At 49.0% G+C, this 52,992-nt stretch overlaps 2 protein-coding genes and 1 long non-coding RNA gene across 11 annotated transcripts; 1 reads left to right on the forward strand and 2 right to left on the reverse strand.

Annotated features, from left to right (window-relative positions):
• Positions 1-887: 887 nt before the first annotated feature.
• Positions 888-13,034, forward strand: TYMS (thymidylate synthetase). Its single transcript, XM_002713438.6, has 7 exons — positions 888-1,222; positions 3,786-3,859; positions 6,214-6,388; positions 9,516-9,617; positions 10,352-10,527; positions 11,164-11,235; positions 12,446-13,034. The coding sequence occupies exons 1-7, from the start codon at positions 1,027-1,029 to the stop codon at positions 12,581-12,583; spliced, it is 933 nt and encodes a 310-aa protein (XP_002713484.1). The 5' UTR covers positions 888-1,026; the 3' UTR covers positions 12,584-13,034.
• Positions 11,566-13,463, reverse strand: LOC149123776 (uncharacterized). The gene is made up of 2 exons (XR_016214127.1): positions 13,339-13,463; positions 11,566-12,076 (listed from the first exon to the last, which is right to left on the reverse strand). It is a non-coding gene; the product is annotated as an uncharacterized LOC149123776 (long non-coding RNA).
• A 614-nt stretch (positions 13,464-14,077) lies between these two features.
• Positions 14,078-51,902, reverse strand: ENOSF1 (enolase superfamily member 1). 9 transcript variants are annotated; one of them, XM_002713591.6, is made up of 16 exons: positions 51,781-51,902; positions 44,760-44,868; positions 35,684-35,799; positions 32,653-32,739; positions 32,254-32,280; positions 30,119-30,191; positions 29,965-30,003; positions 29,516-29,598; positions 26,447-26,481; positions 24,102-24,189; positions 22,698-22,832; positions 19,863-19,904; positions 18,648-18,777; positions 18,267-18,366; positions 15,545-15,626; positions 14,078-14,463 (listed from the first exon to the last, which is right to left on the reverse strand). In XM_002713591.6, the coding sequence occupies exons 1-16, from the start codon at positions 51,862-51,864 to the stop codon at positions 14,362-14,364; spliced, it is 1,332 nt and encodes a 443-aa protein (XP_002713637.4). In that variant the 5' UTR covers positions 51,865-51,902; the 3' UTR covers positions 14,078-14,361. The 9 variants fall into 9 exon arrangements, 6 of the variants coding, with proteins under 6 accessions (XP_002713637.4, XP_017199551.3, XP_069906508.2 ...); XR_016214124.1 differs by lacking the exon at positions 18,648-18,777; XM_017344062.4 differs by lacking the exon at positions 44,760-44,868.
• Positions 51,903-52,992: the final 1,090 nt, after the last annotated feature.

Raw genomic sequence — 52,992 nt, forward strand, 5'->3', positions numbered from 1 at the left:
GAGAACAATGTATGCTTATGCTTATGCTTACTCTCACAACTTTTTGCTTACTCTCACAACTTTTAAATAAATCTTATTCTCACTTATGCACTTCATGTATGCCTGGGCTTAGAATTCTTATCTCTGTGCGGGTCAAGCACCTGGATTAAAAGTAAAGGTACTCGGATCATGTCTGTATTAAAAACCTAAAGAACCAGGGACCAGAGTTGTGGCGCAACAGGTTAAGCCACCACCTGCATTACCTGCATCCTGCATGGGAGCTGTGGTTCAAATCCAGGCCACTCCATTTCCAATCCAGTTCCCTGCTAATACGCCTGGGAAGGCAGCAGAAGATGGAGAAAGTGCTTGGGCCCCTACTCCCACGTGGGAGACCCAGTTGGAGTTCAAGTCTCCTGGCTTCCTCCTGGAGCCCTTGCAGCCATTTGGGGGGGTAAACCAGTGGATGGAAGATCTCTCCCTGCAACTCTGCCTTTCAAATAAATAAATAAATAAATAAATCTTAAAACCTGAAGAATTTTTGGCTGTCACTTTCCACTTGCTCCAGCTGCTGGCCTTCAGAGGATTGGGGGCAAAGAAAGTGAAAATTCCTTATTACACTGTCATCAACGTTACAGGAGAATCTCAAAAGAGGTTTTTAAAAAATATTTAATAATGCACGAACATTACCACAATTGCTCCAGGCTTCTGTAGTTCAGCCTCCAAACCTTCAAAACTAGATCGGCCCTCCGGACCAATGTACTAGGCTGCAAGGGTTAGGAATTTCTCCTGGGCTGAATGGGACGAAGAATTTCCTAGCTGTGGAGATGACGGATCCCAGGGTGCTGACTGCACCTCTGACCCAGGGGCCTCCCACCGCGCCCCGCCCTGCCGGGAAGCGAGGGGAGGAGCCAGCGCGGCCGCGCAGGAAGAGGCGGAGCTCTGGAGGTGGCGGGAAAAGAGCGCCCGGAAGGGGCCCGGCCGCCGAGCCCACCTTAGCCCACCGACAAGCCGCGTCTCCGCCGTCTCCGCCGCCAGGCCGCCCGCGCCATGCCCGCCGCCGGCTCTGAGCTGCCGTCGCCGCCCACGGCGCAGGAGCAGGGCGCCGAGGCGCGGCCGCCCCACGGGGAGCTGCAGTACCTGGGGCAGATCGAGCACATCCTGCGCTGCGGCTTCAGGAAGGAGGACCGCACGGGCACCGGCACCCTGTCGGTGTTCGGCATGCAGGCGCGCTACAGCCTGAGAGGTGACAGCGCCGGGGGGCGGGCAGGAGGGCGCTGCACGGCTGGCCCTACCCTCAGTCCCGCGTCGCAGGGGAAGCATCGCATCCCCATTTCCCGGGCGCGGGAACCGAGGCCTGGGTTGGAGAGGTGATTTGCGTAGAGCCCCACAGATAGGAGCCCTGAGCCTCCTAGCTTCATAGCCTTCCAAAGCCAGCGTGAGCTGGGAGCGTTCGCCCCATCCGGGAGAGGGGCAGAGACTTGCCCAGGCTTGCCCAGGCGTTGGCCAGGGGGCCGCCACTCCGCGCGCTAGCTGTGTTGCGCTTTGCAGCGTTTAAAAACTGGAGCGCAAACGGTGTGGGCGGGGCGGCAGGAGGCGGGAGAGAGCCGAGGGGTGGGCTCGAGAGTCCGAGTTAGGAGCCATTACTCATCTGGTTCCGTCGGACGGCCCAGGGAGGAAGTGACTGGGAGGGTGGCAGCATCAGGCTGTCGCTGGGGCGACAGATTTGCCCCTCCCCAACGGCAGATCTAGGATCCTGCTCAGTGCACCCTCCGAGGAGACCGAACAGCATCTTTGACACTGGGGCGGAGCGGGGTTGCAGGGGAGAGCCGCTGTTGGTGAAGAGGGGTGCCTGTAGTCAGGGAAGAGCCCCTCCCCAACCCGCACACCCATTCTAGAAACCGGAAACTGCACCAGGGGCCGGGGGCTGCCCTGCTTTGGACAACTTGCGGCCGTCCTCTGAGCAGCTGCAAGCCCAGTCATTGGCTTCTGATGAGCCGCAGAACTAGTTTTTAATTCACCCCCTCTGCTTAGAGAGTGAGCCAGCTTACCTTTCTGGTTTTCAGCTTCCCCGTACGTTAAAAATGGAGGAAATGGGGGCTGGCGCTGTGGTGTAGCAGGTAAAGCCGTTGCCTGCAGTGCCAGCATCCCATATGGGCTCTGATTCGTGTCCTGGCTGCTCCACTTCCCATCCAGCTCTCTGCTATGGCCTGGGAAAGCAGTAGAAGATGGCTCAAGTCCTTGGGCCCCTGCACCCGTGTGGGAGACCCGGAGGAGGCTCCTGGCTCCTGGCTTCGGATTGGCACAGCTCTGGCCATAGCGGCCATTTGGGGAGTGAACCATTGGATGGAAGACCTCTCTTTCTCTGTAACTCTGACTTTCAAATAAATAAATAAATCTTAAAAAAAAAAAAAAAAACTGGAAGAAATGATGCTCCATAAGCAATACTGATAAGAGCCAGAGCTTGAAAATCTCCCTGTCACACAGATGTCAGCTGTACAGCCAATGATGTGGGCTAAATAGGTGCTGCATTTAAAGATGGGTTTTTACACTTTTTATTCCTCTATTGCTTGATGCCTCCCTTTTTGTCCCTTAAGCTGTGCAAACTTACATATTGCCTCCCAGATCTGTAAAATGGAGATCTTCATGGCTCCTGGAGGAGGCTTGAGTTGAGCATTAATAGGATCATATATATAAAATATTTGAACTGATTAGGGCACACTGGGGAAAAAAAGGTCAGTTTGTTTTACAGCTAAATTCTGTATTTTTGGCCAATGTGATATCAACTATGCCCTGAGCAGGGCCATAGTGGAATTAGTCATGGGTGCCTTTGGGCTTTGGGCACACACCTGGTCTTCTGTGGTAGATGGCTGTTCTTTGCCTTTTCCATGTGGGCACTCCCTACCCTCAGTTTCACTGTGTGAAATTCCTCTGTCCAGGGGCCACTACTGTAGAGTAGTAGCTTAAGCCTCCGCCTGCAGCACCTCCCATGTGGGTGCTATAGATTCAACTCCTGGCTGCTATACTTTTTTTTTTTTTTAAGATTTTATTTATTTATTTGACAGGTAGAGTTACAGACAATGAGAGGGAGAGATGGAGAGAAAGGTCTTCCTTCCGTTGGTTCACTCCCCAAATGGCCGCAACAGCCGGAGCTGTGCCGATCCGAAGCCAGGAGCCAGCTGCTTCCTCCTGGTCTCCCATGCAGGTGCAGGAGCCCAAGCACTTGGGCCATCCTCTACTGCTTTCCCAGGCCATAGCAGAGAGCTGGATTGTAAGAGGAGCAGCCGGGACTAGAACCAGCGCCCATATGGAATGCCGGTGCCACAGACGGAGGATAACCTACTGCACCATGGCGCTTGCCCAGACTACTGTACTTCTGATCCAGCTCCCTGCTAATGGCCTGGGAAAGCAATGGAAAATGTCCCAGCTGCTTGGGCCCCTGCACCCACATGGTGAGCTCCTGGCTCCTGGCTGCGGATCGGCCCAGCTCTGGCTAATGTGGCCATTTGGGGAGGGAACCAGCAGAGGGAAGGCCTCTCTGTCTATAACTCTACCTCTCAAATAAATAAATATTTTAAAGAAGGAATAATTCCTGTGTCCAGGGCTTGCCAAGACTCAGGAGGGCTGTGTCCATCTGAAGTGTGTCACTGACTTGCCCCGATCCCTGGTGCCCACTCAGAATTGCAGTTTTCCAGATGTTTCTATTATCACATCAGGCCCTCATGTCCCAGGGCACTTTTCTTCCACAGAAATTTGGACAGGGTGTTCTTTTTTCCCGTCTTCAAACTGTGCGGCAAACTGTTTTTCAGATGAATTTCCTCTGCTGACAACCAAACGTGTATTCTGGAAGGGTGTCTTGGAGGAGTTGCTGTGGTTTATCAAGGTAAAAAAGTTGCTGCTATTGCAAGTGCACAGTCTGCTTTCAGCACAGCAGCCAGCGAGATCATTTACAAGCCAGATTGTGTCATGCCTTGGCCTAAAGCCCCAGCAACTCCCTTCTCATGCCCTGAGAGTCTGGTCCTTATCAAGGCCTCTCTTCTGGCTCCGGAGCGCTGGCCATGGCTGCTGCTCTCTGCCCCACCTTTCCTGGCCTCCTTGCCAATCTTTGAGCACATGGGACTCTGCGCTTGCATTCCCACACCTTGGAGCCTTCTTTACATGCATTGTGACTCCCTCCTGCTGGTCTCTGCTCGCACCTTCCCTGGCCTCTTCATCTGCACTGTGAAGCTCCCCTCACCTCATTTCTCTCCGTAGAGAAACATCTGGTATGTAATGTCAGCCTCCTCCCTTTCTCCCTTAGAAGGAGAAGAGATAAGATGTGCTGTAAGCTCCATCAGGGCCCTGAATTTGTTTCTGTTGTTCTCTTTTGTTCCTTTTGTATCGTAGAGACACCCAACACATGGTGCCTACTGGACATATGTTGGTCCTGAATATAGCTACCAGATGTATTCTCATGTTTGTGTAAACTAGAAGTCTCTTTGAGATAAACCTTTTCTGGGGTGGGCATTGTGGTGTGGCAGGTTAAGCCACCACCTGCAAAGCCAGCATCCCATGTGGGCGCCAGTTCAAGCCCCGGCTGTTCCACTTTCGATCTAGCTTCCTGCTGGCAAGCCTGGGAAAGCAATGGAAGATGGCCCAAGTGCTTGGGTCCCTGCGGCTACGTGGGAGACGTAGGCCTGGCACAGCCCTGGCTGTTGAGCCATTTGGGGAGTGGATTAGTAGATGAAAGATTCTCTCTCTCTCTCTCTCTCTGTAACTCTACCTTTCAAATAAATAAAAAATAAATCCTAAAAAAATAAAAAAAAGATAAGCCTTTTCCAAAGAGCTGAATGCTTGGGCAAGGACTGGAGTGCCACGCAGCAGCTAAGCCTGAGTGCTTCCAAGTTTCATGTCCTGGTCCGGAACCAGTGATGGGCTGTCCAGTGTTCATTGGAGGATGCCTGAGGAGATGTGCTCAGTTCTGGGCCATGCGAGAAGTTAGGGTCTCTTCTGTAGAGCACTTAATGTGACTCAGAGGGTCTTGGGCCAAATCAGACTCATTACCTCTCATCCCATTCTAGACTTTAGATTTGGATCCAGTCTAATCTTCCCTTAGTTCCATGTTCCCTGGGATATTTCAGTTGGTGTTGACCTCTGTCAACTGACAGCCTCTGGTTCTGTAGCACATTGTCATGATTCTCAGAAGAGGACTAAAGACTAGCTAGTTCCCAGTCTGGGGGGAAAGGAGAGACTTAAAGTAGTATGTGAAACTTTGAGAAATGGTTTGTTGCAAGTAAAAATACACATTAGACTGAACACTACAAAGGGAGGAAGCAAAATGCTCAGACAGGAAATGCCTTCACCTGTTTTAACTTAAAGCTTGAATAAGGAATTCTGTCCTTACGGGGAGCGTCAGACTCGCTTCTGAGAGAGAGATTGCAACTCAGTAAAATAGAGGAATCAGTTTGCACCTGTGCTGCAGCTAGAGCCCTGGACAAGACAGGGCCATCCCATAGCTAGTTCCTATTGAACACTAAGCATTTTGTTCATTTTATCCTCACAGTAATCACGTGTGGTGGATGCTACTCATGTGCTGTCCATGGGTGATAGTGAAGCTAGAGAGAGGGGGGGTATAAGGGTCAGGCATGGAGCCTGGAGTGCCAGGGGCACAAGAGGGTCTGTCCCTGACCTGGATGCATAATTGGAATGCAGGTTAAGGTGTCACGGGTCAAATCTAAGGGGTACGATGTACTTGACCAAAAAAAAAAAAAGCCCACACAATTGTGTAAGTATAGATTGAGTGAACATGACTGCATAGTGGCACATGTAAGATGTGAAGGAATTTGTGTCTGAATTCAGTGCGGTTTGACTGGTAGATTTGCCAGAAAAGCTAATACTGTATTAGACATGCCCTATATCCTCTATATCTGATGCACTGAACAGACTGCATAAAGGGCATTCCGTTAATTTGGGGTTATCACTTAGACACAGAACACAATTGAAGAATAAATAGACCTGTCAGCTGAGTTGGAGGTATTTAGAATGTTTAGTTGAAGGGAACAAAAGAAAACATTTCAGAGGGTTGTTCCCAACAAGGGAAGCCCTCAAAAGTCTGGGCGGGGACCAGCTCTGCATGGACCCACTGAATGCCCGCCCCAGCCTGCCAGCAGGGGCTGGAGACCTGCGGGGTGGCAGGCTGTCTGGGGCTCAGCCAGATGGCTCAGTTTTCACTTGAATACCTCTTCCCTTCTTTTCCAGGGATCCACAAATGCTAAAGAACTGTCTTCCAAGGGAGTGAAAATCTGGGATGCCAATGCATCCCGAGACTTTTTGGACAGCCTGGGATTCTCCACCAGACAAGAAGGGGACCTGGGTCCAGTTTATGGCTTCCAGTGGAGGCATTTTGGTGCAGAATACAAAGATAAGGACTCAGGTGAGGAGACAGAAGAAGGCTTCAGGTTTCCTTCCTAGGGTGAGTTTTTACTGCATTATTTCAGGTAAAGTCTGCAGGATGATTAGTGTCATGGGAACCAGTGTGTAACTTCATCCTGAGAAGCTGCACCAGGTTAAGGTGGAGAAACCACAACGTCACACTCTTGGGGAATCGTGTTTATCTGTTGTTTAGCGTGTGCTTGGCCCTTCCCAAACCCGGGTCAGGAGCAGATGGCTGGCTGCGGCAGAGGTGTTTGTGCTGGGCAGCAGGGTAGGGAAGAATCTCATCTGTGAGACAAGGTGCCTGCCTGCAATTGCCTTGGGCTGGCTTCCGCCTTCTTTTCAAGGCTGAGACTCCAGCAAACTGTAGGTGGCGCTGGTGTGACAGCATAGTCCCCAGGTCACCCTCTCCTTACTCTGCTGGGGTGGAAGAAGAAAAAGAAAATGGTCTCACTCCTAGACTTTCTCCTTTCCCTGTCACCATAGGTGGCACCACTTGCCAGAACAAATGCCCCCCCACCCCCACCCCGTGTGTGTGCGTGTGCATGCATGTTCATGAAGTACAGTTTCGTGGCTGGGCAGGGACCTGCAACCTGCAGCGTGTATGGCTTTAGAGAGGGCCATCACGTTTCACTCCCAGCTGGCTGGAGGGATTTGGGCCTAGCGTCACAGTTCCTCAGTAAAAGCCTAAAATCCATACTCATGTACAATCATAAGATCTTTTAAATTTGGCAAACTTCAGGAAGTTGTAAAGTATTGTACAGACCTGGAATAGGTAAGCTTACAGAGACAGAAAGTGTGGTTTCCCCATGGGCTGGGGAAAGAGGGAGTGAGGAGTAAGAGTTTGATGGGTAGACAGTTTTAATTTCTGATGATGAAAAAGTTCTGTTAAGTATGGTGATGCTTGTGTGATGTGAATGTACTTAATACCTCTGAACTGCATGCTTAAAGGTTAAATGGTGGGGCGGGCCTTTGGCCTAATAGTTGAGATAATGCTGGGGACACACATCGGAGTGCCTGGGTTTGATACCCAGCTCTGGCTCCTGATTCCAGCTTCCTGCTAATGTGGACTCTGGGGAGGCAGCAGGGATGGCCCAAGTATTGTTTTGTTCCTGTCACCCACATGGGACACCTGAATTGAGTTCTCAGTTCCCAGCTTTGGCTACTAGGCCACTGTAGGCATTTGGGGAGTGATCTCTCTCTTTCTGTGTCTCAAATATAGGAAGCATAAAGAAATTATTATTGTCATATATACTTTACTGTAACAAAAATACTGTGTGGGCCAGACTCTCTGCAGGTAAATGGTCTACAGGCTATTGGTCTGTGATCACCTTAGGTTATGAGGCCACTTCCTTAGCTAATGGTGCCTTCCATCCTGCTTAGTGTTTGATTACTTATTGTTTCTCAGTAAAATTATGGCCTTAGTTTAAACTGTTAGGTTTTTTAAATTTATTTTATTTGAAAGGCAGAATTAGAGAGGGGGGGACAGAACTCTTCCATCTGCTAGTTCACTTCGCAAATGGCACCATGACAAGGTGGGGCCAGGCCAAAACCAGGAGCCTGGAACTTCATCCTGGTTTCCCATGTGGGTGGCAGGGGCCCAAGTACTTGGGCCACCTTCCATTGCCTTCCCAGGTGCATCAGCAGGGAGCTGGATTGGAAGTGGAACAACTGGGACTAGAAGCAGCACTCATGTGGGATGCCATTGTCACCCGTTCCCACCTGGTGGCTTAACCTGCTGTGCCACAATGCCAGCCCTTAACTGTTGTATTTCCCTAAGGAAGTTAATCTTGTTTTCAATTTTTTATTTTGAAAGAGTTACAACTTACAGGAAGTTGCAGCATTTATGTTTGTATAGACTGAGTTCCCCTGTCTTCTTCAGGCAGTTTCCTCCACAGTGGCACCTTGTATAAACTGACATTGGTGCAGTCTGAACAGCTTAACAGATTTTGCCGGTTTTACACACATCCGTGTGTTTGTCTGCAAGTTTAGCTCATGTCATGGAACTGCTGCCACAATCAAGATACAGAGCTGTTCCATCACAGCCCATCATTTTAAAATTGTCGATGTTACTTTTTTTTGGAATTGTGGTTTTGAGAGGACTTTCCTACCAAAAAATGTGAGAACTGGACTGGAACATTGCCTGACTTGTGTCAGTGGAAGGTTAACTAGAAGAAAAGGTGCAGGTGTGTACTCTGTTAACAAATCATTTCTGCACTTCAGTTTCATCTTGGATGGATGGCAAGAAGTTTCAGTCCAGAGACCAGGACTAGGAGAGGAGTGCAAGATGGGGTCTTCATTAGTGAAGTCTCCCTATTAAGTCCCTATTTAGCTGCTAAATTGTAAACTGTATCCTGGGGACAGGGTATTGTCTAGCCTTGGGAAGGTACCTGTGGTCCTGTTCATTGGAATGTGTATGGAATGCTGTATCCTAGATAAGATCCAATACTTTGAGTGGGACAAGGATAAACGGTATGTCAGTGAGCTGACAAGAATGGTTGATGACAGGGCTGGCATTGTGGTGTAGTGGGTAAAAGATGCCACCTGCAGTGCCGGCATCCCATATGGGTGCCAGTTCTGAGTCCCAGCTGCTCCATTTCCAATCCAGCTCTCTGCTATGGTCTGGGAAAGCAGTAGAGGATGGCCCAAGTCCTTGGGTGTCTACAGCATCATGGGAGACCCAGAAGAAGCTCCTGGCTTTGGATCGGACCAGCTCTAGCCATTGTGGCCATCTGGGGAGTGAACCAGCAGATGAAAGATCTCTCTCTCTACCTCTACCTCTGCCTCTTTCAAATAAATAGATAAATAAATAAATAAAAAAAGGTTGATGGGTACAGAGACTTAAGTCCCAGGGGACCATTGGAAGAAACCAAGATTGCTGAGACTGGAGAATAGTCAGAGGGGCCAGGGGAGCAGGTAACACCATGACAGGCCAAATTTGTAAAGGACTGGTGTGTACAACAGAAAATAGATTTTATTCAGCTCATATGGTACCTTCAGTGCAACCCAGCAAGATCTGGAAAGTTTGCATGAAGGCTGTGGGTTGGGCGAGGCTGTAATAGATGACCTCAGAGGTGTCTTAGAGACTTTGATTAACGTGTGAATGTTCTCTCTTAACAATTCTACAGATTATTCAGGTCAAGGAGTAGACCAACTGCAGAAGGTGATCGATACCATCAAAACCAACCCTGATGACAGAAGAATCATCATGTGTGCCTGGAATCCCAAAGGTGGGAAGCACCCCAGTCATCCTCCTTTGCACTGACCCTGCTGTGAGCACAGAGGGACTCCAGTGGCATTGTGCCCTGGCTGCTAGAGGGAGGCAGGACCCCGGGCAGTGCCCTGGCCACACGGTTGGCTGTCATAGTTCATCCCGTTTTCACCTTCTACTTGTGAGGTTGGACCCGGATGATCTTAATTTGTATTATAGGCTTTAAATTGCCTATAAAAACACAAATAAGATTTTAACATCAAGTTGGAGCAAATGAACTTTCAGATCACTTCCCTCCCTATAAGTGTTGTTAATCATTGTATTCTGAAGTTAAACTCTACCAGGGTAAGTATCCAGAGTGGAATGTTTGCATCTATAATACTTAGTACAGGGGGCTGTGCCTGAGAGGCCAACTTCCTGGGGCCTCTGCAAGTGGAACCATTCTGTCTGTATTTGCGGTGTGGCCACAGAAAGTAGCACGTGGTTAATGCGCAGGTGGGAGCGTGTTGCTGCGGTTAACCGTCCATCCGCAGAAATGGCACGTTGACGGGCAGGCCTCCCTCTGCTTTGTGCCATTGCTGCAGCAGGTAGAGGGAGTGGTCTGATTCCCAGTGTGACTGGCAGGTGAGGGTCATGGGGGTTGCTGCGGCCCAGTGGCTCTTTGTCATAGTTCCCAGGTTGGCTTCTTTCCCCTTCCTGATTTGAATGACTTGAGAACTGTCGCTTCTCATTCTCTTTGTGCTGGTTCCTCAGACCTTCCTCTGATGGCGCTGCCCCCGTGCCATGCCCTCTGCCAGTTCTACGTGGTGAATGGGGAGCTGTCCTGCCAGCTGTACCAGAGGTCGGGAGACATGGGCCTGGGCGTGCCCTTCAACATCGCCAGCTATGCCCTGCTCACCTACATGATCGCGCACGTCACCGGCCTGAAGGTGGGCTGCTCTGGGAAGGCAGGATCGCTGCCAGCTTGGCACACTGAGCTCCTCGACGCCTTCCCACAAAAAGCAGGCTGCAGAGGCTTCGGGGTCTGATCAGTTTTAAAATGTTGCTCAGTTGTCCCCCTGTATGTGTGGGGGGCGACTTAGATACCAAAACCCTAGGATGCTCAAGTCTTATGTAAAATGGCCAAGCACTTGCATATACTCTGTGCACATCCCTCTGTAATCTTACATCATCTCTAGAAGACGTACTAAGAAAATGTAAATGCTATGTAAATAGTGGGTGTTGTTTAAGAAATAATGAACAAAATGTTTGAACATGTTCAGTGCAGAGGAATTCTCGGTGTTCAGCCTGGTTGGTTGCAGGTATGGAGGGCTGACTGTGTATCTAAGACAGACACAAGCTGGCTCACTGTAACCCTCCACGGAGCTGTCCTGCCCTCTGGTCCATGTAATGAAATAGAGGTGCTTTATATTACCACTTTTATGAATTCACTTTCCTCACCGGTTATTTTTTTTTAAAGCCTTGGGGGTGGCAGTATACTCTAGAGTGTGTTTTTAAATGACTGTTTTAAAGGAATGGAGACTAAGACATTGACTGTTCTGCTTTCTCCCATGGGATTCCTTCAGCCAGGTGATTTTGTACATACTTTGGGAGATGCTCATATTTACCTGAACCACATTGAGCCTCTGAAAACTCAGGTGAGTGCTATCTGTCTCACTTTTTGGTTTGGTACCCTCCCTTGGGAAAAAAGGCTGACTGGTAGAGCATCCTTGTGTGGATACTGTGTCCCAGATAGAGGCGACTGCTCTGACTGCAGGGCCTCCTTTTTAGGGAAGGGTGGAGGGCAGATGAGCAGGGATGAGGCAGGCCACGGGCACTGCACCTGACAGGTACTGTGAGGTACGAAGCATCAGTACCACAGGGTATCTTGGGCCACCTCAGAGGTGATATTTAACTCAGAATTTTACTTGAAGAATTGAAATGCAAATGTTCTCATTTTATGCTTCCTGACTCCCAGTAAAGAAAGATTTAGAACCAAGAACCTTTCAGCCCCTTCAGAGCTGAGTTTATTTGAAAGTCAGAGTTACGCAGAGAGAGAGAGAGAGAGAGAGAGAGGTCTTCCATCCGCTGGTTCACTCCGCAGTTGGCCACAATGGCCAGAGCTGTGCCAAGCTGAAGCCAGGAGCCAGGAGCTTCTTCCGGGCCTCCCACGTGTTTCTCCAGGCCATAGCAGAGAGCTGGATTGGAAGTAGAACAGCCGGGTCTCAAACTGGCGCCCATATGGGACGCTGGCGCTTCAGGCCAGGGTGTTAACCTGCTGTGCCACAGCGCCGGCCCCCAGAGCTGAGTTTTTAAAGTTACTCCTTTGCAGGGGCTTGGCTGCTTTTGAGTAGAGGGAGGGGTGACTTCTGTCTGCTCTTGTGTTGGACACGGTGATGTGAAGTTGTAACCTATGTGTCCATGTTCCGATCGCTGCTGTGTCAGCTGTCAGCAGATGTCTTCCCTTTTGCTTCCTGCCAGGGCCAGTTGTGATAGGGACTGTGGAAATCAAGTATCCACACTGAGTGCTACTGTGAGTTACAGACACAGAAAAGTAAAAGCCTGTGTCCCCAGCTTTAATTTACCAGGTGTGACAGTAAGAATTTACACCTGGTGAGCCACCAGGTTCCTGACACTGTGTAATGCCAACAGAGCACCCTTCACCCTGGAGCTGTGTGGGAGGATGCATAACCAGGGTTGAGGTAGCTGCAATCTTAACAGCCCTGTGAAGTAAAACCTTGTTGATTGAATGCTGCATACTTGTTGTATTAAGAGGCCCTGGGAACAGAATTAAGCCACCTTGTGCAGACATGGCCAAATCATGGTCTTAATTGTTTTTTGTTTGTTTGTTTGTTTTTGTTTTTTTAGCTTCAGCGAGAACCAAGACCTTTCCCAAAGCTCAAAATTCTTCGAAAAGTTGAGACGATTGATGATTTCAAAGCTGAAGATTTTCAGCTTGAAGGGTACAACCCACATCCAACTATTAAAATGGAGATGGCTGTTTAGTGTGTTTTCGCAATGGTTGTTGGAAGGATATTATCAGTCTTCAGGGGTTGGGCTAAAGGTGAAAGTTCTTTTTGCTCTAAAGGAGAAAGAAACTAGGTAAGAAATCCATCTGATCTTTCACTTATTATTCATTAACTTCTAAGAATGTTGCCACTGGCAAATATAACTTTGGTTCTTTGAGTAACAAAAAGATGAACCTGTTTAACTCTGAGAGTGTAGGAAAATGCTGAATTTATGAAGTGAGGAGTAGAAATGTATATACTCTTGAAATATGTACATATATTTTGATCTTGTCTTTATGAAAAAAGGTCAGTAAGTTTCAAGAATTGTGAATTCCTCCAAATTTGAGTGAGCTCATTGACACTGCCAATCATGATGTATAATGTGGTTATAACATTTAAAGTTACATTTGTTTTATATATTGCTATAATAAAGTGTTTGTATTTGTCCATGTCTTTTTCATTACTTATTGCTATTTATCTGCTTAGTCCTGCCTGAAAGATTAAACTAAGTCAGCAGATGTTGTATTCTCATTTGGATGCTACTTATAGGTTAATATATATTATCAAACTAATTAAAATATCTTATTGACTAAACAATACATTCTGCCCTGTTTTACACTGATTCAATTCATTTTAGCTGCATTTTGTCACTAAAATGTAAGGACCATTCAGGAGAGAGGTTTTTAAGGGGCAGGCATTTAGCCCAGCAATCAAGATGCTCCTGTTCATGTTTGAGTACCTGGGTTCACTCACCAGATCTGGCTCCCGACTCCAGCTTCCTGCTAGTGCAGACTCTCAGAGACAGCAGTGAGGCTCAAGTAGTTGAGTTCCTACCACCTATGTGGGAGACCTGGATTGAGTTTCCACCCCAGGCTTTGGATCCAACTGTTGTAGACATTTAAGGAGTGAACCAATAGATGGAGGCTATTAAAATAAAATTAAGAAATAATCTGGGGCCGGCACTGTGGCGTAGCGGGTAAAGCTGCCACCTGCATTCCCAGCATCCCATATGGGCACCGGTTTGAGTCCCAGCTGCTCCAGTTCCGATCCAGCTCTCTGCTATGGCCTGGGAAAGCAGCAGAAGATGGCCCAAGTCCTTGGGCTCCTGCACCCACGTAGGAGACGCAGAAGCTCTTGGCTCCTGGCTTCGGATCGGCACAGCTCTCCATGTTGCAGCCATCTGGGGAGTGAAGACATCTCTCTCTATGTGCCTCTGCCTCTCTGTAACTCTGCCTTTCAAATAAATAAATCTTTAAAAAAAAATCTGTGAAATTGTCATTAGTTTCAGTATAGTGTGAATTCTCTAATATCCTTAGACTGAACAAGAAAGGGATGTTAAACCACTCCAGGACTAATCAGTGGAATCTTTCCCTTTGTTGTATCACAGATACCCTGTGGTGCTGCAGAACTATTATTATTCTGCTGATTTATGACAAGTGTTAAATAGAGAAAAAAATGAAAAAACTTCCCAACAAATTATGCAGCATACTGCTTATTTTTAAAGTACAGTTTTAATGTCTAGGTACCTGCACTTGATAGAACATTTGGAAGAATACCTTCCCAGACTGTGTTAGGTAAATCTAGGTTTAAGGATTAAAGAGAAGCCTGTGGGTTGATTGGCTAGAAGAATCAAGTTGTCATTACTGAGTTCATTCCCAAGGTTAATGTCTTTCATTAACCTTGTGATGGGTAAGATACTCCCCCCCCCCCCCCCCCGCCCCATCCTACTTATATAGCTGTACTAAAAGACATTTTAAGCTTTTTAGGGCTGAACACTTAATTTTCGTGAGCGGCATGGAGTCTCTTCCAGACTTCACCCTCTGGATACTGGTGTTTCTTCACAGATTCCTCCTTCATTTCGGTTGAATAGCCAGCAGCCTAGCAAAGACAAGAAAGTGAGTGGTGCCAAAAACACCTGGAACCAAAACATGTATTATGTGTTTCTGCTGCTACTACAGTGCTTTTAAATATAAGTCAGAGGTGTCAATATTTTATAAGTTTTATTTTATTAGAAAGAAGTCTCCTATCTGCTGGTTGACTTCCCAGATGTCCACCAAAGAGGATGCTGGGCCAGGCTCACTCCAGCAGAGGAACCCTGTCTGGGTCTCCCATGTGGGTGACAGGGACCCAAGTACTTAAGCCAACACCTACTGACTCCCAGGGTGTGCATAAGCAGGAAGCACGAATCAGGACTAGAACTCACCCACTCCTAATAAGGGTTTTAAATATAAATTTTCAGGAGCAGGTGTTGGGGCACAGCAGGTTAAGCTGCCACTTAGAATGCCAGTTTCCCATATCAAAGTGTCAGTTTAAGTCCCGGTTCCTCTGCTTTCAATCCAGCTACCTGCTAATGCACCTGGGAGGCAGTGCATGATAGCACAAGTACTTGGATTCCTGCCACCCATGTGGGAGACTGATGGAGGTCCTGGCTTCTACCTGGCCCAGCCCAGCTGTTGCAGGCATCTGGGGAGTGAACCAGCAGACAGATCTCTCTCTGCCTTTCAAGTAAATCTTTAAAAAAAATTTTTTTTCAGATTTTTTTGAAATAGGGCAGAGGGGCCACTATTGGCTACCTGCCAGGACGGGTAACTAATCAGGCTTCTTTGATAGTTCAATCTTTGACCTCTTGAACATGATAGGAGAACTTCCCCTGTAACGCAACTACAGTCAAACCTATAAGTCACAGACTTACAGCGTAGTGCTAGGTTTTTTGTTTTGTTTTTTTTTGTGGGATTTTTTTGTACAAGGTGTATATGTTTTAAGGCCTCAACGAGAGAGGAAAAGCTAATCTGAGAGAATCTTTGTTGGCTAGTTTAACTTCCAAGCTCTGACCTTTAAGCCTTAGGAATTTGATTCTAGGTGCTAAAAATAAGCTCTACAGGGTAAAAGCTTTGTGGTGCAAGGGCTGGGTCGTGGGCACAGCCGTGGCTGGCAGCGTCTCTGGGAGGCCGCAGCTTACCTTAGGAGGCATGTAGGAAGCCTGCTTGATTGTCACAGGATACTTGAAGTGCTCGTGCAGGTGGTCGACGTATTCACACATCCTAGGAGGAAGAATCAGATCGGAACAGTGATGCCTGCAGTTAGATGATTCACGGGCTACTAAGCTGACTGTTGAGGCTCATCTGTGAGGCCATGTGCTTCTACACAAATCCCTTAACCTCTGTGCCCCCAGCTTCTCACAGATAAGACAGCGATGTGGGGGTTGAGATGAAATGAACCATGAAGTCCCTTGTAGCTCCAAAGGTTTTGTGATGTCCTGAACACATCAACTCAGGTTTCATAATTATTCCAATTACTCAGGTGCTTTTAGCCAAAAGTTAGGTGGATACATTTAAATTTCCAATTGAGGTTCCTTGCAGCTATCTGGATGATTCGAGTGAGCAGCTGTGCAAGGCAGGCCCTGAGCCCAGTGCTGGGACTACATGGGAACTGGTGGGAGAGGGCCACATGGCTTCAGTGGACAGACGCTAGCCGCTGACTGTACCAGGTGCTGTGTCGGCTATGGCGAGCAGGATGGGGGTGGGGGAAGACCCAGCCATGCGCCAAAGGACAGCTGAGCTTTGGACAAGCAGGGAGTCGACTGAGTACAGCGGGCCTGAAGCGTGACAACAGGCCGTGCGGCTGCTGGAGGCAGTTCTGCTCCGGGGCCCTTCCTGAGCAGCAAGGCCTGCACAAGGCACCAGGGACCTCAGACCTGCAGGGCTTTTCCTGGTTGGACAGAACCTCCTTGGGAACTGAAATCAGAGGACCAAAGGCAGAATAATGCAGGGATGTTAATCTTCTTCCTTATAGACAGAGGATGACAATTGAAAGGGAAGAGAAAAACGATCCAGTCTCAACCTGCATCTTCCAGGTGAACAGACTCAGATAACCAGTGGCAGCATCGGGACTAAGGCCCAGATGTCCTGTTTGATCTAACATTCTGCAGAGGATAACACAGCTCAAATACTAAAAGGCAGCACCTGTCTGCGCGCCTCCCAGCTCAAGAAAGAGACTGTTGCAGTTACCAGGAAAAGTCCCCGAGCACACTGCCGGATCCCATTTCTCTCTCAGCCCAGCATTTGGTGTTTACATTTCCCGTGCTATTTTTACGCTTTCACCGCTTGCTGCTTGTGATCTTTCTGCGATACAGTTAATTCCAGGAGACAGGAAAAGCATAATAAGCCAAGCTTTCCATGAGCAGATGACTGGAAGGAGCACACCCCGAGAGTAAGATGAGAGATGTGGCCGGATCGTGGAAGACCCCATTGTTGGGAAGAGGGGACCGGACAGAAGTGGAGGGTATGCGGATGCCCAGAGCCCAGCTTCAGAGAGTTGGCAATGGCTGCTGCTGGAGGGAGGAGTTCTGGGTGCAAACTTCTTCCCTACCAGGCTTACAAAGCGAAGTGAGCTAGCCACATTCATTTCCTGAATGAAAAATTTGTGGTGTTTTTTTTTTATTATTTTTAAAGTTTATTATTTGAAAGTGACAGACAGAGGGAGAGACAGATAGAGATCTTGCATCCACTGGTCACTCTCCAAATGGCTGGTGCTAGGCCAGGTGGAAGCCTGGAATCTGGAACTATATCCAGGTCTCCCGTGTGGATGGCAGGGGCCCAAGCACTGGGCCCATCTTCTGTTGCTTTCTCAGGTGAATTAGCAGGGCACTAGATCAGAAGTGGAGCAGCTGGTACTCAAACTGGTGCTCCAATATGGGATGCTAGCGTTGCAAGTGGTGCCTTAACCTGATGTGCAACAATGCCAGCCCCCATGGTAGGTTTCTGTTGTTACTGCCCATATAGAAAGAACTCTGGGAGCAGTGACTGATGACTTCCTATATGGGTGCCAGTGTCGCTCCCCGTCTTCATGGGGGAACGACACAGGACCCTGCGCTGTTCTTTCGTCTGCTCGGCCCTCCCCGGGTTTGCTGCTGGTTCTTCCCGGGCTGGCTACTATCCCTTCCACCTCCGTGGAAGGGCAGTTCCCCCTGGCCACATTCCCCACTTCCGCAGGGGAGCAGCACACCGCCGGCCAACTCTTCTCGGGGGGCTGCACGGGTTCCCTTAGATGTTCCCCATAGATGTTCCTGGTGCATGCCGTCTCTCTCCTCCTTTATAGTCCTCCTCCGCCAATCCTAACTCGGCTGCCCACACGCCGAGTACGCTGCTCTCCAATCAGGAGCAAGTCCTACAATTTATTAGTTGAACTGGAGGCAGCTGTGCGGAAGCTGTTTACTTCTCTCCCAGCGCCATATTGTGGGAGAGCAGATGCATAGAATAAGTCTTAATTTCAGTAACTTAGTCCAGTCCGGATTGCTCCCCACATGCCAGTTCATGTCCGTCTGCTCCACTTCCAATCCAGCTCCCTGCTAATCGCCTGGGAAAAGCAGTGGAGGATGGCCCAAGTACTTAGGCCCCGCCACTCACTTGGGAGATGAATGAGGCTCCTGGCTCCTGGCTTTGGCCCAGCCTAGTGGATGGAAGGTCTCTCTTTCTCCCTTTCTCTCTGTCTCCTCTCTCTCTAACTCTTTCAAATAAGTTAACAAAAAACAGTGGAAGCAAAACAAACTTGGCCTTTGAGTTCTAAGATGTGCCAGAGCACAGAATTCAGCGTGCCTCGTCAGGGAGACAATTTTACAAGCTCTGTCCTGGAGCTGGGGACACTACTGAAGGCGAAGGTGTAGTTAGCACCACGTTACTGACCTGTTTTTAAGGCTTGCAGAGACTGCTATGTAGTCAAATATAATCAAGTGCTGGACCAGTTCACAGAGGCCGACGCCACCAGCATGGGGGCAAACAGGAACTAAAAGGAAGACAGATTTCTATTTAATGCTGAGAGGAGGGCAGAGAGAGGAAGGGCTGAAAGAGAATCCGGGGTTTTTCTTAGTGCCGTCAGGTGATTAAATAATTTGTTAATATTATGAAATGATGAAAATCAAAGATTCCTTGATTAAGGCTAAGCAGAAATTAGAAAAAAAAAATCAAAGTGACAAACTATAGAATTGCAAAGACCAAGAAGGAACCACAAGCGTCCAAAGGCAGGGGGAGTGGAGGTCCAGACTGCGGCCTCGGCAACACCCTTACTTCCAAATTTTTTGGCCATCAGTATCACTGAGAGGTTCTCATTGACACTTCCCAGTCTGCAGCTGTCAATCTGGAGAAACTGCAGGGCATTCGCCTGTAGGAGCTGCTTAAATATCACTCTATTGTGGCACTGGAAATAGAATTAAAAAGAACATCAGCAGGAGAGTCAGCCCTCTGATCCCTGTCAGGATCTCTCAGCCTGGAGACTGTTACTCATCAGCGGCCTTCGGGAAGCCTGGGCATGAGGAGCCGTGACAGTGCAGGCAGGGACCTTGTCCTCACTTCCTTACAAGTCTGCTAATGGAACTTAGGAGTCAGGTAGCAGTCACAGCATGTTGCCATTTATTAAGAAATAATTGTCTTCTCGACTGGCAGGTGGGAGGGGAAGCAGAGCATCAGGGTGAAATATGGTGACGGCAATGAGCAGGTGGCATTGACAGCAGAACAGAAACATGGCAGAGCAGTGCTGGGAAAATCAAGCCTCTGTTCCGTGCACTGCTCTGCCCGGGGGCTGACTGCAGCAGGTCTGGGCAGGCATTTGGGCTTGGCTGATAAGCACCAGAAGCGTACGCCATCATGTGTATTCCATCTGGAAGCTGGCTGTCTTGTAACCACTGCATGCCCTTGTAATGCAACATTACACTGCTGACTTTGCAACTTTCACTAGCTACCTCGGAAAACATCAATGACCTTGGACATGGCAATTGTAGAAAAAGCCACAAACGTTTGATGATATTGGACTCTAGACTAATGAAGTGTAGTAAAATGATGTAATTTCTGGGGACATGGTGGCGAAAATGGGTCAGGCCACTGCCTGCAGTGCCAGCATCTCACTTGGGCTCCAGTTCAAGTCCCAGTTGCTCCACTTCCAAACCAGCTCCCTGCCAATGGCCCGGGGAAGCAACAGAAGACAGCCCAAGCCTTTGAGCCCCTACACCCACATGGGAGACCAGGAAGAAGCCCTGGCTTCTGGCTTTGTCCTGGCTCAGCCCCAACCATTGTAGCCACGTAGGGAGTGAAGCAGAGGATGGAAGATCTCTCTCTCCCTTTATCTCTAACTCTGCCTTCCAAATAATTTTTTTTTAAAAAAAGGATGCAATATCTGAAAGGATGGAAATTTCCCAGCTCAAGGTACAACAGGTTCCGCAGCCGAACGCATAACTGTGTCCTCAGGAGGTAGTCAGTGTGTGGCAATCCTAATGAGATGCCACTCACCTGTTCCCCAGTGGCAACACCAATTCCTAGTGGGACCAGCGCCTGCAAGATAGAAGCAGCCTGGAGTTATTTTCCCAAGTTTTGAACTGAAGCTCCTAATGTTTAAAAATATTTGTAGCTGAGGAAGGAAGCAGCCCTGCTGTTGAGCCATGTGAAGTTTGAAGACTGGCAGAAGGCGCTGGGGGAACACGAGTGTGGGGGAGGGCTGTGTCCGCAGGGGAAAGCAAGCACTGCTCGCATGCTCTCATCGCCTTCTGCAGTGTCCTGGCCTGCGCCCCCCTCCCTGGGCCTGTGCAGTGGGGTAAAACTGTGAGGAGATACAGCCACTCAGCAGTGGCTCCCCACTGAATCATGGGGTCCAACCTCTGCTGACCCCTTCCTGGGGGGGTCACCACTCCCTTGAGTCCCTTCTGCCATTGTTCTAGAACCTTCTCAATCTTCAGTTCCAAAACCCTCCCAGCTCAGTGGACTGAGGCCCTTGCTCACCGGCTGAACTCAACTGGTCGGTGCTGGACTCTTCACCTGCACACAGTGCCCTGTTCTCTGTCCTCTCACCTGCCACCTGGGCCCTCCCCTCCTGCCCTCCTGGGCTTGTGACTCCACAGTTAGTCTTCTTAGGTAGCTGGTTTCTCCAGGGGTTTTCCGTGCCTTGGTTTAGGATGATAATTTCAACAACATGAAAAGCTAACACTTTCTGAGCACCTACTACCTGCCAGGCACTGCAATACACTGCAGCCAATGATTCCTGGTCACACCCCAGTGGGCGAGGAGCCACCATCACCCCTGTTTTACAGGTGTTCAGGGTGAGAACTGCTCCCGGTCCCAGAGCTAGAAAGTAACAGAGCAGGGGCTTGAACTCTAGGCTGACGGTGGAGCCAGGGGAGGCATCCGACTCGTCAGACTAAGGCACCTTTTCAGCAGAAAGCGCCCTTCATTTAGAAGCCAGGTGTGCTGCTCCAACACTTGTCCTGCTCTGTGAGGTGTGCGGACCTGGGCAAGGCGTACATGTGCCACCCGGAGCCGTGCTTTCCTGGGTGCACAAGGGCTAGCCTGAGCAGATGGTCTCCAAGGCACCTTCTTGCGTGAACATTCTGTGTCTCCCCCAGAAGACTAGAAAAGCCTCCAGGTCTGGACTTGCCTCAGGTCCTTTCCGCCTGTTCCTCGCCTCCCATCTACTGGTCTCAATCCACCCTGAAGGTTGCTGGCACTCGCATCCCCTGGAATTCCAGCCGTCACTATGCCATTGTCTCATTCAAGAAGTGTCAGCGACTCGCTCTCTTCGGCTGCGTCCTCTGAGTGGACGGACCCCGTCATCTGGCCCCAGGGCCCCTGCATTCCCTCAGACATCCTCATGCGGCCCCGCCTGCACCTGCCATCTCTATAGCTGCCCCCCTGCCTCGGATGCCGGCTAACGGGATGACATCCCATATAAGCAAAACCTTGCCAGGTCAAAGCCCGGAAATGCCTCTGAAGAAGGCCATGGTTGTTTCTGGCTCCTGCTCCCTCCCTTCCCCTGTAGCTTTGCGTTCCTTAGAGAGTCAGCTCTGCTCTCCCCTCCACAGGGCCTGGCCACACCCAGTTTATGAGCGTGCATGGGAGCACCCCTTCTGGAACACAGAGCCATGGCTCCTCAATCAGAATTAAGTTTTTAGGATCAACACACAATGGCTATGCAAAGCCACCTCAGGGGAAAAAAATTGTTTGGGGCCTGTAGTACTGTGGCACAGCAGGCAGTGCTGGCATCCCATATGGGCACAGGTTCATGTCCTGGCTGCTCCACTTCTGATCTAGCTCCCTGCTAATACGCCTGGGAAGCCATGGAAAATGGCTCAAGTCCTTGGGCCCCTGCACCCACATGGGAGACCTGGAGGAAATTCTTGGCTCCTGGGCCTGACTCAGGCCTGGCCATTGCAGCCATTTGGGGAGTGAACCAGTAATTCTTCCAAATAAATAAATAAATCTTTTAAAAAAAAAATGTTCCTAAACAAGTAGGTCCCGTATAATGGAACGAGTGTGTAGCCCCGAGGAACCATGTGATGGGGAACGCGAAGGGGCATGCCGGGCAGACGTTGGCTGGACCTGTGCTCAAGAGGAAAGAGATCGATTAAGACAATGACCGGTGACCAGAGGCAGGGGTTCTGCACTCGGAGCTGAGTGTCCTGGGCTACTGCGGGGTGACAACATCGAACAGTCAAATCCATGGCCAGGCCCTGCCACGATTCCTTACCCAGCTAGCCGTATGTGGCTTAATACTGCATCTTAGAGTTTGCTGTGGTCAGGGGATGGGAAACACAGGAGCTACAGTTCTCCTTGGGAATTCACAGTCTGGCTTTGTAGATCAGTGCTGGGAGTTTCCCGAGATACAAGGGACTGTTTCTCAGATGTTCTCAGAGGCCAGCTCCCAGTTAGGGCAGATGTGTCCCGACAGCACCGGGCAGCAGGCAGGCAGCCTTCTCCCAGGGGCCTGACCTTGACATTACCTAACCAAATCTTTTCTTGGGAGTCATCCAGAGGAATGTACATTTTTTGTTTCACTGTGGGTGAATAAAGTATTTAAATACCAGTCACATTTCTTTACTTACAAAGTGTGGGAACCACGTTTACTAGCCTTGCACTGCAGTAGCCTTTCAACTTTTAACAATTTACTTTCTCTAAAATGAAAATATGCAAGGGCCTTGGATAAGCTACAGTGGATACAAGGATGTCAGATCTGTGACTCCCGTGTGCATCACATAAGAGGGAACAACAGGAGGAATTTTAGCATCTGTCACCACCACTCTGGAAATGAAGAGAAAATATTAATGGCTGTGGGAACAGAAGCAGGGGTTTTCCTACCTTGGAAATGGTAGCATGCCCCAGAATGTCATCGGGGGATGTCGGCTCCTCAATCCACAATGGCTTGAACTCAGCCAGCTTTGACATCCACTCCACCGCCTCAGGCACGTCCCAGCGCTGGTTGGCATCCATCATCTGTCAGGAGAGACCCTTCATAGCGGGGGTGGGGGGGGGGGAGTGCACACCTTTGTGGCTTCCAGAGAGGAAATGCTGTTATCTGGTGCCACCACCTGCTGAGTGTGGCTCCCCTGACAATTCTGCTAAGGCCCGGCCCTCCGCTCTAACAAATGGACCAAAGGGCAGCCTCAGAGACTGGAACTCTGGCTCCATGAACTATCTTTTGAAGGAAATACAAACTGTCCAATGAGCCGCAGTGAATTCCAGAAGCCCAGGCCATGGGAAATGTTCACTGGCCCTGGAGCTCAGGCCCAGTGCATTTATCTGCCCCACAAATAAGCGGATTTCAAAATGCTTGTGGGAAATGGAAGTAAGACATTTATTTATTTTAGTGTCAAAAACACATGTTGAAATCCATGCATCATTTTCTTTTTCATAACATACGTTTTCCATGAATATTTGAAGACCACTCCTTTGTGTGCTGTCTTACGGTGCTGTTTGGAAGAAGCGTTCATCTTCCTCAGAGTTATACTGTAGTCAACCCTGAGTTGTTCAATAGCATCTGGCACAGTAACAAATAACCCACACTCTACCATTCACAGAGCATCTGCTCCACTAGGCACTATATGGATTCTTCCCCATTTAATACTTCCAATAACCCTAAAGGCAATTCATATTAACCCGATTTACAAAGCAAGCAGACATGCGGAGAAGTAACTTGCTCAACAGTTAGTCAAGTCAGTGGTGAGTTCAAGTCCAGGCCCAGGTGTCTGCATGCAGCCATCCTGCCTGGAAGCCAGGTGCTGGGTGTGCTAACCTTGAGAGGGCCCTCCATCCCCTCACAAGCCCCATCATGCTAGCAGAAGACAGAGAAACAGAGGTCTCCATAGAATGTGCTAAGTGGGAAAAGTACACGTAGATCAATTTTTATCATAAATTATTTGGATGAGGATGATGTCATGAAACAAAAGCAGCATTAATTCATCTATAAATAATGGGACTTCTGATCCTAAGGCAAGGATCCCAAGCTTCCATTTTAACTTATGAAATGAGCCTCTAAAACTTCATGGCTTATGTAACCAGTGCTGCAGAATTTAAAAACTAAAAACCATCAGCCTTGATTTTTTTAAAAGCATTTTAAAGAGTTCACCTCCTATAAGATGACAAGCTATACTCCACTGACAATAACTTTTTAAATTCCCAGTGTTCTCTAATCCTTGCTTGAAACGAACTGCGTTTTGGCCCTGGTCAAAGGCTGGTATTCTCAGTGGTGTAAAGGATATTTACCAGAGTCTTCTCTGGTCCAATCATGTCTCTGATGAGGCGGCATCGGCGCATGTCATCCTGGAGATCAGCACCCACCTTTACTTTAAACCTGTTACGACACATACGGTTGAGCACTTCAGATCTATCCAATCTGGCAAAAACCTGGATTTTCTGCAGATGTGGATGTCCCTGTCAGTAATTCAGAGAGCAACCATTGTGGCACAATGGGTTAAGCCCCCATGTGGGATGCCCACATCCCAAATGGGAGTGCTAGTTCTGAGAGTCCTGGCCATGCCACTTCTAATCCTGCTTCCTACTAATGCATCCTGGGAGGCAGCAGGTGATGGCTCAAGTGCTTGGGCCCCTGCCACCCATGTGGGAGACCTGGATGGAGTTCCTGGCTCCTGGCTTTGGCCTTGTCCAGTTTGGTTGTTGCAAGCATTTGGGAACTGAACCCCCAGATGGAATCTCTCAATCCCTTTCCTCTTTCCCTCTCTCCCTCTCTTTCTTTCTCTCCTCTCTCTCTCCTTCTCTCTCTCTCTCTCTCTCTGTTTATGTGTGTGTATTGCTCTGCCTTTCAAATAAATTTTTTAAAATAGACCACATTTTCTAGTAACCTCTTGCTCTTCCCCATCAATCTTCGGACACATCACTAAGAAAGGAAATAAACCTGCAACTGGTACGACTTTACTCACTTTAAGGGCCATCACTCTCAATTATCTGCAGAACTGCAGTTAAGGAAATGAAGGGAGAATTAGGTTTTGAATATGACTGAGTTTTTAGTGTGCCCTGAAAAGGAAATAAAAAAAAAAAGCCACAATCAGAATTGAAAAGGGAAAGTGAGGCCCCCTTTATAGCTTGACTCAAGAGTCTGATTTATAAAGTGCTGACATCAGCACAGCCCTCCACACAGAGGGCTTCACCTTAAATTAACTCATGGAGGCAGAGGCCACAGGCCTAGTCCATCCCCAATGTGCAGGGACCTGAGGCTCAGGGAGGGCCAGAGACTAGGTCACATTACTGGGGAGCAGCAGAGGCTACCTCCAGGGAGCTCTCCCTGAACTAGTAAGTCTTGTTTATTTTCATGTGAAAGGCAAAGAGACAGAGAGAGAGCGAGAGCTTCCACCTGCTGTTTCACTCCCCAAATGCCCTCAACAGCCAGGGTACCCCATCCAAGTCTCCCATGTGAGTGGCAGGGACTTCAGTACTGAGCCATCGTCTACTGCCTCCCAGGGTGTGCATTAGCAGGAAGGTGGACTGAGAGCAGAGGAGCTGTGACTGCAGCCAGGCACTCCATACATGGGGTGCAGGTGACCCACACAGCCAGTAAACTGCTGTGCCAGAAAGTCCATCGCTCCTTGAACTATTCTCTTGAGGAGTGGGCTTTAACATCCAGACTATGCCCTCAGAAGAGTGTCGTTGGCCCAAAAAGTGGGCCCCCACGTTCGTGGTCAAGGCTGTTCCCTCTACTGTTCAAAGTACCCCACCTTTCTGCCCCCAGGGTGAAGAGAGACCCCTTCACTTAGTGCTTCTGTTCTCTCCCTGCACTCAGCACACAACCCACTAACGAAGACATTTCCATACCAGATGGAACTTCAACTCCACGAGTCCCCAGAGGCCAGGCTTCCTGCACTGGGAGAGCTGTGAAATCTCTCCGGATCCCTCACTCAGCAGATGCGGCTCCTCCTGCCTCGCCTGGGTGTGTGGGAGGACTGAAAGCAAGCTCTTACTGCACCTGCGCTGAATCCACCCTGTGCCAGTCCTTGCCAGACACGGCAACTTGGGGAGAGCCCTGAGCTAAGACTGTCTCTATTTCACAGAGTGAGAAAATGAGGCCGAGAAAGGCTGACCAGCTTGCTCCGTTCACACAGTTAATACTTGCAGGGGATGAGGGCAAAGGGGAGATGAGATCCCTGTTCTGTCAGATGCCAAAGTCCCTTGCCACTGCGTCTCTCTGCCTCCTTCACGTTCTCACTCAACCCTTTAGTCAGGCCAGTTTACCAAGAATTCAGCACCTCTTAAACTGGAACCACCCAGGGATGTTGGCAGGTTTGGATGCAGCAGGCGAGTGCCTTGGGAGGTTAAACTGGCCCCTCTAGATTTGACTGAGCCAGAGCTAATGGATTTCTGTTCTACAGTGGTGCTTGCAATCAATGATGTCCATGCTCTCTCCCAACCCCGATGCTCTAGGATTCCAATCAGGGCTCCCACCTCGTCTTAGAGAAAGAGTGGTGTAGGCTGACACATCCTTGGCATCTAACATAGGGCGCCCTCTGTCCTCATTAACCCTGAACTGCTCTCCACTGCCTGAGTCCCTTGTACCACAAACCGGCAAAGTCAAATCCATCACGGCCCAAATAACTCACCTGGTCCAGCCGTCCTTCAGTGCCTCTGCGCAGCGCTGTGGGGGAGGGAGCACACCTGTCAGCACATTGAGAAGCTCCTGGGGTCGGGTGAGGCCCTCCGTCAGTTTTGAGCTCCCAAACATTAAGGCTGTAGCATAAACTACATGTACACCTCTGCTAATGGTCCGGGAAAGCAGCAGAAGGCCCAAGTAGCAGGGCTCCTGCCACCCACATGGGAGACCTGAAAGAGGCTCCTGGCTTCAGCCTGGGCCAGTGCTGGCCATTGCCGCCATCTGTGGAGTGAGCGAACAGATGGCAGATTTCTCTCCCTGTCTCTCCCTCTCTCTCTGTAACTCTAACTTTCAAAATAAATAAATAAATCTTTTAAAACACATACACACACACACACATACAGGAACACCCATGTTTAGCTGAAGTTAAGAGCAGAAGCAGGGCTGGCGCCGTGGCTCACTAGGCTAATCCTCCACCTTGCGGCGCCGGCACACCGGCTTCTAGTCCCGGTCGGGGCGCCGGATTCTGTCCCGGCTGCCCCTCTTCCAGGCCAGTTCTCTGCTGTGGCCCGGGAGTGCAGTGGAGGATGGCCCAAGTGCTTGGGCCCTGCACCCCATGGGAGACCAGGATAAGTACCTGGCTCCTGCCTTCGGATCAGCGCGGTGCGCCGGCTGCAGTGCGCTAGCTGCGGCGGCCATTGGAGGGTGAACCAACGGCAAAAGGAAGACCTTCCTCTCTCTGTCTCTCTCTCACTGTCCACTCTGCCTGTCAAAAAAAAAAAAAGGCAGAAGCAGGCCAGCATTGTAGGGGGTAAAGGTGCGGCCTGCAACACCGGCATCCCATATGGTCTCCAGTTTGTGTCCTGGTTGCTCTATTTCTGATTCAGTTCCCTGCTAATGGCCTGGGAAAAGCAGCAGAAGATGACCCAAGTGCTTGGGCCTCTGCCACTCATGTGGGAGAACTGGATGAGACTCCTGGCTCCTAGTTTTGGCCTGGCCATTGCAGCCATCTGGGGAGTAAACCAGTGGATGGAAGATTTCTGTCTCTTTAACTCTCCTTCTCTCTCTGCTTAACTCTGACTTTCAAACACCTAAATGAATCTTTACTTAAAAAAAAAAAAAGCAGAAGGAACTACTTAGCCAACAGCACAATTCTTTCTACTTGCCTCTCTTTCCTCATTTCTACGGGAACCATGTCTTTGTCACAATTTTTCTGGAAGGGAAATGTGGCATTAACATCCCTTTTTTTTTTTTTTTTGACAGGCAGAGTGGACAGTGAGAGAGAGAGAGAGAGAGAGACAGAGAGAAAGGTCTTCCTTTTCCATTGGTTCACCCCCCAGTGGCTGCTGCAGCCGGCGCACCATGCTGATCCGAAGCCAGGAGCCAGGTGCTTCTCCTGGTCTCCCATGTGGGGGCAGGGCCCAAGCTCCCGGGCCACAGCAGAGAGCTGGCCTGGAAGAGGAGCAATCGGGACAGAATCTGGTGCCCCGACCGGGACTAGAACCCAGTGTGCTGGTGCCACAGGCAGAAGATTAGCCTATTGAGCCGCGGCCAACATCCCTCCTTTTAAAACTGGGATACTCTGTGGCATTCACAGAGCCAATGGATGAGAGAGCAACAAGCAGAAGTCAGCTTCCCCCGCTGCTCCCCACCCTTCCCCCCTCCCCGCCTCTAAGGTGAGAACAACACAATGAGGAAGAGTAAGAGATGAAACATGTGCTGACTATATGCCATGTTCCAGCCACGGTATATCTCACCACATTTATCTGAATCCTCAAAACCACCCCATCTACCATTATTTCCCTACTTCACATGAGGATACTGAGGCCCAGCTTGGTTAAGTGACTTGCAAAATGGTGCAAGGCTGGCTTTCCCTGGAATCAAATCCCAGGCTGTCACCTTCCAGAGCCCAAGGTAGAGATCATGAAGGCACAGAGTCCCAGTGTCCAGGATATGAATGGCTTTATTTTTGTTCATTCATAGGTACTTTCAGAATGAAGTCCTGGATCCAAAATGATTTATAAAGGCTAACAAGGGGGGCTGGCGCTGTGGCATAGTGGGTAAAGCCGCCACCTGCAGTGCTGGCATCCCATATGGGTGCCTGCCAGTTCGAGTCCTGGCTGCTCCACTTCTGAACCAGGTCTCTGCTATGGCCTAGGAAAGCAGTAGAAGATGGTCCAAGTGCTTTGGCTCCTGTACCTGCATGGGTGACCTGGAGGAAGCTCCTGGCTCCTGATTGGCACAGCTCTGGCCTTTGTGGCCATCTGGGGAGTGGACCAACAGATGGAAGACCTCTCTTTCTCTCTCTGCCTCTCTTTCTCTCTGTGTGTAACTGATTTTCAAATAAATAAATAAATCTTTTAAAAAAATTTGTTTAAAAATCAAGTCTCAAGGGGTAGGAGTGCATGGTGACTGCTCCAGCCAGAGGTCACAAGCTGAGCTGACAACCTGGACTTGCATGACTGGCGTCTGAAGTGGGGCAGTGCTGTGGATTGAGTCTTCAACCTGCGGAGTCCCAGAGAATGCCAGGCTGGCAGTGTAAGAACTGAATGGAGGGGCCGACGCTGTAGTAGTGGGTAAAGCTGCCGCCTACAGTGCTGGCAGCTCATATGGGTGCTGGTTCAAGTCCCCACTTCTGATCCAGCTCTCTGCTATGGCCTGGGAAAGTAGTAGAAGATGGACCAAGTGCTTGGGCCCCTGTACCCACGTGGGAGATCTGGAAGAACCTCCTGGATCCTGGCTTCAGATTGCCACAGCTCCAGCCATTGCGGCCAACTGGGGAGTGAACCAGCAGGTGCAAGATCTCTATCTCTCTCTACCTCTCCCTCTCTCTGTGTAACTCTGACTTTCAAATAAACAAATAAATCTTTAAAAAAAAAAAAAAAAGAACTGAATGGAACAGAAGGACACCAAGGTGCTGTCCATGGAGACTGGAGAACAGGTGGGGGTGGGAGACCACCCCACATATACCAGGCATCAGAAGGAAGGGACAGAACATAGCACTGTGGGCAAAACAGAAGGGGAGACAGTTTGCTCCCCCCCCTTCAGCCCGTCCACAAAACCAGGTGAAAGAACTCACCTGCTTCAGCGTGTCATCTGAGTACCCCAGCCAGGCGCACGACGTGGTGTAAGCAGGGTAGCCGTGTGTCAGCATTTGCTCTTCTGCAAAAACACAACACTTCCCAGGGATCTCCGGAATTAGAACCACCTGGAGCTAAGCTGGTGCCCACAGACAAGTACCCAGGCACCAGTCCAGCCTCGTGGGGACTTCAAACCTGGGTGATCGGGATATCCTAAGGGCCCTCCCTGCCCACTGTGTGATACAGAAGCCAAACTTCCTTCCAGCTCTGCAGTCGGAGGTCACACCCCGAAGGCTTCTTCACCCAGCCCCACATATCTGTGCAAGGGCCTCGCTGCCTGGCACGGGGCATCTGGGAAAACCATGACCACTCCCAACAGACAGGCACACTCCAAAATGGACAATGACAGCAAACGTAAGGAAAGGAAAGGAAAGTTCTCCTGACCCACCTCTTTCTTTTTTACCAACTTGAGCTTGCTGCAGTATGTCTGGAAAAAATGAAAAGCATCACTTGTTCTTTCAGACAACAAAGCACACAGCTACCAAGTGTGTGTGTCAGGGTGACCAGAGGGGGGCTCACTGCACCCCGCAAGTGCCACTCACCGTAGGCATCCTCCTCGGTCAGGACGTCAGTGATGTACCTGAAGTCGATGCAGGACAACAGCGTCCTGGGGTCCTGGCAGCAGGACAGGAGGGGAAAGGGCCCAGTCAATTCACGGGAGGATTATGTGTCTAAGAAGCGGCTCACGGGGACCCATGGAGCTCACGCCTTTCACAAAGGGACCTTCGAGGCTGGTGCTCCTCGGCTGTTGTTCCTTCCGGGGCTCTCACTGCCCCTGACAAGCCCTAAGAGCCTCAGGCCCTGAGGTCTTGCTCCCTGCTTCTGCCCCATTCCTTTCCAACTAACACGGCTTCCTGAGAGAGGACCCGACTCAAGGCGAACACTCAGTGCGAGATCCACATCCTGTTTTTCTGCTGCAGCCCTCAGGCCGACCTGCAGGGAGCGCAGAGTGGATGAGGGAGGCCAGGGAGCAGCCTCGTGGCTGAGGAGAGAAGGCTGCTCTTGTCACCCGGCACCCAGCGCAGCCCTGGCCCAGCCCTTACTGGCAGCACATGCTTGGGCAACATCTTTGGAGAAACGACGCTAATTCGCTTTACTAACAGGAAGGGAGTGGATGAAGGGGAGGGCGCCAAGTCTTCTTCCTGGATGATGGCTGTATATGCTCCAGGCCTGCCCTTGCTTCCCTGCCATGCAGGGCTCTGGCCAGACAGGAAAAGCTGCCATCTTGGCTGGACCCTGCTGTGAGTCCTCTCCCCAGCCCAACACAACAGTCATGTGGAAAACCATGGGTGGGGGCTGGTATAATAGATTAAGCTGCTACCTGCAATGCCAGCATCCCATACTCAATCCTATATACAATAACTGTGAAGGACCTCACAAGCTCTCTCAGCCCTGAAATCCTGCTACTTGTAACAAACAGGTCCAGCATTGGGGCTGGTGTTGTAGTATAGCAGGTAAGGCCTCCACCTGTGACGCCAGTATCCCAGATGGGTATCAGTTTGAAGCCTGGCTGTTCCACTTCTGACCTAGCTCCCTGCTAATGACCTGGGCAAAGCAGCAGAAGACGGCCCAAGTACTTGGGCCCCAGCCACCCACTTGGGATACCTGCATAAAGCTCCCAGCTTTGGTCTGGCTCAGCCCTGGACATTGCAGCCATCTGGGGTGTGAACCAGCAGATGAAAGATCTCCTTTTCTCTATCTCTTCTTCTCTCTGTAACTGACTTTCAAGAAAAGAGTCCTAGCATTGAAATGGGACCTAAAAGCCAGAAAGTCCACAGCTGAGGCCTCAGGACCTTTTCTGGTGACTCTTAAATCATCTGTTTTGGCAGCCACCAACCACACAGCCCTGTGACAAGCTGATCTTGGAGCTGGAAGGTGGCTCCTGAGGCCCGAGCTGCCCTCTGCCACAGCAGACAGCTGGCGTGACAATGTCACAATTTTTCTGGCCTCCAGAGGAGGAGCAAAGTCTACTGGTTCCACAACCTTTAACAACATGCTGTAGGTTTTCCTTTAATTTTGCTGCTAAATAAAAAAAGAAAAACAAGGGCCTTCATTTGTAGCCAGATTTCTGGCAACCACCCAAGATATCACCCAGGGGTGGCTGCAGCCAGAGTGGGTAAGCACTGGGCCCCAGGTCCCCCTGCTAGTCACTGGTGAGGCTCAGACCCAAAGCCAGGCCCCCTGAGTCCACTCTGCTTTAAGTTGCCCACAGCGTTTTTGTCCTCAGCAGGTGTTCGTCCCTGCTGTTAACAGGTCAAGGAGAAGGGTGAGTATCTTTAGAATTCAGTGTTGAGCTCCCTGGCTGCTGGAACTGCTCAGCAGAGACCATAACAGTCTGGATGGTGTGGCGAGTACTTTTCTAATCGGGTCTTCAGTTCTGTGGGGTTTCCAGATGAGCTGTAATGATCCTCCTCACAGCCACGCATCACGCGGTGTGCATCCACAGGGGGCCCTTTTCCCGTGGAGCCACCCTGCCTGCCTGAGCACGGCCCTCTTCTGCTTCAGCTACCAGAGGCGGAACACTCTAGTCTACTGCGATATTACATTCCTACTGCTTTATCACCGCCACGGTGATCCACAGGCACTCCTGCACACATTCACCATTATCAAAAGGCAGGTAATCCTCGAAACACACTGCATTTACAGACACAATTAAAACATTAGAGGATCTACTCACCATGTCCACAAGCAACTTCCATAGGGGCTTAAGAAAACAGAAAACATTTGTCAAATGTGTGAGTGTGAGGCACCCATTTTCCTCCTGACAACAAATGCATTGGAGGCAAACTCCGCTCCCAGACATCTGTCCACCTCCCCATCCCTAAGGCTGCCCACACCTTCTGCTGCCTCCAACCCTTCTCTTTTGCTATTCCTTCCCCCCCTCCTCAGCCCTTCCTAACCTGCTCCTACAGTTTCTGAACTACTGCCAACATCGCTAGGGCAGAACAGGGCAGGGAATCTGAACAATCCTTCAGAGACCTGCAGTGCAGCTGCCTTTCGCCTTTAGACGGCTGCTTGTAGAGAAGACCACAGGTTGTCCTGTGCTGGAGCCCAGGCGAGGGTGTGAGGTGATTACCTTTCCCTCCTGCTTGGCCCACAGGTCCCACACGGCGTTGAGGACAGCCGCTGTGGCCAGGTGCACCACGCCTTTCTCGGGACCGATCTGGTGGGGAAGGAAAGTGCAACAGCCTGACTTAGACTTGAAAAGGACATTTAGGTCTTCTAGCCATGGGCATGCTCCAAGGATTGAAAAAGCAGCGGTGGAAACTCACAGCTTAAAGTTTTTAAAAAATAGCTTCTAATTTACAAAAGACTTGCAAAAAGCATAGAGGAAACATATAGAGACATACACATACAGATCTATAGCTGCATTTATATCTTTTTTCTGAGCCATTTGAGTGTAAAGTTACAGATATGCTCTTGTAACCACAAATTCTTCAGTATATAAATCCTAAAAACAAGGACGTTTTCTTACAAAGCCATCGTATAATGGTCACATGCAGGGAATACAGCATTGACAGAATACACTAGAAAACAGTCTATAATCAAATATTACCAATTTTACCCCGATCCACAGCAAAGCCAAGATCACACATTACATTGTTGTCCCATCTCTTTAATATCTTTTTGTCCGGAACAATTTTCCCTCTTCTCTATATGACACTGGCATTTTTAGAGAGTGATAGGCCAGGTGACTTCTTTAATATGCCTCAATTTGGGTTGGTCTGGAGTCCCTTCATATGTAGATTTTGGTTATATATTTTTTGCATGAATACTCCATAAGCAATGATAGCATTCTATGTTAAAGTTACTACCTTTTGCTGATTGGGCAAGTTTTTATCTATTTGGCTTCTCTACTGTGAAGTTACCATTTTCCTTTTCTCAGAAAGGAGGTTACTGTTGCCCTCAAATTTTAGGATCTACTGATGTACCTCAATTAATTATGGCCATGAAGGTTGCATTATGTTGGGTTTTGTAATGCTATCATTCCTCTTAATATTGAGTAGTTTGCATTCTACTGTAGTGGAGAGCTTTCCCTTGTTCTTTGTTTATTATCTGAATGGAATCAAGGATTCTTATTAGATTCAGCGGGTTATGCTTTGAACAGGCTTTGGCTGCCCAAACTCATACTGATGTTTAAGCCCCGCAGCCCTATGCTAATAGCTAATAGGTTAATGCTAGTGTTCAGTGGACTCAGGCTAGAGACTTGACACAATTTTGGTATCTAGGAGGTGGGCCACATGGGAGGTCGTTTGTTCATGGGGAAGTGGGGACTTGCCCTTGGAAGGAAGTTTTTGTGAGAGGGTTGGTTATTTAAGCCAAATTCGACAAACCTTCTCTTTGCTTCCTGTCTCGGCATGGGAGTCTGCCCTGCCATCCTCCATCCTCACCAGGTGCCTAAGCCAGGGGGTCTCCCAGTTTTGGGTTGTGAATCTCTGAAGCTGTAAGTTGAAATAAGCACTCTTCTTTCCTAAGCAGCTTCTCTCAGGTATTTGAGTTAAAACAACGAAAAGCAGACTAATATGGGCTAACATGTGGTTGTCATTACAATCACATTCATTTTGGTGCTCGAACAGTCCCAGATTCAGCTAGTGGGAGCTTCGTCAAGATGATACATTTTGAGGCTGGCGCTGTGGCATAGCTGGTAAAGCTACCACTTGCAGTGCTGGCATCCTGTATGGGCGCTGGTTCGAGTCCCAGCTGCTCCACTTCCAACCCAGATCTCTGCTAATGGACTGGGAAAGCAGTGGAAGGTGGCCCAGGTGCTTGGGCCCCTGTATCCATGTGGGAGACCTGGAAGATGCTTCAGGCTCCTGGCTTTGGATGGGCCCAGCTCCAGCTATTGCGGCCATTTGGGGAGTGAACCAGTGGATGGAAGACCTTTCTCTCTGTGTCTCTTTGTAACTCTGCTTTTCAAATAAATCAAAAAATAAACCTTTTTTTTTTTAAAAAAAGATGATACATTCTCAGGTAGGTTCAACCTGTTTCACAGAAAATTCAAAAATGAAATTCCAGGCACCCAAAGTGCCCTTTTTTCCACAGATGAGAGACTGAGCAGAGTTAGGGAAAGACAAACCTAGTATCAGGAGACCAGGGCAAAGTCCAGGTTGCTGGGTTTATCTTACTGCAGGAGGCCCCTTTCTCTGGACCCTCAATTTTCCATGCCTTGGACTTGGGTTTCAAATGCAGACCCATACACAAAAAAGGTGCTCTGACCGCCTTTCACCTCGGCTTCGCTCATTTCTCTTCTAATCACTGCCTCCCATAGCTCCAGTACATGCACCTCTTCTCTGTCCATTCAGTTCCTCCTTCTGTGGACCCCTATCCCAACTCAGGGAATGGGAGACGAGGACCGGATTAGGATGAACAGAAAGGAAAACAGTTACCTCAAAATACTGACTTTCCTGGGGCCCATACTGTTACATAGCGGGCTAAGCCTCAACTGCCTCTGACGCCAACATCCCATATGGACGCTAGTTCGAGTCCCCAGCTATTCCACTTCTGATCCAGCTACCTGCTAATATGCCTGTGAAAGCAGTGGAAAATGGCCCAAGTGCTTGGGCCCCTGCCACTCATGTGGGAGACCCAGAAGAAGCTCTGGGCTCCTGGCTTCAGCCTGACCTGGCTCTGGCCATTGTGGTCATTTAAAGATTTTTATTTATTTATTTGAAAGGCAGAGACACAGACAGAGAAGGAAAGAGAGAGATCAAGAGAGAGAGGGAGATCTTCCACCCACTGGTTCACTCCCCAAATGGCCACAAATGCTGGAGCTGGGTCAGGCCAAAGCCAGGAGCTTGGAGCTTCTTCCAGGTATCCCACGTGGGTTAAGGGGCCCAAGCACTTGGGCCATCATCTTCTGCTTTCCCAGGCATATTAACAGGGAGCTGTATCTGAAGCAGAGCAGTGGGGACTTGAGCTGGTACCCATATTAGATACCAGCACTGCAGGCTGAGGCTTAACATTCTACGCCACAGCACCGGCCCCATGGATAAACTATTTTTCTTTAAAATTGTCAGCCCATCCCCTTTCTCACATTTGTTGCAAAAGACATCTTAGAGCTGAGTATTATTATTATTGGTGAAAATTTTACAACACAGGCCCCTTACCCATCTCAGCTGCCCGTCACTCGTGAGCTGCCTGTAGAAGCCTCTGAAGTCACCGACAATGTCCCTGAGATCCTTGTGAAGGACATGGTGGGCGAGGGCATTCACAGCACAGACAACTATTAAAAAAAAGTTAGTTTTCTCTCTTAGTTTGCTTTAAAGCCAGTAAAACATGAAAATACCAGAAACAAAACAATTTGGAGATTTTAAATACAAAAGGTATTCGCTTTAAAAAGTGTCCCAAATGTATTCAGTGGTTGTCACAGTTCCCATCACACAAGTAGAATAGTTTTTATCCATATAGCTAGTTTAATTGCTGAGCAGAGCAAACACAATTTGATTGGTTATTATGTAAAAATAGAACCAAACATACATTTACAAGTAAACAATATTCCCACGTTGTTTTCCTTTTCACTTTGTAAAGTGCTTGGGCAATGAGATCCAAAGCCAAACCCTTCTAGTGCATTGTTCCTAAGGAATAACAATACTCTGACTTACCAAAATTAAAAAAAATAAAAAAAAAATTTTAAAAAACCACACCTTGGCAGGTGTTTGCACAGCAGTTACTTGGGGTGCCTGATCTGGGGCTGCATTGAGGCGCTGTGAGTTAAGCCATCGCCTGTAACACTGGCATCCCATATGAGTGATGGTTCAAGTCCTGGTTACTCCACATCTTATGCAGTTCCCACCTAACGTGCCTGGGAAAGCAGAGGAAGATGGCCCAAATACCTGGGCCTGCCGCCCACATGGGAGACACACACAGATGCAGCTCCCGGCTCCTGGGCTTGGCTTGGTCCAACCCTGGCAATATTCTCTCCCTCTATCTCTGTAACTCTGCCTTTCAAATAAATAAATAAACCTTTAAAAAAAGTGCCTGGTTTAAGGCTTTGCTCCTCTGCTTTTGATCCAGCTTCTTGCACTGTGTATCATGGCCAGGTGCAGCCCTGGGAGGCACCAGATGATGGATCAAGTACTTGGGTCCCTGCCACCCATGGAGGGGATCCAGATGGAGTTTGTGGGTTCCTGATTTTGACATGGCTCATCCCTGACTGTTGTGGGCATTTGCGAAGTCAAATAGTAGATGAAAGATTGCTCTCTCTGTCCCCGTCTCTCTGCTTTTCAAATAAAATGAAAAAAAAAATTTTAATTTAGAAAGCCTTTTCATTATTGTCAAGTATAGAAAATGACTTGAATTGGGGCCTGCACTGGTGCAGCAGGTAAAGCCACCACCTGCAGTGCTGGCATCCCATATGGGTATCGTTACTAGTCTCGGCTGCTCCTCTTTCAATCCAGCTCTCTGCTAAGGCTTGGGAAAGCAGTAGAAGATGGCCCATGTCCTTGGGCCCCTGCACCCATGTGGGAGACCCAGAGGAAGCTCCTGTCTCCTGGCATCAGATTGGCTCAGCTCCTGCCATTGCAGCCAGATTAAATAAATTAAATAAATTTGACACTTGCATAATACTTACAAGTAAAATGTCAGAGTGTATAGGAATACTGTTTTTGTAAGTAGTGTGTTTCCTTATAATGACTTACTTATTATATACTACATTTTTCTTATTTTTTAAATATTTATTTATTTGAGTTAGAGTTATGTAGATGCAAATATTTCAAGATCTAAAAAAAAAAAAAAAGAATCCAAATGTAAAACACTCTGGTTCAAGTGTGCTGAACAAGGCTACTCAAACTGCAGCAGCACACGCCCCTAAGGCGTGCCTGGCCTCTGTGTGAAGCAGCTCCCAGATATCAAGGCGTGCCTGGCCTCTGTGTGAAGCAGCTCCCAGATACCATCTGTGCACTTGCACAGATGCAGCATTTACGACTGAGCCAGCCGATCTTGGACCTCCAGAGCTTTTGTTAATGGATACACAACCGTTCTAGTTCAGATACTCATCCCTAGAATTGTGAAAAGAAGGAGTCCTCCTCACTCCCTGATGGCTGTCGCTCTTGGATTACAGAAAAGCTGTCTAAGTCAGGGATGCATTATCTACATCTAACCTCTGAGCATGAATTGATTGCTGGCATAAATCACTGCTTGAAGCACACCTCCGCTATGCATCGCAACAGCAAATGCACTTAACAAAACCAAGGATGACCTCATCTTTATGGCTCTAAGAGATGTCAAGAAACGCTAGTATTTTTATCTATAGTTGTAGATCTTCCTTTTTCAACAGGAAATCTGCAAGAAATGAACTAAAACGTACTGCAACCGATAGGAATCTGGGCTGTGGTCATCTGACTCCAGTGTGGAGAAAAGTCCACTGCAGGTTTGCAAGTTCAATGGGCTGGAAATTCATCCGGAAAAACTGGCCCTTTTCTTGCTGACTAAACACCATGGTTTTCCTCTGTGCCTATGTGCCCAGGACCTGCCAGCAACACCCAGGACCTGTTATGACTGGGTGTCAGAGCCCATGAGTGGTAGAAAGCCGTAAGACTTGTGACTTTGCTTTTGGGCCTATTTAAATATTCTTCCATTTTTAGCTCCTCTTCCTTTTATTTTCCAATTTCCTATTAAAACTATTTTGGTCTGCATTGTATACATCTTATACATGGGTACAAACCTCAAGAATGTATCAACCAGCCGGCGCCGTGGCTCAATAGGCTAATCCTCCACCTTGCGGCACCGGCACACCGGGTTCTAGTCCCGGTCGGGGCGCCGGATTCTGTCCCGGTTGCCCCTCTTCCAGGCCAGCTCTCTGCTATGGCCAGGGAGTGCAGTGGAGGATGGCCCAGGTGCTTGGGCCCTGTACCCCATGGGAGACCAGGAAAAAGCACCTGGCTCCTGGCTCCTGCCATCGGATCAGCGCGGTGCGCCGGCTGCAGCGGCAGCCATTGGAGGGTGAACCAACAGCAAGGGAAGACCTTTCTCTCTCTGTCTCTCTCTCTCACTGTCCACTCTGCCTATCAAAAATAAAAAAAAATAAAAAAAAAAAAAAAGAATGTATCAACCAAGAGTGAACCCTAATGTTAACGATGGACTTGGGTGATATAGGGTGAGCATTCCTAATCCAAAAAGATCCAAAATATGAAACACTTCAGGTGCCAGGCATTAAGGATAAGAGATATTGGGGTCGGTGCTGTGGCGCAGTAGGTTAATCCTCTGCCTACACCGCTGGCATCCTATATGGGTGCCAGTTCTAGTTTGGGCTTCTCTTTCAATCCAGCTCTCTGTTATGGCCTGGGAAAGCAGTTAGAAAGATGGTCCAAGTGCTTGGGCCCCTGCACCTATGTGGGAGACCCAGAAGAAGTTCTTGGCTCCTGGCTTACGATCAGCTCAACTCCAGCCATTGTGGCCATCTGGGGAGTGAACCAGCAGATAGAAGACCTTTCTCTCTGTCTCTCCCTCTGACTGTAACACTCTCTCAAAAAAATAAAATAAAATAAAATAAAATAAATAAAAGCTAAAAAAAAAAAAGGATAAGAGATATGGGGTTGTGTCGCTCCCCCACTCACGGAAGAACGACACCGGATGCTGTTTTCTTTCCCCGGTCCTTCCCGGATTTGCTGCCACTCCCCTGCCTCCGCAGAGGAGCAGCACCCCCGCTGCTCCCCCCGCTTTCACGGAGGAGCGGCACCAACAAGCTCTCAGACTCTCTCAGGGGGCCCCGCATGTTGTCTCTCTTCCCCTTTTATAGTCCTCTCCCACCAATCCACGCTCTGCCGGCATTCTCTCTCCACGTGCTGAGCACGCTGTTCTCCTCCAATCAGAGGTTGGATCAGGAATCAGCTAATTGACGAAGCAGCTGTGTAAGATTTGTTTACTCCCTCTCAGCGCCATATGGTGGGAGATCAGATGCATAGAGTTAGTTTCAGTCCACAGTCTCAGTACTTATTTGTCTCCCGGGCGCCCCGCCATGTTGCGTGAGACGGACCCTGCTCCCCACAGGGTTGGCACTGTGGTGCAGCAAGGTAAGCCGCTGTCCACAATGTCAGCATCCTACATGGGCGCTGGTTCTAGTCCTGGCTGCTCAGCTTCAGATCCAGCTCCTGCAAATGTCCCTGGGAAAGTAGCAGAAGGTGGCTCAAGTGCTTGGGCTCCTGCCACCCAATGTGAGAGACCCAACTGGAGACCCAGATGGAGTTCCAGCCTCCTGACTTTGCCCTAGCCCAGCCTCGGCAGTTGTGGCCATTTGGGGAGTGAACCAGCAGATGGAAGGTCTCTCTGTCTCTGTGTTTCCCTCTCTTTCTATAAGTCTACCTTTCAAACAAAAAAATAAATAATCTTATTAAAACTATGGATAAGGGATACTCGACCTATAATGATGAGTACCAACAGTGCTCAAAAATTTTAGAATTTGGAGCATCTATGATACTAGATTTTCAGACTAGGGATGCTCAACCAGAGATGGCTATGCAAATATTCCAAAATGCAAATCTCAAACACTGTGGATCCCAGATATTTCGGGTAAGGGAAACTTAACCTGTAATGATGTATCCTGAGGGTTCATCGATTTTAACAAATGCACCACTCTGCTGGAGGACGCCGATAACAGGGCTGTGTTGTGCATGTGCGGGGCCAGGAATACATGGAAAATCTCTGTAACTCCTGCTCAGTTTCACTGCAGACCAAAACTAATCAAAAATAGCCCTTTTAAAAAAACATAAAGGAAGCAGGAGAAAATGCATAACAGTGAAATGCAACAGGGACAAGAGTTGAAAAGAAACTTCCAACATAAAATTACACTGGTTTATTCTGTACACTAAAAAAAAAACCTCCCTCCTGCCCTCACACACGAGTATCCTCTTCACTACAGTAAAGAAACCTCTCTCTCTCCCTTTCTATCTGGATCATAAAAGAACTGCTGGGTAAGTGAGCGGGTCAAGGCTGTGGGAGAACCACGAGGAGCTAATGGAACTTTCCATCTTTAGCGTGAGTACTGTGTAACACATTTTTGGTGAGACTGAGTCACCTGCAATAGCAGGAGGATTAAAGTGAAAGTGAATTCTGTCACGCTGTGGTCTGAAAAAGGCGGAAGCCAACAACATTAGCACGAAAGAGACACGCATTAAAGTCATAAAGAGATGGAAGTTGATTTACCTGTGTCTGAGCCATCTGGCAGGACAGCTGGTGGGGCTGATAATGGAGGATTTGGGGGGTGGGAGGGTTGTCAGGGAAGGTCCTAACCACTGAACTTGGCATCATGGGAGAACCTCTTACCTGTCTTAGTGCCCAGGGAGGGTCCCTCTACTGTGCACCCACGTCAGCAAGTTCAGTGTTGTCTGATCACGGACAGAGGTTCTAGGGGCCTGTCCCATAGCCCATGTTGTGAGATCTCTGAGGTTTTTTTTTTTTTTTTTTTTTTTTGGACAGGCAGAGTGGACAGTGAGAGAGAGAGAGAGAGAGAGAGAAAGGTCTTCCTTTGCCGTTGGTTCACCCTCCAATGCCGCCACGGCGGGCGCGCTATGGCTGGCACACCGCGCTGATCCGATGGCAGGAGCCAGGAGCCAGGTGCTTCTCCTGGTCTCCCATGGGGTGCAGGGCCCACGCACTTGGGCCATCCTCCACTGCACTCCCTGGCCACAGCAGAGAGCTGGCCTGGAAGAGGGGCAGTCCCGACCGGGACTAGAACCTGGTGTGCCGGCGCCGCTAGGCGGAGGATTAGCCTTTAGAGCCACCGCACCGGCCGAGCTCTCTGAGTTTTATGCAGCGTCTCGGGGACTGTGCTGTATGGTGTGCAGCATAGAGAAAGACAGCGGCTTCAGGAAGTGCTCGACTTACATCCAGAGACAACTAAAGTCAAAGAAGAGGCTGGAGCATAGCTCACAAAGCTCTGTCTTGGTCAGCGGTCACTGCCTTGAGGAAAACTTTTAAACAGGAAGTCCTTGACTTAATGAAGCAGGGGATACTGATCACTGTCTAGTTTCTATTTATCTGGAAAACTGCTACCTAGTCTTCGAGATTCACCTCAAAGTATCACCTCTGCTCTGAAGCTGTCTCTGAACCTCCTGCACAGAGGGAAGTAGCGTCTGCCTTCCTGGAAGACTTACCTAGTTCTTCCGTATCCCGAGGTCCCCCCACAGATACCAAAATTGGCAGACGCTCAAGTCCCTTATGTGAAATGGGGTAGTATGTGCCTGTAACCTACGTACATCCAGTATATTTTGGATCATCTTTAGATAACTTGTGATACGTAATACAATGCCTGTGCATCACTTCATTCCCATGGATTCAGTACAGTACTCAGTTTTGCTTTTTGGAGCTTTCTGGAATTTTTTCCTCCAATATATTCAATTTGGTTGAATACATGATTATTGAACCTGCAAATATAGGGGGCTGTGTATACTTTTTGTTATTTTATTTTTTCTAAGATTTATTTATTTATTTGCAAGGAAGCAGGGGTCCAAACACTTGGGCCATCTTCCGTTGCTTTCCCAGGCACAACAGCAGGGAGCTGGATTGGAAGTGGAGCATCCAGGACTCAAATGGGGCACCGCAGGTGGCAGCTTTACCCACCACACCCCAGCGCCAGCTCTCTACACTTTTTGAAACAGTAGTTCTTGGGGTGGGCATTTGGCTTGGTGGTTCAGATGCTAGTTAGGATGCCCACACTCGTGGAGCCAGCATTATGCAGTGGGTGAGGTGGGTCAAGCCACCATCTGTGATGCTAGCATCCCGAAAGGGCACCATTTTGAGTACCAGCTGCTCCACTTCATCCATTTCCCTTCTTACATACCTACGTGGGAGACTCGGATGGAATTCCAGGTTTCTGGCTTCATCCTGACCTCGCTCTGGTCATTTCAGACATTTGGAGAGTGAACCACAGTAATAGAAAATTGATTCTGTGTGTGTGTGTGTGTGTGTGTGTGTGTCTTTCCCTCTCTCTCTATACCTCTACCTTTCAAATACATAAATGAACATTTAAAAAAAGAGGGGCTGGCACTGTGGCGTAGTGGGCTAAGCCTATGCCTGCAGGACTGACATCTCATATGGGCATTGGTTCAAGTTGCAGCTGTTCCTCTTCTGATCCAGCTCTCTGCTATGACCTGGGAAAGCTGTAGAAGATGGCCCAAGTGCCTGGGCCCCTGCACCCACGTGGGAGACCAGGAAGAAGCTCCGGGCTCCTGGCTTCAGATGGGCTACTGTGGCGTGAACCAGAGGATGGAAGTTGTTTCTGTCTGTCTCTCCTTTTCTATCTGTAACTCTACCTCTCAAACAAATAAATACAATCTTTTTAAAAAAATTGCCTATGCCCCACATTGGCATAGCTGACTTTGACACCCAATTCCAGCTCCTCACTGCAGTTTCCTGCTAATGCAGAACCTGGAAGGCAGAGGTAATTGCTCAAGCAATTGGATTACTGCCACACACACGGGACAACTGGATTGAGTTTATTTTCTTTTTCTATTAATTTTTTAAACATTCTAAACATTCACAGGTCATTGTACGTCTATTAGATGAAGCTACTTTTTTTTTAACTTTTCTTTTTTTTTTTTTTTCAGAGAGAGAGAGAGAGAGAGAAAGATCTTCCATCCACTGGTTCACTCCCAAATGGCTGCAACAGCCAGGGCTGGGCAGGGCTGAAGCCAGGAGCCAGGAGCTTCCTCCATGTCTCCCATAGAGGTGCAGGGGCCCAAGAGCTAGATGGGAAGTGGAGCTGCCAAGAATCAATCCAGTACCCATACAGGATGCTTGTATCGAGGGCCGTGGCTTTACCCACTACACCAGAACTCCAGCCCCTGGATTGAGTTTTTTGATCTTGGCTTTGGCCTCAGCCAGGGGCCACTGTAGACATTTGGGGAGTGAACCAGGGGAAGGGCGTTGTCTCTCTCTCTCTCACTCTCTCTCTCTCTCTCTCTGCCTCTCAAATAAATAAAATTTAAAATTTTTAAAAAAATAATTCTTACATCACACTATGATCTTTTCTTTCACGTCCATCTCCCTGACACGTTTGTGTGCTCCTTGTATGTGGAACTTTTTCCCACTCTCCTTTAGAATCTCTCTCCAGTGCTTGGCAGAGTACTTGACGCAGAGCAGCATTCCAGAGGAGTACATTGAAGATATCGAAGGACAGACTTGTTGGATGACTGAATCCAGGAATGGGAAGAGTTGGCACAGCAGCCACCATGAGAGTACCACTGCATGATCAAGAAAAGTCCCCTTGTCTGTCTGTCTGTCTCTGTCTCTCTCTCACATACACAAACACTTCAGCAGAGCAAGACTTTTATTCTACAACTAGAATAAGACAGGGCAGATACCCGTGGAGAGGTCACATCACCACCAAAGTTACGGTCTCTTTCCCCCCTCCCTGGGTTCTTACCCTTTAACCTATGGTAATTTGGCTTCAGTCCCTAGGAATCCATCAGAATTGATCTGGCAAAGGTCACCTGTTTGTATTTCTTGAATTCTGTACATATCATATAGTTAGAACAAGCTGCCTTTAAATATTCTGGAGAGAAATCGCTGTGGGTGGGACTCACTGAGTTCCTCTCTCGGCCTCAGTGTCCTTGTTTCTAAAAGTTAAGGGGGTTCAGTGTCACCACTGAGCTCTAAGGCCAGCATTAACAAAGGTTATGTTATGATCAGGGTCTTCTGTTTAAGAACATGGTGGGAGGGGAGAATAATTTATACATGGTTCCGCATACATCCTAAAGAATCTGCTCTCCCTGGATGAGATCTTTGAAATTAGACAGGGCCTTTTCTACCATGAAAATGAGTGAACTTGAGACCAACTTGGTGTGAAATATTTTAAGAATCCAGTAGACTCATGATGCACATCACAATTAGCCTTCATCTGGGAGCTCACATCTGCTCCCTCCGGTTGCCCTTGGTTACCTGCATACTTAATATCCCTAAAGCTGTACTGTGGTCAGGAGTTAAAAGCAGGTGAATAGCATTTTGTAGCTATCACTGACCACAGAGAAATGGACTGAGAGTCCCGGATGTTCCAGCACTCTGTAGATGACTACAAGGAGAAAGGCCAAACTCTGTCACTTTAATTTCTCCCAGCAACATATATAACACACATTCACACATTATTTTTACTCTCTTAGAGCAGAGTAAATACAGACAAAACAGAGGCCAAAACTAGAATCCAAGTGAAAATTAAGCATTCTGGAACCTTACAAAAAATCCTTCACTCACCAACTTCAGTGCCTTTCCCCAGCGTGAAGGTAATTCCACATCCTGCGAGTCCATCTCCTGCGTCGGTCTCTATGACGACGTAGGCAGCTGAGTAGTCAGGGTCTGTGTGCTGCGGGAAAGGTCACCCCCACTCAGCCAAACGTGAGCACACGGAAAAGTCACCCGAGAACGACGTCCCAGGAGAACAGAAAACCCAACAGGGGACAAGCAGGGAGAGCAATGATCTGACTGACCATGGACTTTGCCCAAAGAAAATGTGGCAGCTCTGCATGGGATGACTTCTTGAAGGATTCAAAGTTTTTTTTTTTTTTTTTTTTTTTTTTGACAGGCAGAGTGGACAGTGAGAGAGAGACAGAGAGAGAAAGGTCTTCCTTTGCCGTTGGATCACCCTCCAATGGCCGCCGCTGCAGCCGGCGCACCGCACTGATCCGATGGCAGGAGCCAGGATCCAGGTGCTTTTCCTGGTCTCCCATGGGGTGCAGGGCCCAAGCACCTGGGCCATCCTCCACTGCACTCCCTGGCCACAGCAGAGAGCTGGCCTGGAAGAGGGGCAACCGGGACAGAATCCGGCGCCCCAACCGGGACTAGAACCCGGTGTGCCGGCGCCGCAAGGTGGAGGATTAGCCTAGTGAGCCACGGCGCCGGCGGATTCAAAGTATTTTAACAACAATGTACACATGCATTAAACTGAAAATTGTTTTAATTCATTTTTCATCTATTTAAAAAGCTGACAGAGAGAAAGATAAAGAGAGAGAGAGAGATTTTCCACTTGCTGGTTCACTCTCTAAAATGCCTACAACAACCAGGGCAGGTTCAGGCTGCAGCCAGGAGTCTGGAACTCTATCCATGTCTCCCAAGTGGGTGGCAGGGACCCAACTACTTGAGCCATCATCTGTTGCCTCCCAGAGTGCACATTAGCAGGAGGTTGGATTCAGAAGCCAGCTAGGAATCATACTCAGGCAATCTGATACGGGCATCCCAAGCGTGCCTAAATCGCTGCACCAAAAACCCACCCCTCGATGTACACAATTTTTACACCAGTTGGCAATTACTTCTCCTGTGATATTCAGCTCAGTTTTTTTTAAAGGAAAGCTTTTATTTAATAAATATAAATTTCATAGGTACAGCTTTTGGAATATAGCAATTCTTCACCTAATACCCGCCCTCCCACCCTTACTCCCATTCCACCTCCTAACCGCCTCCCACCCCATCTTCATTAAGATTCATTTTTAATTATCTTTCTATACAGAAAATCAATTCTATACTAAGTAAAGATTTCAACAGTTTGAACTCACACAGACACACAAAGTACTGTTTGAAGACAAGTTTTACCATTAATTCTCATAGTACAACTCATTGAGGACAGAGGTCCTACATGGGGAGCAAGTGCACAGTGACTCCTGCTGTTGATTTAACAATTGACACTCTTATTTATGATGTCAGTAATCACTCGAGGCTCTTGTCATGAGCTGCCAAGGTTATAGAAGCCTTTTGAGTCCACAAACTCCATCATTATTTAGACAGGGCCATAGCAAAGTGGAAGTTCTCTCCTCTCTTCAGAGAAAGGTACCTCCTGCTTCAATGGTCCCATCTTTCCACTGGGATCTCACTCACAGAGATCTTTTATACAGGCCATTTTTTTGCCACAATAATGCTCTCACAGGCTTTTCAGCCAGATCCGAATGCCTTAAGGACTGATTCTGAGGCCATAGTTCAGCTCAGTGTTAAATCCAAGAGTTTTTGCTCACAGCTCTCTGCCGGCTCTTTGTTACACTCACCAGCAGCTGTGACTTGTTTTGCCTCACCTGGATTGATCTTCACTGCAGCTGCTTATAGCAGAGCCGAGAGCACAGCGGCACCAGTTCAGAGATTTCTGGGGGTGAGATAAAGTAAGCCTTCAAAACAAATCAAATCACTTCTTGTTTTGTTTTATGTCACCTTAGCTTCTCACTCTCAAACAGTATTCTGATATCAAGTTCAAGTACAGCTGGCCCTCCCTAGCTGAGGCTCTGCATCCAGATTCAAACACAGATCAGAAATAGTGGGGAAAAAACTGCATCTGTACTGAATGTACAGCCTTAGAATCATTGTTCCCTACATGAAATATGTTCCCTTTATATAAATAAAAAAAATTTTTTTAAGAATCATTGTTCCCAGGGCTGGCGCTGTGGCGTAGTAGGTAAAGCCAGCTCCTACAGTGTCGGCATCCTATATGGGTGCCAGTTTGATTCTCGGCTGCTCCACTTCCCGTCCAGCTATCTGCTATGGCCTGGGAAAGCAGTAGAAGATGGCCCAAGTCCTCAGGCCCCTGCACCTGCATGGGAGACCCAGAGGAAGCCCCTGGCTCCTGGCTTCAGATCAGCACAGCTAGGGCCATTGCAGCCAATTCGGGAGTGAGCCAGGGGATGGAAGACCTCTCTCTCTCTCTCTCTCTCTGTGTGTGTGTAACTCTAATTTTCAAATAAATAAATAAAAAAATCTTTAAAAAATCATTGTTCCCTAAATAGTATCGTATATCAACTATTTAGACAGCATTTATACTCTCATAGGTATGGTAAGTAACCTAGAGATAATTTACATAAGAGGATATGCATAGATTACATGCAAACTTTATATAAGAGACTTGATCATCTAGGGATTCTGGTATCCTCAGGAGGTCTTGGAATAAATCCCCATGGATAGCAAAGAAAGACTGTATTTATTGATCAATTGTAATGAAGCTCAACACTACTCAATACAAGGGATGCAGAAGTTTTTTAGAAAAATTATTTATTTATTTGAAATGCAGAGCAATACAGAGAGAGGAGGAGAGATGTTCTTTCTGCTGGTTCGCTCTGCAGGTGGCTGCAAATAGTGCAGGCTGAAGCCAGTAGCCTAGAACTCCATCCAGGTCTCCCACATGGGTGGCAGAGACCCAAGTACTTGAGCTATCATCCACTGCCTTCCCAGGTACATCAGCAGGGAGCTGGATCAGAAGCGGAGCAGCCAGGACTCAAACTGGCACTCTGATATCGGATGCCAGTGTCATAAGAGGCAGCTTAACCTGCTGTATCATGCCAGCTCCAGAAGTTGGTTGGTTGTTTATTTTTTGAAGTCTATCTCTATAAATTTATCACACAGTGGGAGAAAAGGGCAAGACATAGAACCAGGTGAGAACAAGCTGAGAGAGCACCAGGCTATATGCTGAAGTGTGGTCAATTTTAAGTAGCATAGAAATTCAAGGCACAAAGAAGAGTGAAAGGTAAGTAGAATTTGGGGGAATTCCTTAGAGGCAAGACCACTGCCATGGGCAAAGGGGAAGCTGAAAACATCCAGAACAGAGACAGCAATACCTAAATCAGAGGCCTTAGTGTGGCAGCGAAGCAATGGGCTCATAGGGGTGCTGGCTTGGAAGTGAATGAAGATAAAACCAGAGAGATGGTATGGGGGCAGATATGGAGACTCCCAAAGCCAGCCAGAAGATATGAAGGCATTAATAAGGAATGTAGAACACAACTGTTGAAGAGTTTTACATAAGACTATCACAGAGAATTTATTACATAGTATTTTTTGTCCCAGGTACATCATTCTAAGAGTGTGACATTATTTAATGTAACCCTCACAGCAACATTATAAAGAAGGTGTTAGCATCTCTAACTTAGAGATGAGGAAGCTGAGTTTTGAAGAAGCCTAGTAACTTGTCCAAGGTCATACTGTAAGTAGGGAGGCAGAATTTAAATTTCTTGATGGGAAGGGGGGTTATATATGATAGATGGGGGCCTGGGTCTGGGGTCAAAGCATAGTGGAGGAATTTGGGGTGATGCCTTGCTGAGTGCTAGCTGCATGTCACCATTCAAGTTGCTAAGGGGACTATGGATGTAGCTGCCCTCAAGGAAATTGTAGTTGGGAAGATGTGGTTACCAGCATTCTAATAACATAAGACAGAAGACGTTGAGTTCCCGGGAGAGACACACTCTATGAAAACAGACAGCAAGCACACTTGGCTGAGAGCACTGGGGGCTGGAGCAGGTGGATGGCAGAGCTGTATCTGAGCTGGCCAGCTGAGGGTGAGCTGAGAGGGGAAGGGACCAAAAGGACTGGGAACTATGGTAGGTGGATAACCACAGCAGTGAGGGCAGCAAAGGGACAGATAAGGCAAAGACTGGTGTGTATTCAAGGGTTGGGGACCATCTTGGCTTGTCCTTGCCATTGGGTCCGGAAGGAGAGTTGAAAGAAGAGGTCAATAAGGAGACTCTAAGGTCCACCCCAACAGCAAATTCTGGGTTACAAGAAGAAGCAATGGAAAAGGAAACTTTCACTGAAGCCTTAGATGAAGGTCCAAAGGTTGAGATGAGCCCAAGGTGACTGGATACATCTGAGTCCCCACGACGGGCGAGTGCAGACACCTCATGGACGAGAGGGGCCAAGGGTGGGAGATGCTCCGTCCCGATTTAGGTAGACTCTGTCTATATGAAGGTGAAAAACCTAACAGGAAGCACCAGATGGCCGCTGGACTTGAGCTCTGGAGGTCTTGGGCCTGAGAGCATGGTCTTGGTGAGAGTGCACAGTGAGATGTGGAAGCCCCAGAGAGGGAAGAAGCAGTCAGGGTAGAAGAAGGAGCAGCCAGGAAGGCAGGAGGATGGTGGGGAGACAGATCTGGGAGTATGACCAGGCAGCAGACCGGGGGAAGGGCAAGGCTCAAGGACATCGGAAGCTGAAATAACCAGTGCCATTCCAAGGGAAGGAAGGAAATCTAGGGCCCATTTCAGTTTAAGGTGGGGTTTGGGCCAGGAATTTCGAGTCTGGCAAGGAGCGGCAGAAACCAAAGGTATCGGGGTCAAGTAAAGACTCCTTCCTGTCCCTGTGGGGCATAGAAGGAACCAATGGAAAAGAAGAGACTATAGATGGAAATGCTGGAGAAGGAGGACAGGGAAAGGGACCCCGGAAGTGAAGAAAGGAATGGGTTGGGACACAGCCTAGAGAACAAAGGCAAGGACAGGAGGGCTGGGTGCTGACTGATGTGGGGAGACGTGGCCAAGGCTGCATTTGTCTGAATCCTTCTCAGAGATGCAGCGGACAAGGTCTTCTAACAGCTGAGGGTACAGGACTGGGGGCCGGAGGAGAGAGAACAAGGTCTGGCCCGGCTGCTCCGGAGACCTCACAGCCGCCGAGGAAGGAAGAGGAAAAGCACTGCTGGGAGGAGACCAAGGGCACTGGTGGCTTGGCTGTGAGCTCCCGGTCCCCGGAGAGGCCTGCACAGCACAGCAGGTCTGAGCCCGCCACATTTCTACCCTGGTGGATGAGAAGTCCCAGTGGAAAGCTTGGCTTTAACAGATGCCGAGGGCTCCTTCAGGAAGACACGCTGCTTGTGACCAGCAGGGCTCCCTCTGCTGTAAAGTGGCCAAAGTAGCTCCTTCCTGGGGCACAGGCTGCACTCACCCTGCAGAACTGCAAAGTAGCACATTCCAAGAAGACGTCTGAGACCCAGCAGCACGAATGCCCTGTCTCCGGAAGGTAAACCCTTCAGTATTTATGAGCAGGTAATCCAGATGCCAGATAATTGCTCCTGAAATTAACCTACAGTGCACCAGGCTATCCTACACTTCACAAATAAATGCAAAGTCAAGTCTAGGTCAGAGTCCCTTCTGCTTCGGTTTCCTCTTATGTAAACAGGAATCACAGCCAGCTCCTAGCGAGGCCCTTCTCTGTCTCGGGTTCTCTACAAGCATCTCATTTACACACATGAAATGGAGAGGATCGTGCCCATTTTACAAATGAGTAAGCCCAGGAGAGGCTGCGTGGCTGACTCCCAGGTGTCAGGCCCCAGATAGGCAAAGGCAGTTGCTCTACATCAGCTCTTTGGACTTTACAAGCCAGTAAAATGTCAAACATGGATTTGGAGGACCACAAAGGACCACCAACTAGTTTTTGCGACAAGCCATTTACCATAATATAGAAAGACACAAGAATTAATTTTAAAAAGCAAATCTCAGAATAGAGCACATGATTTGCATTTAGTAACTTTATTTTGCATGTTTTCATGAAAAGGCTTAGTTTTAGAAAACATTTCAGGTTTGAAAGAACACCTAGAATGACTGAACACCAGTGTGCCATCCGCACGACCTCGGATATGAACTGGAGTCCCAGGCTGCCCTTGCCCAACCCCATTCCATGTCCTCTTGATACGTAATCATTCTCCCAATGCTGGTGTTCCTCACTTCCGGGCGCAGAGTCACACATTCCCTACATACCGCTGCTCTTTTTCTAGTGCGGCCATTTTCAGTGGAACAGGCCCCATCTGGATCCTGCACAGAATTCACGTATCTGGAAACCACTGCATTAGAAGACGGGAGGGTGGAGGGCCCGCTCACACTCAGAGAGGAACAAAAAGCCCTTCACATTCAGGTAGGAGTCAAAGGGTGCCCTTACTCGACCGCATCTCTGAAGACTGACATCTGGGGGCAGGCAGTTGGCTCAGTAGTGAAGACGTCAGGTGACGGCTCAAGAACCTGGGTTCCTGCCACTCACGTGGGAGATCCAGATTGAGTTCCTGGCTCCTGGCTCGGGCCTGGCCCAGCTTCAGCTGTTGCAAGTATCTGAAGCTCTCTGGATCGGTTTCTCTCTCTCTCTAAGTAAACACAACTTTTTAAAAGACTGGCATTGGGCTGTTGACTGTGATCAGGCCTGACCATGGCTGCAGGTGCCATCATTTCACGAGAGCGCCCTCTCACACGCGTTACTACAAACAGCCCACCTGGAACACTTGATTTGCTGAGAGGTCCAAGTCACACAGCCAGCTGTGACGGACTCTTGGGAACCCCGCCAAGTTCTCCGTCGCAAAGAGGGAGCGCGAGAGAAAAAGAAAAGCTCCGGGAGGGTGGAGAGTTTCTCCATACTTGTATTCCTTTGGGGCACAGGAAGTGTCCACCCATTTTACACAAGAAATGAGCGCAAGGCTGGGAAACTGGCAGGACCCACAGGTCCCCTCACGCGGAAGGGTCCCCTCACGCGGAAGGGTCCCCGGGCGGCGGCCAGCGCTTACCATGGCGTCCGAGCCGTGACCCCCGAGCGACGTGGGGAAGCGCACATCGCGGACCGAGAGCCGGATTATCCTGCCGCGCACCATAGCGTCCGCACCACCCGCAGAGGCCAGGCCGTGGGCGCGGCGGAGGGCGGCCGGGGCGGGGCTTCGCTGCGGCTCGGCCCGCGCTGATTGGCCGTACGATCCGGGCCGCGGCCGCGCTCTTGGACTTGGCCCCCGCGGGGTCTGAAAGTCCAGCCCCCTGCTGGCTGGGTCCCCGCGGTTTCCGGGCGCCCTGAGCCTCGCTTCTCCTGCGTGGCTTCGTTCAGAACCCGCGGCGGACCTTGGGCCAGAAGAGAGCCAGCCTTGCCCGGAAACTCGCGAAATGGCCTGTAGGGGAGGGGAGCAGCGCCCTAGGAGCAGGTTCTGGCCAGTGGCTGTGCTCCTCCCCCGAGCCGCTGGTGGACGTGGGCACACCTACCAGAGCAGTGGTTTAGAAAGTGTTAGCCTCGGTCTCTCCCTCTCGCTAATTCTTTCAAATAAATAAATAAATCTAAATAATATATAATATTAATATATTAATATTATTAATAATAATAATATGCAACGTCCCACACGGGGGCCAGTTTTTTTTTTTTTGTTTTTGTTTTTTTGTTTTGTTTTTTTTTAACAGGCAGAGTGGATAGTGAGAGAGACAGAGAGAAAGGTCTTCCTTTTGCCGTTGGTTCACCCTCCAATGGCTGCCACTGCCGGCGCACTGCGGCCGGCGCACCGCGCTGATGCGATGGCAGGAGCCAGGTGCTTCTCCTGGTCTCCCATGCAGGTGCAGGGCCCAAGCACTTGGGCCATCCTCCACTGCACTCCCGGGCCACAGCAGAGAGCTGGCCTGGAAGAGGGGCAACCGGGAAAGAATCCGGCCCCCCGACCAGGGCTAGAACCCGGTGTGCCGGCGCCGCTAGGTGGAGGATTAGCCTATTGAGCCGCAGCGCTGGCCATCAGACGCCAGTTTGAATCCCAGCTGCTCCACTTCCAATCCAGCTCCCTGCTAATGCACCTAGGAAAGCAGTGGAAGGTGGCCCAAGCCCGTTGGGCCCCTGCTACCCACCAGGGAGACCAGGATGAGGCTTCTGGCTCCTGGCTTCTGCCTGGCCCAGCGCTGGCTACTGCAACCATTTGGGGATTGCACCAGCAGATGGTTTTGCCCTCTCTCTGTAATTCTTTCAAATAAATAAA

Source organism: Oryctolagus cuniculus, chromosome 10 (assembly GCF_051225735.1).
Source record: "Oryctolagus cuniculus isolate XC-2025 breed Fujian yellow rabbit chromosome 10, ASM5122573v1, whole genome shotgun sequence".
In the NCBI taxonomy this organism is placed as follows: Eukaryota; Metazoa; Chordata; class Mammalia; order Lagomorpha; family Leporidae; genus Oryctolagus; species Oryctolagus cuniculus.

Bases quoted from the DNA above. Each gene is read 5' to 3' on its own strand.
- TYMS (XM_002713438.6), top strand. From the start codon at position 1,027: ATGCCCGCCGCCGGCTCTGAGCTGCCGTCGCCGCCCACGGCGCAGGAG. The intron at 1,223-3,785 runs GTGACAGCGCCG...ACTGTTTTTCAG, and splicing joins GGCGCGCTACAGCCTGAGAG to ATGAATTTCCTCTGCTGACA. The intron at 6,389-9,515 runs GTGAGGAGACAG...ACAATTCTACAG, and splicing joins ATACAAAGATAAGGACTCAG to ATTATTCAGGTCAAGGAGTA.
- ENOSF1 (XM_002713591.6), bottom strand. From the start codon at position 51,864: ATGGTGCGCGGCAGGATAATCCGGCTCTCGGTCCGCGATGTGCGCTTC. The intron at 35,800-44,759 runs GTGAGTGAAGGA...TTTTTTTAATAG, and splicing joins GGGGAAAGGCACTGAAGTTG to TTGTCTGTGCTGTGAATGCC. The intron at 19,905-22,697 runs GTAGGAAAACCC...TCTATCTTGCAG, and splicing joins GGCATGCTACCATTTCCAAG to GCGCTGGTCCCACTAGGAAT.